The 70,879-nt window shown below is 48.8% G+C and overlaps 2 protein-coding genes across 8 annotated transcripts in view; both read right to left on the bottom strand.

The window, feature by feature from the left end:
• The window catches only part of ZNF574 (zinc finger protein 574), a 6,872-nt gene extending 2,089 nt beyond the window's left edge, over nucleotides 1–4,783 (bottom strand). Inside the window, exons 1-3 of one of the 7 annotated variants that reach the window (XM_044435076.1) lie at nucleotides 4,635–4,783; nucleotides 3,913–4,041; nucleotides 1–1,276 (exon numbers count right to left, since the gene is read on the bottom strand). The exon at nucleotides 1–1,276 is cut by the window's left edge and continues 2,089 nt beyond it. In XM_044435076.1, the coding sequence (XP_044291011.1) occupies nucleotides 1–1,252 (1,252 nt within the window). In that variant the 5' untranslated portion in view covers nucleotides 1,253–1,276; nucleotides 3,913–4,041; nucleotides 4,635–4,783. The other 6 variants (XM_044435073.1, XM_044435072.1, XM_044435077.1 and 3 more) reach the window with 6 other exon arrangements.
• A 13,439-nt stretch (nucleotides 4,784–18,222) lies between these two features.
• POU2F2 (POU class 2 homeobox 2) lies at nucleotides 18,223–46,228 on the bottom strand. Its single transcript, XM_044435082.1, has 15 exons — nucleotides 46,049–46,228; nucleotides 36,955–37,020; nucleotides 35,284–35,318; nucleotides 35,105–35,161; nucleotides 32,266–32,385; nucleotides 29,978–30,083; nucleotides 27,733–27,824; nucleotides 26,770–26,931; nucleotides 25,086–25,227; nucleotides 24,349–24,497; nucleotides 23,326–23,502; nucleotides 22,509–22,575; nucleotides 21,348–21,519; nucleotides 20,960–21,033; nucleotides 18,223–18,716 (listed from the first exon to the last, which is right to left on the bottom strand). Exons 1-15 carry the CDS (start codon nucleotides 46,074–46,076, stop codon nucleotides 18,367–18,369), a joined length of 1,797 nt encoding a protein of 598 aa, XP_044291017.1. The 5' UTR covers nucleotides 46,077–46,228; the 3' UTR covers nucleotides 18,223–18,366.
• Between the last annotated feature and the right edge of the window lie 24,651 nt (nucleotides 46,229–70,879).

The raw sequence follows: 70,879 nt of genomic DNA, 5'->3' as shown, positions 1-70,879 counted from the left end.
CCTGCTGCTCCTCCGGCTGCTCCGGCGCTTCGGGGGGCTCCTCCTCCAGAGGCTGGTCCTCGGGAGGAGACGCGGGCAGGTCGTGGGCCTGGGCCGAATTGGCGCTGTGGGAGCGCCGATGGTAGAGGAACTTGGTCATGTTGATGAAGGTCTTCCCGCAAGTGCAGCGGTACAAGGGGTTCGAGGAGTGCGTGCGGCGGTGGGACAGGAGCACCGCCTCGGTGCCGAAGCCAAGCCCGCAGTCCACGCACAGGAAGCGGGACTCCCCGCTGTGCTCCTCCCGATGCTTCTCCAGCATAGCCGGCGAAGGCAGCACCTTGCTGCACAGGGGGCACTTGAAAGCCCCCTGCCGGTGGCTCCGCATGTGCAGCTGCAGCTTGTGGGCCGACGGGAAAACCTGCTCACACTCCGTGCAGACGTGCTCCTTGGTGGCTGGCTTGGCCTTGCGGGGCGCTTGCTCCACCGGGTTGTTCTTCAGTTCGTAGCTGTGGTCCGTGGCCGTCACGCTGGTGGGGGCCGGTGGGGGCACGGCGCCATTATGGACGGCCACTAAGCTGGGCAGCGCCAGCTCCTTTGGCTCTGCGGGGCACGGGGCAGGCATCTCCCTGGCTCGGGTCGCTGGCGGGGGCTGCACCACCTGGTGTGTGGCCTGGTGCTCCAGGAAGTCTGTGGTCGACTGAAACAACTGGAGGCACTCCCCGCACTCGTAGAGCAGCAACTGCACCGTTCCGCTGGGATCTGCCCCATCCACTGGCTTCCGGTAGGAATGCTCCAGATTCACCAGCGCCCGACTCTGCGGGGGAGGAGCGGGTGGCTCCGGCGGCTTGCGGTGGGTCTGACGATGGGCGAGCCACACGTCCTGGCTGGTGAACAGCGCCTTGCACTCTGTGCACTCGTAGTGAATTTGACTGGAGCTCAGCGGCTTCACCAAGGGCTCCGGCTCCTGGGTCACCAGCTTAAGGTGCATCTCCTGGTGTTCCAGCAACTGGCTTGGGGACATGAGGATCTGCCCACACTCCAAACACTGGTACTGGCTCTCCTGCACAGTCACGGTCTGGTAGAGACCAGTCTCCCCAGCTGCCACCAGCCCGGCTTCCGCCAGCCCGACGACTTCATACTGCTGCTCCTGGGAGCACATGTGGCTCTGCTGGTGCACCAGGGCTTCCTCCAAGGTGCTGAACTGCTGGCTGCACTCCGAGCAGACATAGCGATGTTCCACATAGAGCAGTGTCTCTTCGGCGGATTCTGCCATCGTGAAAGAAGTCTCCCAGGCTATCTGGACAGACAAGAACGCCAAAGGCAAAATTAGGGGGATGGGTGGGCAGCGACAGTGGGTCGATTAATCTGATTGAGTGACCCCAAAGCCAAAGATTTAAGTGCCCTATTAATCAGGCAGATCTTTTTTTAAAAAAGTAAACTAACAAATGCATTAAGAATACAAGTGCTTCTAAAACTCTTCTGAGATCAAGCTTGCTGTATCACAAGCTTCCAGTTCTTTCAAACAAAGAAAAATGCATCCCCCCATACTTCAAAACCATGCCATTTATATGCAAATGATATATTTGATTAAGACATTCATATCAATTAAATTGACTTAAGGGTGCTTTTAATTCAGTGACAGTATCCTAGACTATGTGTGGGGATGAAGCCGGCAAGACACGAGTTATGGAGTGGTGTCCTCAGGAAGGAGCTCCAAATATAAGAACTAAACCTGTATGCAGCACAGTCCAATACAGGTTCTCCTGGAAGTCTATCAACTGGGTCCTACATAGCTTACTCCCAGGCATGTGTATATAGGATTGCAAGGTTCATTACCTTGTCGATCACAGCTTGAGAACACATTTTAAATTAGAGAGGCTCGAGGGGTAAGAACCACACTCAGGCAAGTTACACTCAGGTAACTTACATTTTAGTTACAGGGGAAGGAAAAAATAAAGATGGACTTCTCTTGTAATAATGAAAGATGGCTTTGCTTAACTTATTCCGTAAAGGCACCTATATGCTATTAAAAATACACGTGAAAATAGGCAGCTCCCCTATCCCAGCTCAGATACGTTTATGCAGTGATGGTCATATTTCCATTGTGTTTCCAGTGCTTTATTTTTCCCCACAGAAATCTGTTTCCTAAGTTCATTAGCAAAAATGAATGTATGGCAACTATAAATGCATTGCTATGCACGCATGTCATTTTCAAAGGTGCAATTAATGTTTTTCAGGTGATTGCCCCCATCATATGTATATCCCATTGACAATTTTACTACATGTCTGTACCACCCAACAGCCAAAGCTGAGAACTTCATGTGTTGAACTTTGCCATAGCTCAACACACAGCATCTTAGTACTTTTTACCTAGTCCTAAAGAGGCTGCCAGCAGGAGAATACCAATTTAATTCCAAGACATCTGAATTCCTAATTTAAATAACCAACAAAGAAGTCTACTGTGTACCATTGATTTAAACCACATTTAAAGGTGAAATACCACCCCACCCACAAAAAAAACCCATCATGGTTTTTTGATGAGAAACACTGCCTTAAATTTCATCCATGCCACTTCACAACACAGTAGATCAACTAGAGAAACCAAGAGACTCATAGACTTATCACATCTGTCCTTCTCCCACCTAGTGTAGCTGCTCCAGGGAATAGGATACTTTAGGCTCTGATCCCAGAGTTTTCTGCATACTGACTGGTAATCCCTTAGAATTACACTCTTAAGTATTTTTAAAGGATTAAGTTTCATTGAATGAGAAACACTTCATTCAACAGATTTGATAAGTATACTAATTTACGAATACTAGTTTAAAAAACAAACTACTATTATGAAGTAACAGTTCATATTTTAAAATGGCTTTGTAGAAGAGCTGACCATTACAAAATAATAGCCGAATTATAACAGATGTTACTACATAACATATACAGTATAACTATAGAGTTATACAAGATACTACACCAACTAGACAAACATATCAAAGTGGCTTAAAGTAGAATAAAGCAAACAAGTGTGTTCATGGCAGGACTGGACTTCCTCACCCAGGCCGCTTGGAAGTGCTGCGAGTTCTTACAGTGGTTCCTGGTGCTAGATGCATGAGGTACTGGGAGACAAAGTGAGTGCAAGCCTTAGTCCCTTAGTTTTCATGTGTTCCACTTGCAACTTTGACGCTTAATTCCTGGGGCACACTGGTCTTAGAAGAAATAGCCAGTCAACTGATCTGCAAGCAACCCTATATGAGGACAGTATTAAAGTTTTCAGGGTGAAAAAGCTAAAATGGATTGTGATGCACTCCAAAAGGATTTCTCCGAACCAGGAAACAAAACAAGCAAGCAAGAAATGGCAAACAAGATGCAGCATAAGGCAATAACGTCTAACTTTTAATTCTATGGAAATTCCAAAAATGATTTGTGATTTGGCATGAGAGTCATGTTCAGATAAAATTTTATTGGAGTAGCCCAAGTAACTTGCAGAATTCCAAGCTTTAGATCCAGAAGATTTAAAGATCCAAAAACAAGAGTGTCATTAGTACACTGGAGTTTCCCATAAGAAAAAGTATAAATGCTCATATTGTTGGGTAGCCAGTAAAATAAATATTAATAACTTTTCTGAATAATAAATGCCATTCATTATCCATTTGTCATATAATTATAAAACCTAACCAAATTTCCCCTAATACTATATTCTTTTACATAAGAAAACAGATTTAACAGAGCCAGTTATTTAGTTTTAAGAAATTATAACTGTTCGCTTTAAATTCAGATTCATTCTAAACAATCTTCTTTTCAAAAAAGAAAATCACTGTTTAAAAAACATGCACATAGATTCATATTGTTTTCAAAACACTTATTTTTTCACAAGCTCTTCAAGACTCTAACCACATTTCCACTGGCTTCAGACTGGATCAGATTTCTGCCACATACCTTCCAGATCTAAAACCAACAGGCAGCCCCAGATGGGCTTCCAGCCCTAGTACTGCATCCAGTCAGGCTTGCTTCAGCATGTATCAAGTCCTGTAAAAGAGGGTCCTTTCAAATCTCTGGAAACTCAGGCTTAAAAAAGTATAAATAGAAAGGTTACAGAAAATTTGTTCATTGTGCTTTAAGACTTACACCTTTCACCTCTCACTTCAGTTTCCCCATTACAAGGCCTCCTTACTGACAGCTCACTCCATTGAGAATAGGTGGATTCCTCCCTTCCCCCACACCTATTGTTTTTACAGTATTGAGAAAGGCAGACACCCCAGTTCTCTACTGGCATGCTTGAAAGCAGTTCACACTCTTCTGCCTTCACCCTTGAGCACTGAACGTGCTTCCCCTACACTTCACTTTGAAAGACAGGCCTCCCCTGCTTGCCCCCCACCTTCACAACAAAGAACTCCGCAATAAAGACAAACACACATATTAAAGCACAATTTCGCAAGCCAGACCTTGTATCTGAGGAAGTATCCCTTGAACTCTTTTCACCATTCCCCTATATCACGTACGCTGTATCTCCCTTGCCTCTCCTTCCACTCTGCCCACCCGCCCTCCTTGGCACAGGTGCACGTGTTCCACCTGGCTCTGCCCTCCCCTCGCCTTCCCTTCCCTCCATAGAGGTCTGGCTTCCCAATCCGTGCATGAAGACCCCCACCCCCCATACACACCTTTACGCGGGGGGAGAGAGGAGGAGCCTCTGCCTTTCTCTTACCCACCACACACTCCTCTCCCGCACTGACCGCTCACAGTTCCCCTCCCCCAATAGACCCCTCCGGGGAGGGTCGCTCGTTCGCCCTCCACCACACCCCTGCAGGGGAGTCGATTCTCTCTTCCCCCCCCGCCTTGGGTTCCCCCTTGCACTAGGGGCGCTCTCCCCCAGGCCCCCTCCCCTCACCCTTTTTTCTCCCTTCTGTCCCCCACAACCCAGCCTTCTCTCTCACCCTCCTCCCAAAACAAACCGTTTCTTCATTGGATTACAGCATACAGCCAATCGAGAAGAGCCTTACTCAAATGCTAGCCCAATCAGCGCCTTCGTTTCTGCCCAACGCGCGAGACTTTGCCCGAACCCTTCGGGATCCGTATAGGGCGATTTCGTAGTGACGTAGTGCCGAATCCAAAGCGAGGCTTGCGTCTGACGTGTTAAGGAAATGGGCGGGGCGGAAAGGAAAAGCGAGGGAACCGGCCGGCTGGGCTGTACCAATCTGAGTTGTAAAAGGGGGGAGAGAAGTAAGAGGGAAAGAATGGGAAAGGGAATGGTTGTTGGCTTAAACCAAAAAGTCTGTGCTCAAAATAAGATTAAAAGGTGGGCTGAGAGGATCTGAAATAAGTGAATGGCAGGTTATAGGTGGGGTGCAATGTCTGTCAGCCCCGACCAGAATGGCTAGTCTTCAGGGATGCTGGAAGTTGTAATCCAACATATGAACGTCCGTATGTTTCCAACTCCTGGATTGCAGAAAAATATATAATTCACATGAGAAATCCCAAGTATCTATTATAAAACACCGCATAAGCACTCTGTATCACTTTCATTTGTATTGCTGTTGAGCAAATCAATAGATTAGGTAAATCATGCAATCATTGGCAGAAGCTAGATACTGCTGGCTAGAGGAAGCTCTACTCTTTGGGACCAGAATGTGATTTTCTGAACTGTAGCTGAGCTGTTCAGGCAGTACCTCAAAGCAGGCCAACTGATACATGTCTGATAGCAAGAAGGAAAGCGCAATTGAGACATTCATTCTTAACTTCGGCATAACACCCCGTCCTCCATCTTGGAGGGACAATCCTCCCACCTTTGAAACATGTTCTTTCTACTTGAATATGCAAGGGGGGAAGTCACACCATTGTAACTATACCTATAACCTATTAGAAAGTGCTAATTGTGCTACATGTAATCCTTTAATGGACAAATGTATAAAAGGGGACACCCTGAGGAAGGCTCAGGTGTCCCATACAGGAATGATTCATTGGCACCCATTTGTTTTTGAGAATAAACTTTAAAAACCTTCACCCTGTTGTGTAATTTTGGACCACACACACCATTTGGGCAACACTGCTAGTGCATTATGGTCTTCCTTGGACACGATATACCTGTAGAGATAGCGACTGGAGCAGCAGCATGGAAGGCCAGTGGGATTTGGAGAACCTCTCTCTGCATAAGCATGTAGGACCAGGTTGCATGAAAGGCCAGCATGATGTTAGCAGCTTGGCTTATTCCTCTCAGTCTGAACAATCTTGCAGAAAGATTTTGCCTGAGCGTCACCATAGCTAAAGGGGGCCCCAATAGTCAGAGGGCAAGAACAGCTCTGAATGCAATAAATGGGGAAAGGCAGACCTGGAGTGCTGTTGCTTTTTATGCCAAACATGCGCACTTCCAGAATCTTCTAGAAGTATCCATCTGCTTGGCATTGGGAACAGGATACCAGACCGCAAGAAGGTCTTTTGGTCTCGAACTGCCACGCCGAACTTTCAGCAATAAAGTTGGGATAGAAACAATATAAAAGAAGGATGTTCTCAGGTTGTTCTCATGAAAGAATGGGACCTGAGGGATCGCAACCCTGGCCTCAGCTGCAGTTTGAATCCACCATACCTGAGGACTCAGCATTGTATCATCCATCATGGCCTGTCCCGTTGAACAAGGGATCTCCTCAAGCTCTGTGTTCCATCAAGTTTATGGGCCACAACCCTCTCTCGGACCACAGAGGTCGTCGGCTTCTGAATGGAGCCTTGGAGCCGCCTCTTTCACTGCTAAAACACAGTATTTATTTATTCTATTTTATTTGGAACATTTATATGCCGCCCCATGCACAAAAAGCCTCGGGGCGGCTTCCAAAACAAGTCTCTCTATGTAACCACAAAGGCTTCATGGGCTGACCTGAAAGGGTCAAGAACAAATCAGCCTGATTTTTTCTTCTTATCAACCTGACAATCCAGATCAACATTTCTCAAACTCTGATCCATTCCTGGTCTACAAGCACCAAGGAAAGTTTGAAAAACAATCGAGACAATCCGTGCTTAACCTTGCACTCCATTCGTTTTTTTTTGAATGATGGAAATCAAGGTCATTTCAACAAAGTTGGATCCTTGAACAGACTAACAAGGCCTCAGCTTAGGGCCTATGATTTTCTTAACATGAAGGAGAAGCAATCTAGTTAAATATAACATCAATTAAAAGTATCCTTCTCAGCCTGATTTTCATAATGTGGCATCGGTTTTGACTATGATGCTGATACTGAAGTTTTTTTTTTCATATCCTGCATGTGCTTTGCTTTTGTACAACAAGGGCCAGTAGGAGCCATGGTAATAAGCGAGAGGTCCAGACAACCCAGAATGAACCTGTGCCAGAAACCAAACTAGACTGTGAATTCATATTATCTCAGGCCTTTGTTGGAGCTGGACTGTCCCTTCTTCTGTGGGAAGTTCTACCGGCAATGGTCCCGTGAGAGGGTCCCATTGAGGCCATCTTGCCTCATCCCTCAAATTCCTGGAGCTTGCACAGTTCGTCTTCTTCTTTCATGAAGAATGAAGCGCACTCTGTGGCTTTGGGCCGCCACCCATTCAGAGCCTAACCTACCTCACAAGGGTCAATCCAAGCTGCCTTGGGTTCCTCACAAGAGGAAAAAGTGAAATGTTATAATTACACAAATTTATAGAACTCTTTGCCTGAGAATGTTAATTGCTTTCCCTGTTTTCAGTTTCATTGCAGAATTTGAGAGCTGAGCTCTACAAATAGGTTTGTAGCAGGATACTTCAATGCACACCAAGGCTTAGCATAATTGTCCCCCTTTGAAATAAATACAGTGTTTTTTAATTTTTTAAAAAGGAAAATGCTCTGAAAAAGCAGAATTGGAAGATCACGATTTTGTCTAAAAAGCCCATAAAGTATCATGAGTACAACACACAATAAATGCCTCATGCAGAAAGACTTCAAGACTATTTATAGCTGATAGTCATTATGGCTATATGCTACCCCTAGGAACACTGGAAAAATATGGGTTGCTGGGAAGAGAGAGAACCCCTTGCACTCCTCTTTGTAGACTTCTCAGAGGCGACCGACTGACCGCTGTGGGAAAACAGAATGTTAAATAGGCCTTTGGTCTGATCCAGTAGAGCAGCTTTTATATTCTTGTTCCAGAAGCAAGCAATGTGTGAGTTTTGGCTTTCACCCTGCACAGCCAGTTCCCTGCAAAACCTTCTTAGGTACTGCAAGATAGTGGGAATGCTGCTTCAGCATGAGATGCTTCCTCACTTTACGCAGAAACATCCATGCCCTGGAGTTTGCACGGAATGTGCATTTTCTCCACACATCCCCATCATGTCCCATTACAGTAGCAGGTCTGGCATGAGAATGTGGGCAGGAATAGGACAAATCTCCACGCAACGTGATTTTTTAAATTGGTTCAACTTGTACTAAAGCATTTTTTTAATTTAAGTGCCCCCATGCAACTGTTTCCATTTCAAAGGCAGGCGAAAAAGTGCCTTATTTAATCACTGGGTGGGATGCATTGCTGAAATTATGCCAACTGAAAAAGGAGCAGGGTTTCTTAAACAGATTTTGAAACACCCAAAGGAGGGCAAGCCTGTGGGGAGAATCTAGGGGGCCATACAGTAGCCTTTGTACTCCCAGATCCAAGGTGGCAAATAGCACAGGCCCTGACCAGGGCTCTGTGTTCCTGCCCAAGACCTTTGCTTGCAGCCAGCCAGGAAAGAACCCCTCTGGCTGCACTTCCAAGGTCAGAAGCTCAGCCTTGGAGAGGGAGTGAAGCCTGGGAACCTTGGTTCCCCAGTGGCCGCCTCTGCTTCCTCAGTTCCACACAGGACGGCCGTGAGCTTCCAAGTGTGGCAGCTTGCAAGCATCCAAGGTCCAACCCGCTGGATTGTCCCTTCATTGCATTTAGGCCAAATAGTTCTCTCTGGAACAAAGTGAGGAAAGGGGCATTTTAGGTTCAAAAGTTGGATTTTAAAGAACACCCGCTAATAATCGGTGGTGATGATGTTGATGATGCTTGAGATCGGTGGCAGAGGCCCTCCTCCAGGAACTCTCCGTGAAAGACATCAGGAGGGTGAGTACCTGGAGGAGGGCTTTCTCTGCAGTGGCGCCCCATCTATGGAATGCGCTCCCCAGAGAGGTCCGCCTGGTGCCGTCGTTATTTGTTTTTCAGCGCCAGGCCAAGACCTTTTTATTCAAACAATATTTTAATAATTGTTAATATTATTTATTGTTTTAATTTTTACAGCCAGGGTGAATCCAGATTTTATATTTTATATGTATGATTTATATGATTGTTTATTTATTATGTTGGAAGCCGTCCCAAGGCTTATGTGACTGGGACAGTATATAAAAACTCCAAACAAACAAACAAATAAATAAAATGGCATCACCCAGAACAGTGATAGTTAAGATGTGCTGAAGGGTGGATGAATGGCAGGCAATAAGGTCTTCTAATCTCTGTCCACGTCAAAACTATGAAAAGTTTGGGAAATGTAGCATCAAGAAGAATCATTAGCTGCAACAATTACACTGCTCAGTACTGTGGTTACAGATTCATTTTTTACAAAAGAATGATGGAAGCCGTATGAAGAAACGACATCCGTGTGATGACGTCATTCATCTGGATGCACCGAAACAACTGATTGAACCAAGCATGCCAAACCTACACAAAACTGTAATACTTCATTTTAGATTTTAGTTTTAATAGTGCAGGATCATGTAAGTTCAAACTGAGGATGTTTCCCAGTAGGACTACCACTGCTCTGGCTCATTCAAAGACATGTATGGGGACTCTTTCAGAGTTTTGCAAACATGTCTTTATTCTCTTTTCTTTTTCAAGAAAATATATTGAGAAAAAGATGGAATAGTTGCACAACGCCTTCTCATTGGAAGTGCTAGGAGCACTTCAAGCATTTGAACCAAAGCATCTGAATGACCAGTTTGTCTTGCCCTCCAAACAACTGCAGTGATTCAAAAATAATTTCATCGATTCGCTGTTCATAAGTTTCCATTTGTGCTCTTAACATTGTGTGGAAGGAAGAACCTTCAACAGCGTGTTTTTTCTTCCTTTCTGCTCAGCTATTAAAGCTATTAAAGTGGACAAATTCGAGCTTGAACACATTTTAACTCAGCTTTTACGAATGCGAAGATTTAATGAGTAAAATCTATTTGCACTGGAAATGGTAAAGAATATACATAATGTTCAGGAACAGAGCACACTCCTATAATTTCCTTCCATGATGGCATTTAAAAAGGCATCAGGTATTGATAAACACACAGGAATTTGCTGATGCACAGTGCAACTTAATTTATCTGAATAACCACTGGACTGGTGAATTATCCAACAAAAAAGTATGGATAATTACACATTCAGCTAAATGAGATGCCATTTACATAAGATGGCACTGAACTGCAAAGAAAGCAACATTAATTCCAAAACAGAGTTTGTGATTGCTGGATTTGGGGTGTGTGTGTGGTGGTGGGGGGGGGGGGTCCCATAACCTTTCCAAAAGACAGAGAAAATCTAGCAGCTGCCACATTTTTCTGCTGACTCTGACGGAACGATACAATAGCTGTTACTGGCCTGTGACTAGTGTTCAAACTGTTGAAAGGATGACACCAAGCCCAGCGAAGCTGTTGCCATTCCTTTCCATCTGCATACCTACGCCATTCTTTTTTAAAAAAAGAATAATGTACTCATTTTGAAGGAGTCAGATAAAATTTAAAATGGATGACATACTGCCCCCAGGTGGGCAAAGTTTAACATTCTTTATCGATATTATAGAGGTGCAAATCGTATTCAGTCTAGAAACTGACGACCTTACATTTGACCAATCCAAAGGAAAAGCAAAATGTGGTCAGATAATTACTTGGTGCATTACTAAAGTGAGCATCTTGGTGAGCCGCCCCGAGGCTTCGGCGAATGGGGCGGCATAAAAATGTTTTAATAAATAAATAAATAATCTTCCAAGGAATTTGTCATAGAATCCTGGAACAGTAGAGTTGGAAGGGGCCATGAAGGCCATGCAGGCCACCCCCTGCTGTTGCAGGACACCAAGTCACATCATCCCACTCAGATGGCTGCCCAGTTTCTTTTTGAATGTCTCCAGTGTCCTCTAGGGTGGAATTGACAGATTATGATCTATTGGTAGATACCAAACAATTTCTGGTGGGCCTTATTATGCCTAATGATTGTTCGAATTCTTGCAAAGGACATAACATGGGTGCACCTTACCCAGATCTAGTGAGGGCCAGGTGTACCATGCAGCACAGAGAGGTAAACCTGCTTCAGGTGTGCCATGAGTGTTCATGAAGGTGCCCAAATAGGTCTGCACTGGGAGGGATGAACTACGTGAGATCCAGGTCAAGTAGCGAAATATCTTGGGCCAATTAGAGCTACCAGGAACTCCTTACACTCTCAGCAGCAGTTAACATGCCTTACTTCTGCTGACTGCAGAGAAAGTTGAGTATGTGCACTTGCTTTGCAGATATTGTTAATTCGTTTTATATTTTTAGTGTATTATATTTCAATTGATGTTTTGTGAGCCGCCCCGAGGCTTCGGCGAATGGGGCGGCATAGAAATTTTCTAAATACATAAATAAATAAATAAAATATAGAAAATCTTGGTAGAAAGGGCCGCTGTGGCAGAAGCACTGGGGAGGAGTGTCATGAGGGGGTCCCTCCCCTTTTTCCTTCTATCAAATTCAAGGCAAAAGTGTGGTGCTTTTACTGAAGCGAAACTGTTAGCAGAACAGTCTGAACTCCAAATAACCTTCTGCCAAAGTTGAGGAAGAAGCATCTACCCATATAAAGAGTGGAATCCAAACTAGAAATCCCCCCACACCCCTGTCCTTCACTTTCAGTAAAGCTTCTGACTCAGGGTGGGTCTTGCTGCTGGAAAACTAGACTGCAGAAACACCAGAAAAGCTCTAACGAAGCAGCTCATTTCTCACACCACCTCTTTACAGGGTCAAGGACTGGGCCTCACCTCTGCTCCCACGCCCACCCCTTGCAAAGAAGCCCAGTTCTCAAACTGCCTGCAGAGACTTTGCTAGGTAACCTTGAAACGTCAGAGTCCTCAGACCCCCACCTCCTGTTCCTGCTGCTCCTCAGAATTAGACCAATCTGAACAGCCTGTAATGAGCCATGACTTTCTGGATTCCCAATGATCTATCATCATCATCTTGCAGCAAGTCTCAAGCTCTTGTAGAACCCAAGAAACGAGGCAAATATGCTGGTGCTATTTTGTTTTGTGAGAAACCAGCCTGTCCAAAGCTTCACTGTTATTAGCCAATAACCCATAGCTGGGATTAACATTCAGGAGAGAGCTTGCTGTGTTAAGAAAATACAAAGAAGTTGGATAGGCGCGATTGGGCAGTCGGGTGTCTTGGGACAGAGCCAAAAACACAGCAACACAAGTGAGCCATACAGAAACAGGGATTTCTCTCCCCAGGTTGGTCAACACCGAAAAAGTTACCGAGCAGATCCATACTGCAGAGCGCAGCCGTGCTAAGCGAGTTCCGGTTACACCAACCCTACAAAGGATACCAGTGTTTTAACTATGCCTAGCCAACTGGCGGCCAACCAGCCCAATGCATTGGTCCCCAGTGACTGCATCAAGGGGGCTTCCAGATGAGGCATCAACTGTGAAATTGCCCTGCCCCATACACAGAATTTACAGAGGGCCGTTGTCCACTCCATTTTCCCACAGTACCGTCCACCCTTTTCTTTCCACAGAGAATCCATTAAGAAGGAAAGGACACAACTGCATTTTACTGCAAAAAATAGCTACAAATCAGGTTTGAAAAAACACAGAAAACATCAGAATACAATGATTTGAAACACCATCCGGATTATTCACATAAAGGTAAGTGAGTGATCAAAGCATGACATTTCCAACGGAAGCAAGAGTCACCTGGAACATCCTCTGCAAAGTACACAGTGACTTAGATAACCCAGAACATGATGATGTGTTGCCTAGAACAGGGGATGACCAACTTCCTCATGTTTAGAACTTTTCGTATTTTCAAGAGTCGTCATAAGACAGGAAGTCTGTCTTCACACACACACACACACACACACACACACACACACCAGGTGCCATAATAAATCGACATTTTTAGCCTTGATCAGAAAATCTAATCTGCATATCACCTTGTGCTGTCACAACTCAAGACCCGAACTTACACAATCGTGTATATTGGGAAGGCCATACAGTTTTTACCCTCTTGTTTTTCCAGAAAGAAACAGCTTTGCCCTTCCTTCCCAAATGCAAACAGGCCCGGGGGGATAGCATGGCCTTCCTCTGCCACAGAAACGGTCTGCAAGGAAGCACATAGTGGAACCTAAGAAAACCATCCCTTTTATTAACTAATGCTGAACGCTTACGCCAGAATTATCCATGATCAACTGTAGCCTAAGAATCTAATTGGGGATGCTCTCCGACTCCTTCTGCTCAGTAAGCCCTTTTCAAAACAAAAACACACTGCATGGTTAATCAGATTTTTTTATGAATATGTTTGAATCTTTAGAATACGGCGTTTCCATTTTGCTCATAATCCACAGCAGCTTTGGCACTATAAGCCACCATGACAGACTTTGATTCCATTTCAACTCGTCTTTGGTTGCAAGATTTTTATTTTGTTTTTGTTTTTTTTAATTTAAAAAAAAAGACAGGGAAAAAAAACACAAAACCACGACAGAACCAAATAAAAGAACAAATTAAAAAATCACTCAGAATATTTGTTACATTATCATCATCATTAATTTTTTTCAAGTCACTTCTAAGCCCCACAGTTACAAATAAATTAACAAGACAGGATAAGACCCCGGAAGATTAAAAATTAAAAAAAATTGAATACTAAGAACTAACTACCTTTGGCAAAGTTATCACACGATTTTTCCACTGCTCCCGGGTTGGCTACAGCAACAGGCCAGTCGTGTTGGGGGTGGTGAGGAGGCAGGAACCGGTGCAGCATCCCTCACATGTCAGCCCATCTGACCCACTCCTCCCTGGTGTCAAGGTATCATGTGAGAGTCCCTTTTCTCATGACCCAGATACAGGCCAGTGGTAACACGGAAAGCACCCAGGAGCAGCAGTCAGAACGGCAAAAAGGGAGAGAACCTCAGCAGGGCCTTAAATGGGACCCTTGCTCAAGGCTTCTAAAGGACGCTTGTGTTGAGGGGGACTGTGCCCCAGTGGGGCTTTGGCACTGGCATGCTCTTGGACCCCTGTAGTCAAGAGGTCCTGCGATTTACTCTGGTGTAAGAGCTGCCCGTCGCATTACGGCAGAACTCCCTTTATGTAAACAAGGCGCATCAAGCTTTGTCCTGCCCTCGTGACTCTCTCCGACTTCTCCATGGGTTCAGTCTTGTGTCCTCTGCCCAACCAGCGGAGACTCTTTTGCCACGAGAATAGTGAGAGAATCTCCACGGCATCGAACGACACTAAAAATTTAAGAGAAGGGATCGCATCTCCTGGGATCAAGGCTGTTCTCTTGATTTCCCTCCATGGGGGAGAAAGGGGATGCTGCACCTTATCCCCGCTGCCCCAAACAGACCCGTCCGGCACACACCCTTAATAAAGCTTTTCTATTTGGTTTATCATTAAAGTATATGAGGTATATGGCGGGCTATCTCCAAAGAGCCTTGTGGTGGGTGTCTTGGCACTCTCAGGGGAGGGAAGGAGTCTAGCCTGCCCCCTCTCCCTTGTGCCCTCCCAGCCCTCGGTTGGGCACCGGCACGGAGGCTTGTGAGCAAATATTTGGTTTTACAGCTGTACTTTAAAGCTTGTTTCCTTCCGCATTCTAAAACTCCTTGGAGTGGGGGAGGTTGGTAGACCAGAGGTGTGACTGTTTTTCAAAGAGGGACACAGCATCTTGTTTCTCTTATCGGCCACTTGGGGAAACATGTGGACCAGAAAGGGAAGGTCCGTTATGGACAATCAATCCTTCAGTCACATCAGATCGGTGGCTAAAGTACCAGGTAGTTTTGTTCTGAATCAATCAACATCAGTGTTTCCCTTCTCAAGTCAAGAATAGCTCTCCGTCTAGTCCTGAAGAAAACTCCATGAAATACAGTCACCTATTTAGGAGTGTGGGGGGGGGGGAGATGGTGGGGTGGCCCTTACCTTGTCCACAGTTGCACAATTCACAACCTCCCGTATCTCCAACCGGTAAGCTGAAGACAGGTGATCGCTTGTAAGAGTTGGAAAGGATTTGAAACACACAGTGCTTTCCCTGATGTACACCCACCTGTTTCTTTTGATCCGCTGTTGCTTCTGGTCAAATAATTGGCTGGTATTTGAAAGCAAGGAAGCAAAGCTGCCCATATCACCCACCGCCATCACTTAGGCAAGCTACTTCCAGCTCTGAAGAAACGAACACCTGTCTCCAGCTTATGGGGCTGCTTCTGGCTTCCATCTTCTTTGCTTGCGCTCCACATCTTGACTGTTTCCCTCCGTGCCATCCACCCATCACTCAACTCTGCACATGGAGATAGGGTCATTTTTGGTCTAGAATCAATTTTTTTTAAAAAAAACACGTTTTGGTTTTTGTTTCTTTTTTTGTGGATTTTTGTTTAGTTTTTTTTCCTTTTTTATCTTTTTTTGTTGCAAACCTTTAGCGTTTGTTTGTTTTTTTGTCTTTTTTAATACAGTAAGAAGCGATAAAGCAGAACATAGGGTTTTCTCTATAAAAAAAAATAGAAGATACCCCCCAAAAGAAGTTCTTTTAAAAAAGAAAAGAAAAAGAAAAAGAATAACAAATATCACTAAAACAGTTACATTCCACCTAGTAACACGTTCAGCAGCACATGAGAGAGAGAGACAGAAAGAAGAATTTGGATTTCCCATATGTTTTTCTTTTTCAAATGTCCACCAGAACAGCATGATTGGAATCTTAAAATAGACGGGTAATCATTTGCCGGTTCTCTCTCACTCACGCACATAATGGGATGAAAAACCTTTTTTTTCAAGTCAGTCTTGTAAACTAGGTGTTTCCTGTTTATTTTTGTTTGTTTCATTTTTGGAAAGTTTCACAGTATTTTTTTCTTTTGTTATCTCAAACCCACCTGAACGCTATAACACAGCAAAAGCAGGAGATAAAATGAGGTCGAGGTTTTTTCCTTTAAGAAAGGTTTCAAAGTCCTTTTTTGTTTGCTTATCTTTTTTTTCACGCTGTCCTTTTGTTTGGTTTTTGTTTTCTACCAGATCGCAGTATGCCATGGCTAACTTCCTTCTCTGCAACAGCAAGACTTTGGTTCGCAGGAGTTGAAAATAAAGACAAACATTCAAAGAGCCCCCCAAAACAGCAACTAAAATCCCTCAAACACGTTAAACAAACAGAACAAAACCAACCTGTTTAAAAAAAAGAAATCAACAAAAAATGTACAAAAGAAGTTTAAAAACAGAAATAAAAAGAGCGTTTCGAGAAGCCATTTTTAAAGCTTTCCAGACTTCTGGGAGGAAAGTTTCAGGGTCCTCACCCTCCCATTTCCTTTGATTTGGTTTACTTTTTGTCTCTTTGCCATTTATAAAATCTTGGCTTCTCAACGCAACTTTCCATGAGGTATTTTTTTTCAGGACAGAGAAAGACGGTTGAGCCACTTGTCTAACCAGAGAAAGTAAAGATTTCCCCTTTATTCCCATGTTTTCATCCTTTCTTCTTCAATTAAAAGTTTTTTGTTTTAGCTTTCTTTGTTCACTTGGTTGGTTCTTTTTGGTTAAAAGTTTTTCTCTCACCTCCGAGTCTTTATGATATCCACACAGAAGGGGGAGTTCTTATCCCTCTTCCGTGGTTTTATTTTATTTATAACTCCCCAATGGTCTTCACTTTGTTGTCTTCTGTAGTGATATCTATCAATTTTTGGTTTTTTTCTGGAAAATGTAAAGAATGCTGAAATTCCCGTTTTTTTGTTTTGGTTTTTGTCAGGCACTGGAATATGAGTATTTTTTTTCAGAACACAGATATAAAAATAATAATAAAAATTACACATCCCTGTTTTCAAAACAAAAATCAACCCCTGATACTAACCCCAGGCAGAAATCAATAAAAAACTATAGCTAAGTTCAATAGAAAAATTAAAATTGGCAAAGAAAATGTTCAAGCTGATAGAACAAAATGTATACATGTTAGTGCTGCCCATCTGAAAAAACTGAAGACTGAGACTTTCAAGAAGGCCTCTTGTCCTGCAAAGAGATGGAGTATTTACTTTCTGTACTCCCAGAAGTAGCCCGACTGATGCTAGTAATTCCTAATTCATTATCTCTTCCATGGAGTAGGAAGGGGAGATCAGGTCGATGGGGCTAGCAAAGCAGGCTCTTCCATTAACATTTGATGTCCTATATTTGTGGCAAATTTGGTAAACTCATTCCCCCTTACCCTCCATTTCAAGCCAAGCAGGGCTAACTTAAGAATGCATGAGCGAGCAAGCTGGTCAAACATTGCTGTCTCCTATGAACTTTCATGGAGTTCATTCCAAGGCTGAGTCCTACACCAGCTCCTTGTCTCCCACCCCTTCCTAATCAAGTACAAGCAGAGGTGAAAAAAAAAAAATCATTGCAGGACATCGATTAGGAAACCAAATTCTGTAATAAAAACTTGGTGCCTAATTCCCATTATTGCCTTTGAAAATCCTAGCCTTCTTATCTAATGAGAATCCCCATTAAATTATAACACTTTTCATTTGTTTCATTAAAAAACCCAGGAAAAAAGGGGAAATTACATTTTAATAAAGGAAAAAAAGTTGTATAGTATGATCCTAAATTAAATCAACCCACCCCCTCCCTGTCCAACCCCTTCTGGATCCCAAAGAAAAAGAATAAATAAGAATAAATAAAAGAGTTTTGAAAGACATTCGACCAGACACAGAAGTTAGAAAAGTCTGTAAAAAGCTTTGGGTGAAGCTAGGACTGGTGATTTTTGGTGTGAGATTCATTTTCCCCTTAAGGATTTTAAAGGTGTTTTTTTTCTTTTTCTTTTTTTCTTTTTCTACAAAAACAAAACAAAACCTATCCCCCTTTATTTGTTTCCTGTCTGGAACTGTCCAGGAAACTAGAAGATGAAATAAAGAGAAATCATAAAAAAAACATTTCAAATAAACCACCGATAATCACCTTTTGCAAGGCATTTTGTTCTTGACCTTGGAGAGGAAAAAGAAAAAAGGAAAAACAAAACCAACGCCAAAAGTTTGGGGAATTCTTTTTGGTTTCTTCCTTTGTCCCTTTTTGCTTTGCTTGTTTGGTTGCTTTGGGTTATTTTTGGTTGGTTTTTCGTTTGGCTGTTGCTGACATTTCTTAGTTTGGTTTTTTTTTGTGTTTTGGTTTTTTTGGTTTCACTCGTCGGTCTTTTGTACGTCCACTCCTTGCCACCCCCGTCGTGTCAGGAGAGGCAGTAGGGGTGCTTCTCAGCCCTCATTCTGTCTTGGCATCCGGCTCAGTGGATCCGGGGCCAGCTTGCCCCAGAGTCTGCGCCACGTCACTGGAGGAACTGCATGAGGAACAGGAGGAGGAGGAGGAGGAGGAAGAGGAGGAGGAGGTCAGGGTGGGGGACTTGCTGGGCATGGAGGCAGCCACTGCCGCGGCTGCCGACACCAGCCCCACGCCTCCTGGGGCAGCACTCAGCAAGGGCAGGCCTGCATGGTTCAGGAAGAGCGGCGCGGTCACGATGCTCTGGCTTCCGGTCGTGCCTGCACTGGTACCCAAGACCAAGTTACCACTGGCATCAAGGCTGGTAATCGGCAGGCTTCCACCACTGGCCAATGCTGCACGGGAGGGGAAAAACATGGTTAGGACACCTTTGCCCTGGCTGCTGGGCAAACGTGCAGCCGGCCCAGGAGAACGGCGGGGAGCTGTGGCTCCCCTCGAGGGCCCATCGCACGCCCGACGTTCTCCGGGACCTTGGTCTGCAGCATCCCGAGCACACAAATACCCACCTCCCCCAGCATACTGCAAACCGGAAAGATGCATGGAGTGCAGAGAGGGTGGACGATGGATGATGAGCAGGCATGAGGTGGAGGATGCATGTTATGGGATACAATGCCTTCTGTTATAAGTCGGCTGAGGATGGGATGGAGACACGACCTCAGGAGGAAGGAGAGCAGGTTCTCGGGGACTCCACTGGCTTGCCGGACTCTCACACCTCTGCACCCGTTTGCACACGGCTCACAGGCATCCACACCCAGACGCGTCACATGCCTGACGTTGGAAGGGGCGTGTGGAGGCCTCCCTTGGTGTTTTAGGCCAGGCCTAGTTCTAAGCAGGAGCTGCAGCTCTGTGCCGCAGCATATGCGGTGTCTCCAGAAGGCCCAGGTTAAATGTCCTGCACCTCCACTTCAAAGGAGCTCGGGTTTACGCCTGGAAGTACCTCTGCTTGCATCCTTGGGGAGCTGCTGCCAGCAAGGACTAGATGGACCCCCGGTGTGGCTCACAACAAGGCAGCTTGATCTACGCAGTCTGTGACCCATCAAGTTAAACACCAGCCCACCCGTCATATGCCGTGGCTGGACAATTCCTTGTTGTGTCGAGGAATTGATTTCACTGTTGTTATTATTAGCAGTGCACGGACAGAAATAGCCACACACCGGAAAATGGCTTCTAGCTATGATGCAGGCAATCGGGTTTCATGAATCTGGCATCTAATGTTGGCTAAAGGACTGACACATCAGAACAGACTGGAGATGAGTTAAGCAGTATTGGCTTATTGAGATTTGGCTTTCATTTGTCTCATATATTAACAAAGAGTTGCAAAGCTGTGCCCTTGGCCATTTCCCGTATCTGTCTGGATTTTTTTTCGTAATTCGTTAAGCAGTCACATCAGGACAAAAAGGAAAACTCAAAGCTGGTGATACAGTCTGATCAATTTCCTAGTCCAGTGAGCTAAAATAAAGCAGGTGCCTTACATCTCCCTGTGACTAGAGAAAGCAGAGTCGCGTGTCAGTGGTACAACCTGTGTTTTGCACACAGCAACCCTGGTCCAGCCCCAGTATCTTCAAGTCAAAGCAGGAATGCTGAGCCTTTTCCAGCCCAAGAGCCAAGTTCAACGTCAAAAAAGCTGAAGTCGCAAAATGCCAATGCTTTTAGCGTAAAGCGCTTACTGCCAGTAACTACCCCTTAGAAGAGGCACTTCCAAAAGAGAAAAGAGGTAGATGTCTTCCATTTTCATAATTATGCAGGCTGCACATTTAGCTTTTCTTGGCACAGAATTTAGAGTTTTATTCTTTTAATCACAGGGTGTATATGCACAGTTCTGCCTAATTTCTGGGTTCTTAGACATCTGTCTGAATACACGGTGGCGAGTGCCGTCTTAGAAAACGCTCTCTGTTCTGTGTAAGAGGAGGCGGAAGTCCTCGTTTCACGTTGTGGCTGCCGCAACCCGTGTGGGCATCATCTACATCGAAGGAAGTGCACTAACCTGCAGGCTCCATCTCACAATTAAAGGGAAAGGTTTCCCCTTGGCGTTACGTCCAGTCATGCCTGACTGTAGGGGGCGCTGCTCATCTCCCTTTCCTGGCCGAGGGAGCCGGCGTTTGTCCGCAGACAGTCTCCGTGGACACGTGGCCAGCATGACGAAACACCAAAGTGCACAGAACGCTGCTACCTGCCCACCGAAGTGGTACCTTTTTCTCTACTCGCATTTGCATGCTTTCGAACTGCAAGGTTGGCAGGAGCTGGGACGGAGCAATGGGAACTCACTCCGCTGTGCAGATTCGAACCGGCGACCTTTCGCTCAACCAGCCCAGCAGCACAGCGGTTTAAACCACTGCGCCAGCTGCAGGCTCCACCTCACCATCAGCCCATGCCAAACCACGCCCCCCCCCCCCCGTGTTGGCCCCTCCAGGCTCTCTCCAGCCGCTCCATGCCGTGCACACGCCACCCACGCTCAGAGACCTCGCCCGTGCATACAGACAAGACGGCTTCTGTGCAAACACGCTTGCGCTCTCGTGCAGACAGACTCGTGGAGGGGATGGCAGCAATGGCGTCATGTCTGGGTTGCTTTTTCACAAACCTTGTATGGTGGCCAGTGGGTTGGTGGCCATGAGCGCTGGGTTTAACCCTGCATTCACCCCTAGCACTGTGCTTCTGAAATCAAACCAGATGCAGCCGGTTAAAGCGGGGCGGGGGCAGCCTGCGGCGGAAATACTTGGGGGCACGGCCAGAGCATGGCAGGAGGATGCGGCCAGGAATTCCCTCAGGGAGCAGCCGACGTGGATTCCGCTGTGAGGTCCAGCTCCCCTACCCTTTTGCCGAAGTGGTGCCCCTCGCAAGACCGGGTGCCCAGAAGCCCCTCCCCACTGCCGCTGCCTCCGCCTCCACGGGACACGCCGGGTCGGAGTCCTCTTTCCACAGCCCAGCCCAGCAAGTGACTGGAACCCGGGCAAAGACCCGCCACTTACCCTGTACTGGGATTCAGGCCCTGCAAGCTGATCGCCGGGTGAGTGCTGCCCTGCGGACTGGAGTTTGTGCTGTTGCTTGGGGGTGGCGTGACCGAGTTGAGGGTGCTGCCGCCTGCTCCCACCGCTGTCCGACTGGGGGTCAGGGAGCAGACTGTTGGGGACAAGGTAGTAACTGCCCGGGAGAAAAGCACAGGACGCAGCGGTTAGGGGTGCAGGACGGGACTCGGGCGATCGGGGTTCAAGTCCCTGCTCAGCCATGGAGCTCACTAAGGGTCTTTGGGCCAGTCACAGACTCTCAGCCTGCCTGCCTGCCCCACAGGGCTGTTGTTGTGAGAACGAGAACCCTTCTTTATTCACTTGATTAAGTAGCTAACTGAGTGGGATGCTGTAACGTGGTGTCCTGCCACAGCGGGGGGTCGGACCTGATGGCCTCCTTCGTCCCTTCCATCTCTACTATTCTATGGTAAGAGGAGAAGGAGCTCCCTTGAGTTTCTTGGAAGAAAAATGGTGGGATATGAATATAATAAACAAACAGTTTATAATCTGCCAAGCAGGGGAGCCCTAAACTATGGTGTCCAGGCCACCAACCCCAACTCTCCCCTAGAGGAAGGGATTCAAGGGGCAGCAGAGAAATGCATGGTGATTCAGCCAGAGCCACTCAGGAGCATGATTTTGCTATGCTTCCCTCTGCCCTTGAAAGAAATGGCAGGTAAGATGCAGCCACCCCTTATGTTGCGCTGGGTAAGCAATAGAAGAAATGGCCTCCAGTGGGAGAAATATCGGCACTAGCCAAGAGCTGCACGTTGGTGCCTTTGCACTGATCCTGTGCCGGAGTGCAACTGGCGCTGTTTGGTGATGGAGCGAGCAGTGCAGCTAGTCGTGGTACAGTGAAACCCAGGAATCAGGCGGCAGGACGCCTGGCACAGCCAGGGAGGACCCAGAGCCCCGGCTGCCTCTTCAGAGGCTGCCTCCTTCCCTTCGCCCCAGGAGGAGATATCTTGGGGCGGCTGGGGCAGCAAGGACTGCTCGAAATGTTCCATCCTTCCCCTCATTCCTATACATCAACCGCAGCCCCGATCCATCTCGACAAGCTCAGCATCTTAAGTTCTCAGCATCCCATTAGCCAATTGTGCTAGAAGGATGCACAGGAAAGACAACTACCTGTTGTGCTCAGACTACTGGAAGCCTGGGAGAGGGGCAGACTTGTGCCGGTGCCGGGGCTGGTCACCTGCGGAAAAGCAGTGGGAAATGAGGCTGTCACAGTGGACAGAGTCCAAGAAATAGGCTCCTCCCCGAACCCAGGAACCTAATCTACTGGGGATCATGTCCAGGAGGAGTAAAGTGTATGAGGCAGGGAGGGAGAGAGGGAGGGAGAGAGGGTCTGAGTGTATATGCAGAGGGCAGGGAAAGCTTTTAAAAGGACAATTGAGGGGCTAAGCACAAATGTCGTAACTTGAGCACTGAAGACAAAGAAAGAAGGTATGTCCCAGATGGAGTCGACCCTCCAGTCTTTTGACTGTCACAGGAGTCCATTCTTTCTTTTATTCACATGGGGTAGTGAGAGCAGGAGGAAACGGGTGGGCCTTGCACCATGCATGGGGCTTCATCCGTGGAGAGAGAACTGGATAAGCAGATGCCACCATAGGGGAGGTCAAAGAAGGGAAGGGAAGGATGACAGCAGGGCTTGTACGGGGCCTAGGAAGGGATGCCTAACAGCAATGGAGAGATCCAGGTTACGTGCAGAGGGGAGAGGAGCAGACGGCTTCACCTCCGGGCTGTTGTGGAGGCAGGGGTGGGAAGGGGATTCACAGAGTGAGGCTACAGGAGGAGAAGGCACTGTGGCATGTTCCGTAGGAGGGACTGGTGACAATCTGGCAAGGGAGGGACACTGAAATAGGCGCCCCATACGATAAAGCAGCTGCGGAAACACGTGTTGGTGGGGAGGGGGGTGGGAGAGAGAAGATGGGTAGGACTGTACCAAGTGAGGGTTGTAGCCTGGAGGCTTGCCCTGGGCAGGCAACATGGGCGCGGAGCTGCAAGGATTGATCCGCTTCTCCTTCTGGCGGCGGTTGCAGAACCAGACGCGGATCACCTCCTTCTCCATGTTCAGTTGTTCGGCAATCAGCAGGATCTCCTCTGAGGTAGGCTTCTGGTTCTGAAACGGCGGAAGGACAGGCCGGCGTGACGGCAGGAACGCACCGGGGCAAGTGACGACACAGAGCCATGAGACGCACAGGGACGTGGGCGGAGGGGGGGCGGGGGGAGCCCTGCACTCCTTCCGGACAGTTCGATCTCTCCTCAGGCTGCCACCCAGATCGGAGACCGAACGGGTGGGACTGTCTGTCTGCAGGCAGGCAAGGACGTGCTGTTTACGTTGGCCTATTGGTTAAACTGAAGAGAATTAAAGGACTAAGCACAGCTGAACCCCACAACTAATCCTCTGGGACCAAGCGGCAGAGAAGTCTGCCGTGGGTTTGGGGCACCTGGCTTGGAATTGTAGCCCAGCTAAAGTTTTGCTGAAAGGCCATGGGCAAGTCTTGCTCAGCTTTGGTTTCCCTTTCCTGTCAAGTGAAAATAGGTCTCAGGAATCGCTTGGGCCGTTAGCAGGAATTCCCGGCTCCCTCAGAGGCTGCCCCACGCAGGGAAGTCTACAGGGCGGCAGTTTGCAAGCCTTCCTAAGGAACTCTGGAACGTCAGAACTCTACTGCTGTACTGTTCGAAGCGAAGCATCGGCTCTGCCCATTAGGCCTTCCTAGACAGAATACAGGTTGAAAGACTGGGGGGAAACGGGGGGGGGGGGGCTGAGGGCTCACACTGTGCCTGACCAGTCCCCCAGAGTTCAGTAAACAGGCTTAAAGTATTGTCTGACCCTGCCAGGTATTTAGCTTTGTTCCATACTTAATTGCATCACTTCAAAGCAGATATTAAATGGCTGGGAAGCAGTGTGAGTGGGTGTTGTTTTGGAAAGATTTCGGGAGGGGGTGGCCCGAGGCTGCCTCACCGCGAGAAAGCTTTTTTCCAGTGCGAAGCGGACATTGGTCTCAATGCTGGTCCGTTTCTTGCGGCGCCGGCCTGGCAGCCCATCAAACCCCAGGTTAGGACTGCTTAGCTGGTTGGGACTGGGAAGCGTGGAGTCCACCGACATTGTCTCTGCAAGGTGGAAGGAGACACTGATTCGCGTCATCCTATGGCTTGGGACACTTTCACTCTCTCCATTTTCCTCCAACTGGGCCTAGTTCCTACCCTCTTACAAACCTGAACTCTGGCAATCTGAAAATCTTCAAGGCTATAAAATGAATTTCCTCAAAGCCTGGAATGAGCAGTCTCTCCTTCAGCCCCTGGGTAGTTTGGCCAGGTCGGTGTCTTCCCACCAACTCTCCCAAGGCCTGTCTGAACTCACTGGCTCCCCCACACTCTTCTTAAGCAGGCCCTGATCAGAACCAGCCGCAGATCATGGAGCTAGGCTCCCCCTGCCCTGCACAGGACCTCCTCGGGGCCCGTTAATCCTTCACTTTCCTCTCTACCACCCAAGCCTGGCTGTAGCTCCTTCAGCAAGACAAGCCCTCAAATCCTGAACCTCTTCCTCTCTCACCTCCAGGCCCACTCACCATCCACACAACCCCAGCTCGAGGGCTTGCAAGAGCCCAGCTTGCTCTCCCTGAGCTCCTCAAACACGGCCCGGCCCTCCTGCAGCAGAGCAGCCCCCAGGCATCTCCCGGGCCCGCCGCCTCCTCTTACCAGCATCATTGAGCCATTTCTCCAGGAGGGGCTTGAGCTTGCACATGTTCTTGAAACTCAGGTTGAGTGCCTCAAAGCGTGAGATGGTTGTCTGGCTGAAGTCATTTCCATACAGCTTCCCCATGGCCAGCCCCACATCACCCTGTGCAGGATGGGGGAGGGGGGAGGGGAGGGAGGGGGAGAGTTGTTACCGAAAGTCTGTTTCATGATTCCATCAAAACCCTGAATTTTAGGCTGAGAGCAGCTCAGCTGCCGCTGGACCAAACTTTCCAGCCTTTCAGATTCTGAAGTGAGGTGTGTTGGGGGTGTGTACAGGTATGTGCAGGAGGCTGTTTCCCCTGAATGCTTTCTCTAAACTACATACAGATGGGCCACTTCAGCAAATGCAGACTTCCCCATCCGTTGGGGTCCGCTCCTGTGTCTTCGGTGGGCTCTCTGCACTTCCCATTCCATTTGATTTAAGGTGCTGTTTGCAAAATACAAACTCAAGAGCAATATGGCTCCTGATGTTTAAAATCAATGGATTTTCGCCTGAAAACCTACACCTGGAAGAGCAGGGAAACTTGCATTTTGATGACACAGGCATTCATTCAGGCTGTACTCTGCATGGCTTTCTGCATGGAACTGAGAGCACTCTGCTTTCTGCATCAAACTGCTACAACCTGTCCCCTCAATCCACCCCCAGGACTGATCCCAATAAGCAAATTGCAAACCTGACAATGAAGATGGTAACTGCACATTCCAGAGTAGATAAATCAGCCGTGCTCTGTATTTATTTATTTAGGATATTTCTAGGCTGTCCATCACTTTCGTCTTGGACGGCTTATAATATTTAGCCTCTCCGATATCAGAAGAGGAACTGCAGTTTCTAGCGCTCAGGAGGCATCAAACTGCTGGCATTCCTTCTCCATGACAGGCAAAAACAGAGTAAATTGTGCAAAATGGGCACATATTGCTTATTTTCTTATTCTGTACTGTTCAAGCAGGTCACAGAATTAAGGTTTTTTTAAGGGTGTTTTTGGTTAAGAATTGTGATGGCTGCCTTCTCCCACCCAGAGTTAGTCCTGCTCTGCAGAGTTTCGCTTCACTTTCCACACATCCTGGCCTGTTCAAATTAGAAACTTTGCAGACTGGTTAGTGGAGCAAGCCAATGTTTCATATGAAATGACAAGGCAAAAGTGATGCTGCAGAAGATCTTCTCCCAGCCAGACAGGAGGAGGAAAAGGGAGAAGAAACCATGCAGGCTGGAGGCTTCGCTTTGAGTTGATCCAACTCATGCACTTAAACCTAAATCAAAGTTTAGCATTATGTCCAAACCAGCTCAGCGTCTCTATTTGGAAATAAGGCCAGGTCTGAAGTTTTCAACATCCAGAAGTTTGTGGGGTGCATAAAAGATATACTAATTCAAAGCCAGATCAGGAACAACTGTATTTGCTTTGATGATTCCACCAGGTGGCCAAATTCAACTGATTTGGAACATGACTGACTGGGACTATATTCCCATTAAGAAGTCAATACGGTTGTAGCTCTTGTCTTTTGCTAGCAGTGGGCTAGCCAAAAAAGAGGAGCTAGGGATTCTTTTTTCCTTGCATGTTGCAGTTGTTCACAGAAAAGGAGTTAGTGCCGTCCTGAGGGAAAGCAATATTCTACTCATTCACTGCAGCCGAGTCTGAGCCAAATATACCTGCGTGAAACCCAGTTTGATACGCCGCTGCTTGAAGGTACGGGCAAACTGCTCCAGCTCCTCCAAGTCACTGGGCTCCTCCGGGTGTGACGGGGTCTCCAGGCATTTGGGCGTCTGCGAGTGAGCGAGGTGGGACTCGGGGAGGCCAGGCCGAGTCACTTGCTGGGAGGGGGAAGAAGCCACAGGAATGGCACCAGCACAATCCAATGCAGCAGCAGCAGAATAATGATAACAGATTAATTATATCTCGATATATGACTGTATCGTGTATACTACATTAATTGTATATTAAAATAATATTATATATTATACATTCATGGGTTAAGCATTATATATTATACATTATAATATATAATATTATAATTGTACATTCTGGATATCCATAGCACTACCTGACCAAATGGAATGGGGGTTACTGTTCACCACCATCCATCAATTGCCATTTCATCAAAGACAGTACTTTAAAAAAAAAACCTGATGTACGGCTGCAAAAAGGAATTCAAGGTTTTGTTTATTCAGAGCAAGGAAAGAAATCACACCAAACTATTTTTATGAATGGCGAAAGTAACCAGTATGGGCAAGTAAAAGACTCAGGCCTGAACTCCTGAGCTGTGAGAGGTGCTCTGTATTTGGTAATGTGAGAAAAAGCCTCGCCTTTACTACGGTTTTGAAAAGGGTATAAAACCTGCCTGTTTAGAAGAAAGCGTGGATCTTTTTGCATCCAACATCCAAAAAGTTTGGATCTTTTATTTTGTCGATCTGTTGGAACTGGATTGGCTTTCAGATCATATTGTTTTGTTTCAGGTATGTTCTATTGTCACAGCATTGTTTGTTCGCTGCAAGTCACTTTTAAAAGAGGAAGATAGCGGGCACGATATGGCAACAAGGGATATCTGCAAGACATTGTTTTCCTCTTCACATTACTGGCCGTTTTACACATTTTACGCTCCCTTCCCCACTCACCTGTGCTGGGAGCCCTGCGCGAGGCTGGTTCGGCAGGAGACTCCCCGGGTTTTGCTGAGGTAGCTGAAAGAGATTTGGTGTCGGGAGCAGCCCTGTGGGGAGGACATGAAAAAAAGAGCTCAGCTCCGGCATCCGTTTCTGATTGAACTCATAACAGAAGCCTGAGGCGGACCTGCTAAAGGATCACGGCGAAGAAAGAAGGCATGCTTGTTTCCAAAAAGCCCCTCCTGAAAGAACGGGGCCCAAACATACCCGTAAGGAGAGTTCCTAGAAGTAAATACTCAGTTGGGTTCCTTCTGGCTGTTTGTGCTTCTGGAAGAGGCTCTGGTCAATAAAGAACGTTTTGCAAGAAAGGTCTGTGGCTCCGAATGAGCAAAGGGAGGAGTCCCAGCTCACGGCAGTGGCCTGGGTTGCTCCGGCCGGTGCTTTGTCTGAGGACACAGCTTTGCTATGCAAAGGCCTTCCCAAGACAGAGGAAGCCTGCACTGGGTGGATGGGGAACTGCCATGCACTGGATTAGGGTTATGGTTGGGGTCCATCTGTGTAAACTCTTAGGGGACACCCCTAGTACATGCTTACTGCAGACTTGGCTCACTCACTCGGAATGTTTGCAACATTATCAAATCACTGTATGTATTCCTGCGGAATTACTCAGACCACAGAAAAGCGGACTTTTAAAAAAGGAAAAAGAAAAAGAACAAAACAATGAAGCAGCGCAACCATCACAGGTATAAATTACCTTAGAACTACTTTTTAAGAGCCATAGTTTAGACATGTGCAGCAACATTTCAAGCCGGTAACTTTATCACCACTGAGGCCTATTTTCACATTTAATTACTGCGATTGTTTAAAAGAAATAGTTTAGTTCTTAAGCTATACATTGTAAACTGCATATTCAAAGAGTCATAAGCATTTGCATAAACAAGGATTATAACACTGAATTTAAAAGAAAGCAAAATCAAAAGATTTTTATCTCCACTGACCTTTTGGCTACTACCAGTTTAGCAGCCTGTTTTGTTTCGCACTTATGAAAAGCATTTTTTTTTATTCACAGGGGCAGGACCAAGCCACCCCTGTGAATAAGAAACCCAGGTAGCTTGTTCTCTGAGTGGCCCAAGGCATGCCAACACACTGGCCGAGGGCTCTCCCTGCTCCTTTGCCAGTCCAAATAAACTGCAAAATGTTCCTGACAGATTAAAGAAATCTTTAGAGGTGGCAGAAAGGGATGGCACGCCAACACTGCTTAGATGCCCCCTCCCACTCCCCCGAAGGCAACCTGGCTTTTGGTTTTCTTTTCTTTCAGTCCAGGGACTGCAAGAGCCACTGTGGTTAAGTGCCCCAGAAAAAAACTACAAAAAGTCAGGGAGTTCTTCAATCCCCTTTTTTTGGACAAGCTGTAGGCTTGGGGAAGTCTTGACAAGGTGAAGGGCAGTGAGAGCGGTCAGTTCAGTGCGTGATATCAAGCAAATCACACCTGCAAACTCCAGGTATATTTGATGCACTGACTTCTGCTTTTTCAGTCCTTTGCCGTGACGCAAATGGGTTCCTCCTTAGCATTATTTTCCTCCCAGCCCCTGCCAACTAAACGCACATTCACCTCCCGAGTCCCCTTGCCTGTTCCCTACTCTGCCTTGCCCTCCATGTGAAACACACAGAAATTGACCAGGTAAGGCTGCACAGGCCAGAAAGCCTGTGCTCTTGTGACAAGCTGACAAATTTTTGGCAATTTTAAAAAACACGGATGCAATTACACAGACCTCAGGGACTGGAAAATAATGTTTAAAAGGGCGGCAACCAGTGGCACTTCCTCCAAAGTGCTTCTGCAGCACCGGTGAAGGAGGAGTCGCTGCCAGGGGGTGGGCGGCAAGTGGCAGGCGTCTGTCGCTGGTGGCCGCATCCCACGGTGCCATGGCTTCCCGGGGCTTGGCCGACACACCCACCTATTGGAGTATGGATAATCCCTAGAGAGAGCGAGCGCGCCGTGGGCTGCCAGGGCGGCTTTTTCCCCCAAAAATAAGCCACCTGTGCAAAGCAGGCCGGCTGCAGGCGATGCAACAGGTACCCACGGAGGGTCCTTCTGCCGGGTGAGCCCAGCCAACGGCCAAGTGCTGCCGTCCTCCAGAGCACAGCAACCCCTTTCCAGTCCTGCTTGCAGGTTGTGGGGGAAGAGGAATGCAGTGCGAGAACTGCCAGGCCAGAGCCTGAGCCCGGCCTACCTCTTCGCATGGAGAGGAGCCCTCCTTACCTTGCTGTCCCTGCTGGGCCTGTGGCAGCAGGAACTGTGCGGGCGGCTGGAGGTGATGCCCTGGGACGAGGACTAACTGCTGGAGCTGGAGCAGCTGCTGAATGTCCTGGAGTGAGAAAGAGGACGTGACCCACGCTGCAGGTTTCGATCTGCTGTACGCCGGTTCTACTTTATCTGGGTGATTTTTACCCCGTCCGATACCCAGTGGGTCTCAGGACAGCTTACAGTTCAGATCCCATAAATACAGAGATACCCAAATAATACAATACAAATGAGCCACACAAACTGAGCATAAAAACATAGTTAAAATTAAACATTAAAATAGCAGGAAAATAAAAAGGGCTTTGCCTGATGCTGAGAAGAATATGACGTTGGTGCCAGGCGGACCTCTCTGGGGAGCGCATTCCATAGCCGGGGCGCCACCACAGAGAAGGTCCTTCTCCAGGTGTTCACACTCCTAACCTCCTTCAGGGAGGGTTCCCGGAGCAGGGCCTCTGCTGCAGATCTTATAGGACAGGTGGGCATATAGGGAAAAAGGCGTTCCTTTAGGGATCCTGGTCCCAAGCCGTTTAGGGCTTTATAGGACAATACCAGCACCCTAAATTGGGCCCGGGCTTCATTTGGGAGCCAGTGAAGCTGATAGAGGACCGGCGTTATATGAGAATAGTGACCAAGCCCCCGAAAGCAACCCATATGTGTGATGCACAGAAGCCACGACGAAGAACTGTGGCTTCTGCCAGAGACGCCTGCAAAGAGCAGGCTAGCGAGGTGCGGAGAAGTCTCAGCCCAGAAATTCAGGGCCAGGGTCTCCCCCGGGTCAGGATAACGCCTGCCAAACCTCTTTAGCACCGTGCCTCCGTCCGCCGTAGCCCAGGCGGTCAACTCATCTCCGGCAACTCCCGTGCGCGTCCGGCCCGGCCCGGCCTCAGAACGGAGCAGAGTGTGGGGGCTCGCAGTGCTGGGAAGCCGCACCGGCCCGGCCCGGAACAGGGAGACTGCTCGCTCCGCCCCGAGCCTTACCTGCGCAGTGAGCTGGATCGGCTGCGACAGGGCGAGCTGCGGCGTCTGGGGCGGGTTCTGCGGCGTGGGCAGCTCGGCCCCAGGCTGCTGCGAGGAGGCGGCGGCGGCGGCGGCATTGGATTGCTGCACGGCGGCGGCCAGGAGCTGTGCCTGGGCCTGCTGCAGAAGCAGCTGCTGCTGGGCGGGCATCAGGGCCGTAAGCTGGGCGGGCGGCGGCAGCAGAGAAGCAGCGTGCGGGAGGAGGCCGCCAGGCGGGCGAAGCAGGGGTGGCGGAGGGAGAGAGGAAGGGAGAGAGGATGAGAACGAGAACGAGAACTCGCCCGGACGGAGGAGGAGGAAGACGCGGGCCGGGCAGGTCCTTTCCCTCCTCGTTCGCAGAGGCACTGGCAAGCGACTCCTCCGGGGACCGCAGCTCCTGCAACGGTTAGTCGCGCCAAAGAGCAAGAGGCTCGCCCGGTGGAAGAGCAGAAGAAGGTTGCAGCTGCTTTGCTCCTGGCGGAGGCTCAGAGGCAAGAAAAGCCGGGGAGAGCCAGCGTGGCGTGGAGGTTAAAAGCACGTGCAGAATTGGGCTGGGGCTCAATTCTCCCCCTGCATTGCCATTGCAGGGCACACAAACATAGAAACAGAGCGATTCAGAAGGGGCCTCCCAGGCCATCTAGTCTGACCCCCTGCTCCGCTCATGACATGCCTACCGTCCCCATCCAGCTGTTGGCAGCCCACCCCATTTTTCCTCTGCCTCTTCCAGTGGACAAGGAGAATCTCAAGAGGGGTAGCTCTCAAGTAATCAATTAATTAATTCTATTTATATCCCTTTTTTTCCTTTCAAAGGAGCTCAAGGCAGGATACATAATTCTCTTCCTTTCAATCTTATCCTCAGAACAAACAACAACCCTGCGAGGTAGGCAGGAGTGAGAACCTGTGACTAGCCCAAAGTCTCCCTGTTGGCTCCAGGACTGAGTAGGGACTAGCACGTGGATTTCCTGAGTCCCGGTCCTACACTCTTCACCACTACACTGTACTGGCTTCGAGATAAATATATGAAATGCAGAAGGCACCCTCTAGAGAGAATTGCCCTGCTCATCTCATCATGACATTCAGAACCAGAGCCCCAGGCCTGTCTGCAGGAGCTGTGATCTCACCCAGCTTCTTGCAACCACATGACAGAATGCTCCTCCAGGCTGTGAGAACAGCCTTTATGTCACCCACATCCACAGCACCCCAACTGAAGAGCGGTTTCTCTCCCTGTCCACAGTGCCTCCTCCACTTACCCCAGCCAGCTGGCTGCCAGCTAGCATAAGCTGGGCCTGGGGCAGGTGCGGCTGCTGAGCTGCGGGGGCCGGAGCTGGCGCCGGAGCTGGAGGCATCTCTGTGGGGTCTTCAGCTTTGATCTGGAGGGAGACGACGAGAGGAAAAAACATCAACACAATTCCCTCCCCAGCTCTGCAGGGCAGCCGTCCTCCTGCTTCAGCTGTTGCTTTCTTCCGTGGCCTGGCCTGGATCCTCTTAGGTACCTACCTGCTCCCGTGTTTCTTTCCAGTGATCCTAGCCTCCTGTTCCCTCACCTTGAGAAAAGAAGTCTCTAAAACAGGGAGAAATACTTCGGGTTTCTCTACATGGGCTTTCAACCTGCCACTTCACCCAGGATTCTGCTTCCAGATTCTTGGTGAGATTAAAATCAGTTCTTTTCCTCTTGGGTGTTTTTCTTTTTCTGCCCTTTTGTATGTTCCATCACACAACCACAAGTTGGCATTGCAGTATAGTGGAACTGTGAAAATATGGTGCTTCTCACTCTGGTTCATTCCATCAAATCCAGATAATACTACGCTCTCCTCACTCGAAAAAAAGATGCAGGAATGCTTGGAAAAGACAGGAGAGGCCCTGGAGGAAGATAATGTTGTATAAAGCACAAGGAAACGACTGTGAGTGAGGAATCGCAGGCACACAATAAATGCCATGTGTAGAGACACCCACAAAAAGAAAATGCAGCAGTTTTAAACCGAAACCTTAGTGAGGCAGGCTGAGATGCTCATAACCAGAAATATAAGAATCCTCTTAAAGAATGCAGATGGTGGCTCGGTCAGGATTGTGCATCCACACTGAAGCAAAAACTTAACATTGCAGACCAAAACAAATCCAATTCTGCAACATGAATTCATGGTGCTCAATGAGCGCCTCTGCTTGCTAATTCATTTTGCTGCTGCGAACCACCTGGAAGGACAAAGAACAACGCAAGACACCAAAATCCCGCCCACTGACCACTGGAAGTTGATGCTATCTCTCTGCCGCATCGCCGCTCGGCTTCCTGTTTTGCAGCCAGGCCTGGGGTTCAGGGAATTCCCCCCACCACCCAACCTTGATTCATGAGTTCCTACCACATTGATAACAAAAGTGCGAGGCTGTTCACAGCCCTGCCCCACCCAGCTTTTTTCCTTTCAGATATATTATTTCGATCTTTCCCCTGCATGACCACCCAATCAGCCCCGTCGGCACATTTACAGCGAAGCGCTTTGCAATCCAAGAGGTGCAAACCAGGGATCCTTTGCAAGGCCACAGGAAGATGCCATTTTTGGTTCCTGCCAACGTTCAACTGTTAGCATTGATGCGTCTTTCAGTCTCTGAAAGAGGCAGAGACTGTGGTTTTGTCGTTTTTTTCCCAGTTTAATCTGTTTATCAAAAGGCAGGGGATTAATAACTAATGATGTCTTTAACCTTTTCACAGCTCCAGCCTGATGACTCTCAACCCAGCAAAACCGGTTTGACAAGAGATTGTTGAGGTACGGTTTTAAAAATGGCATGTGGAAGACCTCCACCCTTCTACCTCCAAGTCTCCAGAAAGCAATTATCTGTACACAGCCTTAGATCGTCCAAGTCATGTATATTTTGGGCTTTGCATTGGTACCTGCTGAGGGCACGAGGCACTGATCATTTGAAAACTACACAGGTATCGCCTTGGTCAGTAGAAGCCACTTTCCAGAGGAAGAGAGGAACTGAAGGGCTCCTCAGATCAGACTCTCCCCGAAAGACAGAAGTGTCACCTCCGACGTACTACCCCCACACCTGAGTCTGGCTGTAAAGGCAGCGATGGGGAAGCTCCTTCCACCGGAAGGGTGGATTAAATCTTGGGAAGGCCCTCAAGGGCCACACGGCAATGGAGCCCAGAGCACAGTCAAAAAGGCCGGGGCCAAAAATTATACCGACAGGTTGCACCTGCCAGTCAGTAATCCTCAGAAGAGGCATTTCGGTCTGTTAGAATGCGGAAGGATACACAAAAGTTGAAGCCGCCCAGCGACTGGCGGTCTGAGGAAGGGGACGTCCAGAAGGCTGGATGGAAGCTCAGGAGAGCAAAAGCAGCCCTGAAGTTCCTCGGCTCTAGGAACCTCTAGGAACAGGGGTTGGACAGAATAGATAAGACATCAGTAAATGTCTCGGGGTATGTGTGTTTGATGAGGGATTGCTGCCAGCATTGGGTCGTGGTTAGAGTCAGCTGCGGCCCCTCGCCAATCTTCCAGGGAAACACTTAAGCTCTATGTTTCATGAGGAGGCCGAAGTGAGGAAGACCAAGCCAGGGAGCTTATGCGATCAGCTTCCAAACAGAACCACGTGCTCCTGCTGGGGAGCTGTTGCTGTTGTAGTTGGCAGCTTGTTGTCTGTTTCAATACTTTGAAAAAATTCCAAACTGCCTTGGGTGTTTTGATAGAAGGCACATGCAAGACAGACAGACAGGACTGGAACTCCCTGGATGCCCTTGGACCGCAGCCTTCCGGCCTCACCTACGCTGCTGAGCGGTTGTCAGGATAAAAGTAAAGATGGCAGCAGGTGGAGGGAGAAGAACCATGTCTATCACCCAGGTTCCTCATAGGAAACAGGATGCAAGTGTAGTAACTTAACTAATAAGTTACTAGTAACTTCACTAGCAAAGAGTCCTGTAGCTCCTTAAAGGCTAACCATTTTTTTAAAAAACACTTCACCAAAGTGGCAACACATTTCTTAGTTTTTAAGATCCCAACAGACTCTTTGCTGCTTTGGTCGCAATGGACTTCCATGGCTGCCACCTCCGGAAATTGGGCACTGGAAGCCTCCAAGTCAGCGTTCATCTCGGACACTTACCTTGGTGCCGGTGCTGGTTGGGGATGCGGAGAATGGGGAAGGTTTGCTCTGCTGGGTCTGTGACAGGAGAAACAGAGAAAGGAGATCAGCACGGACAGGCTGAGGACGCCCCCCCCCCCCACACACGTTCTACCACAACCGTTTCCCCAGTGACTCTTTCCGCCTTGTGCATTTCTCACCTGGTGGTTTGTGTCAGGTCCATTTCGTTCTGTATCTTGAACAAAAGAAGAAGAAATCATCACAGAGACAGCCTCAAGAATTCTTATCCCCAGTATGTACTGAACCACTTCTTCACAGGCCTCTGTGCCCAAAAAGATCCCAGGCCCACACCAAGCCTTTCAAACTGCTCTTTCTTCCCATCCCCTCAGGACTTGGCACGTTCCTTGCTGTTTGCGGTGGCTTGCTGGACTTGAATCCCAGCCATGAGGTTTCTTACGGCAAGGCAAGGATACCCTTAAGCCGGCAAGGTCTTTTTTGCTTTTCGCTGAAGTCCTGAGCTCCACCAGCCAAAGCAAAGTAAAAAAAAAACATGGCTCAGGAAAGAGAATTAATGAACAAGGTGCCTTGGAAGACCTGCTGAGCTGGGGAATTTGTTCTCAGTACTACCACTCAAGCTCAGACAAGAATCCTTTCACACATGCCTCTACCCCTGCTTTCCCCAAAGCTGCCTTGATTTCAGAATCTTGGTTTGTGCTTTTCATTTTCTGTGATGCTCAAGCATCGAGAGATAGAAATGCTCGCTCAGAGATTTACCAGGAAATTCAGTCTCCTTTCTGCCTGTCTCTGTCTTATGCCCTATTCTACTTTATAGACTATTCTATTTGTACTTAATATTTATCCTCATTTCCACATTGCAGTAATTTTTAGGATTCAGTTTTTTAGTCTAAATGGATACTTGCTTGTACATGTGTCTGTGTCTGTTGCTGTTGCTTTAGAGTTGAGCAAAACAAAACAAAAACCCTCTGGAAGGCTCAATTTCTATGTTTGTTGCTTTATTTATTTATATATTATTTAATTTGTATACCACCCAATAGCCAAAATCTTCTGGTCTCCCTGTCCCTTTCCCTCTAAGTAAGCCTTTCCAGCCTGTTGGATAACAGTTCCCCTTGCTGGCGTTGGCACAACCAGTGGCCCGTTTCCCTTGGCTTCATTTCCTCTTCTCCTCTAAAATAAACACCTTTTCGGGACTGGGCACTACTTCTTTCCTCCCATTCTTCACCACACACCACTTGCTCTCCCATACAAAGAAGGATTGTAAACAAGCAAATTAACAGTTGCATATCCATTGTTTCATATAGTTTCTTGAGTATAAATTCGATATGAATGGATCTTAAACACTAAACGATCTATTCCACTGCATAACCTCTAGGTGGCACTCTGCTATAGTAGAAAAGTGCAAACACACAAGATGCGATTGCACTTTCGTTCTCTTTCACAATTAAATGCGAGATGTTCCCTGCTCTAAAAAAAAACCTACCGGAAGTGCTAGTTAGACACAGAAGTGAAACTGAAGGGTCAGAAGAGCATCTAAAGAACCTGTAAACAACTATGAAGATGGAATGACAACCACACAGTAATTGCTTCATGTAGAAAAGCCCTTTGTCACATTCCAGCATGGCCCAGAAATGAAACTCAGAGTGAACAGTGGGGTTCTCAAGGCCCGCCTTAAGTTCAGTGGGTAAAAACGGGCAACAAACTGAGGCAACAGAGGAAGGGAGCAAAATTCTGTGCTCAGTTGGATGTAGAGATGACCGTCGTATCTCAGGACCCTCCTTTCAGCACACATATCCCTCAAAGATCACAACGAAGATACAGGCAAACCCCTATTGCTTCCCATCAGAAAGTGCTACCTGTGTGCTCTTCTTGTAGTTCCAGCCGCGCCTTCTCCAGCTCCAGGGGCTTAGACATTCTTACTTCTACGAGAGGAAGAGAAAAGGGGGAGAGGAAGATGGGGATGAAAGCTGAGCCAGACTGCAAAGGTGTGCCAAGCACAGGGGTAGAAATTACTGCAGAACACCTAGAACCTAAGCACAGATACAAATGTAGTTGGCATTCAGCATCAAGAAAGCAGAATTTAAAAGCTGTGTGAAAGCTGAGACTGTCTGGTGTATCAGTCATCGCTCGTGCCTTCCTGCTATCTCAGCCAGAACACCAGAAGGTAATTTACCTTTTAGTGTGCAGGTGGGCAGAATACTCTGCATTTTCCCCAATTACCTTCTACAAGTAAAAAGAACAGTTGCTTACTGTTTTTTTCCATGAAAGCTGCACATTCAGAAAAGGGGCCTGGAACTTCCTCTGGAGGTTCAAGGCCCCCAAGTCCACATCCTTCCCACCCTGCCCCATGGCTGCACGGGCCTTCCTGCTTTGCCCCATGGCTACTTGAAGCTCAGGATGCCCGACTCCCTGTTTGCCCTGCACCTTCTCACAGCAGAAGTGTAGCAGTTGCTTTCACCTGTATACATGCAAAAAAATATAAATGTTCTGTGATTCACAAGGCCTCATAGGTTTCCTTTTTAAAAACCCACCAGCATGTGACTAGCCCTTATCATTTGCAAGGTATCTGATAGGTTTGGTGCCAGTGCCTTGCGATGATTTCAGTGCTGAGGGAGGCAGTTTTTTAGCATTCTCTCCCACACAATTTCCAGTCACATTCTCGGGACTCCACTATCTGCTGTCACTGGGGACCAAGCTGCCTGTGATGCCGTGTCACTTCGACTGTGCTCCTCTGTTTTGTGATACGCATCCCCCCAAATTCTCTCTCCTCGTGAGGTTTCTCTTCAGCCAACTCCTTCTCAAAAGAAAGCAGTTCTTCACACAATGCATAAATAATTCCAGAAATTTGCTCCGATGGAATGATGTATTGGTGGCTGATTTAGATAATTTTGAGAGGGAATCAGATAAATCCACGGAGAAGGATCAGTTCTGTCGGGTCCTACTGGTCGTGATAGTCAAATAGATCTTGCATGGCTGGGACAGTAGGCCCTGAACCTGTTTGCTGAAAGGGTAACAGCAGAGTAAGACTGCTTCTTCCCTGCCATGTTTGATGCCTCTCCTGAAGTCTTTGAGGTGCTGGACAAAACAGACCTTTGATATGATACACTAAGGCTCGGTTGTTGTCCTCACTACAACCTCCAACATGACCAAGATCTTATGCTGGGAAAATTTATCTTGCGCTCCCATCTTCTTGCTGGTTCCATGCCTAGAACCAGGCCGAGTTTGAGACAAGATGGAGACACTTCATATAATCAATTTTGTGCAAAGCACACTAGCTTAACTACTTGCCTACCTATAAAAATGGCAAACACGCTTAGAAAAGCATTTACACATCCCCATCTTCACCGTATAGAAATAGGATATCGCACCGTAAGTATTTAGTATTGAGAAAGGCTATTTTTTGCAAGGTGTTGTATGAAAATATCCTTACTTCTCCAACAGGCTAAATTTCTTCTCTCTAGCAGCTCACAAGAGCAAGTGAAACAGATGGTTCTGTGTGCCACAACCCCATTTCTCTGGGCTGGGGAACGAGAATAAGAAATAACGAAAACTTCCATAGGTTCTCAGCACCAAAACTGTCCATTCCAGCCCTGGCCCTCAAGTTCCAACAAACGGATCAGCCCAATCCAGACCACAGTGGACGTCCTGGCAGGAACGGGTGCTGTCAGACAAGGCACTCCAGTATAATAAATACGTCATTGCAGTATGGTCGTTTGAGCGTGATTTGGTTAAAATGCGGGGGAGGTCAGAGGGTGGGACTTCAGTATGGTATCACCCCATCTTCCCCCTGGCTTTTTCTCCCATACTTTCTCCCCAGTATTGTGGCTTGAGGAAGGGAAGATTGCTTGCTAATATAAGGCTCAGCCCCTAGAATATGTACGTTTGAACTGACTGAAGCAAATTCCCCCTCATCAGCACCCTCTGTGATGGCAAGCTTTAGTGAGAAGACTTCCACCGCTTTCTGTCCTTCACATTCATTGCCTCAGGAACTGCCTCATGGAAAAAGGATGGCCACTCGCTGGTTTGGGCCCAGTTCTGCCCCAGTCTGGCCATCCACCTCCTACCTGAACCAGACCAGCCAGCAATGGTGGGGAAGGGGGAAAAGAGCACCGTCTTTTTTCTAGGCTGCTGCCTCCATTTCCCCCACAAGTTCAGAGCTTTAACACAGGTTGCCCTCTTATTTGCATAAACTTAATGAGTCACACTCAATGAAATGGTGACCTGCTGAACTGAGCTAGACCTCAGCATGACAGCAGGGGACCAGGGGCCAAGAAAAATGAGGGGACCCCCACACAGGCCGAGTGTGGAAGGTCAGTGCTCCAGAGCGTGCAAGTCACATTTGTAACTACACATTAAACCAGCAACCAGCCCATTTCACTACACTCTGCGCAGTAAAATTCTCTTTTCCATTTGACAATATAAAAATGGATGCACTTCCGCAGAGGTGCTTTGCATCGCCCTGTCAAAGGCTGAGAAGAATGGTACTCTGTGCATGTGATCAGAAATGCGGAGAAGCCGCCAGGGAGGCAAATAAAAAGCCCCCCCCCCAGTATTTGAAAGGAGAGCCCCCCCTGCAAATGATCAAGCTACCCTGAGGTAAGCTCTCTCACCAGGGGTTGCCTGTAGGAATCGGCCAACTGGGAGACATCCTCTACTCCACCACATTTCCAGTGCCAAGAGGCGGGAAGGTGTGCCTTCAATTCTCCAGGCAACTGGCTTACCAAGTCGTTACTGGTATGTCATGGTACACCGTTCTCTGCGTTCTTCAGCTCTTCACCCAATGCACATGCCAGCCCCCACTTGGTCTGTTCCCATGCACTGAAAAGGACGGAAATTCCACCCTTTCACTGATGCTTGTTGCATTTTTATGCTGGCAGCTAAAGCGTTAACACTCGGGCAGCAGTGCAGGAGGTTGGCCAGGACTGCTTCCCCCATCCCTGGACTTCCATACCATGATAGACTAAACCAGCTGAATTCCTCTACCACACCCTTAGCAAAAGCACAAACGTCCTGCCGGACTGAGAGAGAGAGAGAGAGAGAGAGAGAGAGAGAGAGAGAGAGAGAGAGTCGCAAGCCTTCTCAGGAAACACTGAGGCGGCCACCCACCTCGTTCCTCCAGCCGACTCATAGACAAAGTTTCCCAGCTAGGCAGCAGTCCCTAGAGGATCGCTCCACCTCTGCTTCCTATCCTGCCCTCCAGCACCCTCCAAAATGCCCCACACTGACGGGAAGAAGAGCTTCTGCGTAACTAGTGGGACCTCCAGCCACAGCTCCATGCTCGGACCTGCAGGCGCAGCCAGCCGGGCCCCCGACTTAAGGACACTTAAGTCCATCCCACCTGCCCCCAGAGGTCACACTGGACAGTTCGGGACTCCCCCCACCCCAGGTTTTCTTATTTTTTCCCCGCACTTCTGCAAATCTTGGGGTGTTCATAAGCCTACTCTGACGGAGGATACTCTTTCGACCAGTAGAAGAAGTGATGTCGCGATGCGCTGTCCTCGTTTGAGGAGTGCCCGTCGTAAGGTTGGCCTCCTATTTCAATGGCTCAGACAAGCAGATGACATGCAGGTGAAGCATTGGCCACAAGTTCCCGTTTTGGTTCGGTTAGTCCACAAATAAAGGCACCAGAGTAACGTCAGGGGAGAAAGTTGACAACCCTATAAATAGGACGAGTGCTGATGATGGAGATGATTTCATTGCATAGACATCCTACCTTTTTCCTCATGTGAGGAACCCAAGGTGGTTTACGTAGTTCCATCGTATCCTCACAACAAGAACCTTGTGAAGGAGGTTGGGCTGAGAATAAGTTAGTGACTGGCTCAACGTCACCCCATGAGTTTCATGAAGGATGGGAACTCAGACCCCGATCTCCCAGGTCCCCAGACCAAGACTCCAGGCACAGCGGCCCTCATTGTTTCCATCCCCATAGTGTAAAAAGTGCATTCTCAGGGAAGACAGCAGCAACTAACAGATTAGAAACTTCTACAACTTCTGATAAAAGAGAAAGGAGACGGTACTTTTATGTGTAAGACATTGTCAAGCTAGTTCTGAGAAAGAATAGAAGCTAAAAGGGATTTTTCACAAGAGCCCTAAAACCACCTTTTAGACTCCCATGTCACTTCTGAATATTATTTATTTAGCAGACTTATTCGCCTAAGCCTCAGGGCGGCTTACAAATAAATATCCCTAATACTGTTGGCATAAAGCCAAAATTAGAATTTTGCTGCCATAATCCCTTTTCATTAGCATGTTTTTGATCTTCGTGTTGCTGCCGGCTTTTACTTTTTTACTTTTACTTCGCCTTTTTTTTGCTTTTATTCTGTTTTAAATTTGATTTTTAAATTACATTGTGCTGTGTTAACATATTTTATTTAAGTTTTGATCTGTGAATTTACCAAAATGATTTGGCTATTGGGTGGAACAGAAATGTTAATACATCAGTAAAATTGATGTAAAATTATGGAAAGCCAGTATGGCACAGAGGTTAACAGTGTTGGAATGGGACTCAGGGGATACAGGTTATTATTAATAATGCATTGCATTTATATCCCACCTTTCATTCTCTTACACAGAACCCAAAGCTGCTTGCAAAGTTCTCCCCATCTCCATTTTAGCCTCACAACAACAACCCTGTAAGGTAGGCTAGGCAGAGAGGCAGTCACCAGCCCAAAGTCACCCAGTGGGTGCCATGGCTAAGTGGGAACTAGAACCCAGTCAGACTCTCAACAAGGTTGTTGTGAGTATCAAAAGGAGGAGAGGACTGAGTGAGTTGCCTTGGATTCCTTGCAGTAAAAGGGATATAGATGTAATAAATAGTCTTCAAACATAGTGGAATTGCTTCAAAGCAACCCGTAGCACTCCAGCCGCTGCATGAATGCCTCTGGCCCACGCGTGAGACTCAGAGATGTTCTCAGAAAATGAAGATGGGGCGCTGCGGGCTGATGTTTTCCTCTGTGATGCTCCCAAGAAACAGAAGACAAAAAGGAAGTCTCCTGTCTGATAAGCTGGGGGAACCAGCAAGAAGAGCAGCAGGCAGCTGGTGTGGTTCTGTGAAATGGGTTTCTTTTGTTGCTGAAAGACAGGTTCAAACGAGCTTTTGGGTCTTGGGGTTCAGCCTGCAGGTCCACCTTCCATTCAGTCTTTTGCATAGGTTCACTGGCTTTTGCAAACAGCCGGTCCTCCCATGGCAGCCATTCTCTAGTGGCGTGCCTGGGACAGTTTCTCAAATTTCCAACTGCGTACGCAGGCGCAAAATGTTGCCTATCACTTTAGGCCATCGCTCTTCTCCGTGGGAGCTGCCCTTGACAAGCGCTCAGAAACTTCGACGGCAGCAAAAGGCATCCTCCTGGGCGCTGGAGGAGTTAAGTAATCGCGCATTGTGACATCAAGAGTGTGCCAGTGTAGCTGCGTGCCAGTGCTTTTCCTGGACTGATAAAAAGCCCCAGTATGGACCCAGCCCCAAAGCGTTTAGGGCCAAGAAAGAATACCTTTGCCTCTTCCAACCTGCCTCTTCTTTGAGGTCAGCGTCTAATTCGTGGGCACCAAGATCCTGTACTTCGCTTTTATTGTAAGACCATCGCAAGACTATCTGGTAGTGGACGGTATGGAGGAGTTTTAAATAAATAAGATCCTACCACTCGGAATGGCATTGTGCATTCTGAACGGATTCTGCACCCCAAGTGTCAGAGGAATGTCAGAAAAGCAAGCATGGAAGAACTACAAGTGATGACAATGACATCAGCCTCCAGTGAGGCAAGAAAAGACTTATCTGAAAGCGTTTGCCTACCAGTGGGACTAATTGTTTTATGGAAGACAGGGCTTTCTCAGTTGTGGCCCCACACTTCTGGAATTCTGAAATACGCAGAGCCCCACTCTTGCAGGTTTTTATGGGTTCTTCACCCATCCATGATCTTTTTCTAAAAACCTCTTTCTAATAAGGTTAACTATCATGCCACTGGTTTGCTTTGAAAAATCTGAAACAAGTTTTATTTGCTTTATTGTTGTTCTGCTGGGGAGGGTGACTGTTCCTCATCCAACTGTTCTTATTGCTATTTCATTGTAAATTTTATCATGATTATAGTTGAATTTGAGGATTGATTGTATTTCTATATGATCCTTCATTTAGGTGGAAGCCATCTAAAAGGTAATTTTAAAATGTCATAAAATAAATACATGCATAATGGAGGGCTGGGACTCACAGATGTGGTGCACCCTGACCTAAAGCGGACGAGAATAGCTGCACTACTCCTTTTTCTGCTTGTTAAAGATTTTTCTTAGACGGAGGAAGGAAAACATGCGAAGAGAAAAATGCACTAGGAGCAAATGACACTGGCAGAGAATGACGCAAAACTGTAGCAAGCGAAGGATTGCAAAAATGTAAGGATATAAAAAAATTAAAGAGTGGGGTTTCTTATACTGAAGTTCTTGAAATGACTCCTAAGACTGAACAGGTTCTGAAATACTGATTTAATAAATTAAGCCTGCAACTTTTGTCCTCAGCCCTGTTCGCCCTGCCTTTGACAGCAGCCTTGGCAGATGGGGAAACAGCAGATTAAGTTTTTCCCATCATTTCTTGCCATGCCCCAAACACTTCACCGGTTGAATGTCTGAGTCTCCGGCGGCTCTGATACAGACCCAGAAGCACTTAGTTCAAAGCCCGGAACCTGAGAGGGCTTCTGGGCACTCAAAGCTGAACAGACTTTCACAAAGTGCAGACTTGCTCAGGGTAGAACCTCATGGGTTGGAAAAACCCGCAGCTGTAGGATTTCTTCTTGTTGAGGCCACGGTACAAGACAGCTCTCTCTGGGGCTACTGGCAAATACAGCAGAACACAAGCAACTGGTTTCCCAGCCTCTCCCCCGCCCTCCAAACTGCTAGCCACCCTTTGCCGGCTTTCACTTCTGCTTCCCGCTTCCCTTTCACATTTTTAGATGTTTTAAAAACAGCCTCCAATTTACTGAAACCCTAGCTAAAAATGGATGCCCAGAAACCATTTTGCTGCTAGAGACACTGGTTTTCCTACCCACAGCAGCCAGTCCCACTGTGCTCCATTTGCTCTCAGAAGCATCCTGGGGAGGTGAAAGTTGGGATCAAGCAGCTGGGGGGGGGGGGCAGGTGGAGAGGAAGGCAGGGCTACAGTGCCTTTTGATTGTTTCCTAGGGACTGGTCTGCAGTCTTGTATGCCAGGCTGAGCAGACCAAAATCCTCCCTTCCAAACGACTATCAAAAGTAAAAAGCTCTTGTCTTCCTTTGCATCCTGTCATCCTACAGACGGCAAAGCAGCTGCAAAGCAACACACGCCGAACTCTAACAGTCAGGAGGCACCGTGCATCCATTCTGCCTTTTCTGCCTTGAAGGTTGTGTGTGAGTGTGACAGAAGATGCTGTAGAAAAACATGGGAGTTTGCCAGCTGAAGACAGGCTGCGGCGCTCTGTAAAGTTCTGTGAATGAGGAGAGGCAATCGCAGGACCAAATCTGTGTCTAGAAGCCCCTGACTAAGCTTAGTGCAATGTTCTCAGCCAGGGAGGGGCCGCCAAGGGACCAGAGCACAGGCTGCTCCTCTGCCTTTAGAAGAACCTTGTTCTGCAGAAAGCAGCAGCTGATGTTTTGCAAGTACGGGTATAAATTGAGCATGGCTGCACCGGTAAGCTGAAAAGCTGCTCAGCTAAGTTAGTGTTCCTAGTTATTTGACCAGCTTTTTTTCCTTATGTCTTTAAAAGCTAAGTGACATTCAGTGGGTGTTCCTTCCCAAAGACTTTCCTAAGATCATGGCATCCGGTCCCATCACTTCCTGCCAAATGGATAGGGAAGAAAAGGAGGTAGTGTCAGATTTTATTTTCCTGGGCTCCAAGATCACTGCAGACGGGGACTGCAACCAAGAAATTAAAAGACGCTTGCTCCTTGGGAGGAAAGCTATGGCAAATTTAGACAGCATACTAAAAAGCAGAGACATCGCCCTGCCAACAAAAGTGCGTATAGTCAAGGCTATGGTTTTCCCAGTTGCAATGTATGGCTGTGAAAGCTGGACCATAAGGAAGGCTGAGCGCAAAAGGATTGAGGCCTTTGAATTGTGGTGCTGGCGGAGACTCCTGTGAGTCCCCTGGACCGCAAAGCGATCAAACTGGTCAGTCCTAGAGGAGATCAACCTGACTGCTCTTTAGAAGGCCAGATACTGAAGATGAAACTCAAATACTTTGGCCACCTAACGAGAAGGAAGGACTCCCTGGAGAAGAGCCTGATGCTGGGAACGATTGACAGCAAAAGAAGAAGGGGGCGGCAGAGGATGAGGTGGCTGGATGGAGTCACTGGGCCAGTGGGTATGAGCTTGAGTGGTCTCCGGGTGATGGTGGAGGACAGGAAGGCCTGGAGGACTGTTGTCCATGGAGTCGGACACAACTAACAACAACAACTTTCTGCCTGGCAGACAGCTTTTGGGCAGATGTCCCTCTCCTGGTAACCTGTCCAGGCAGCTTTGGCTTTTGGGTGGTATAAATATGTAATCAAAGAAACGCAGTGAAACCCAGGTGCCCCCACACACCTGCTGCTCCCCCTGCATCTGCTGGGATTCTCTGCCCCATCCTATCCTTCCTGGCACTGACAGCCGCACGAGGCCAGGCTGGAAGCGCACCTCGCAGGTGCACAGACACGCAGGTATCATCGCCCGTGCCGAACGCCCTGCAGCGATCTCGTGCCAAATGGTCCTGCAGGTTTCTGATTTGCCACCAAGAGCTTTGAAACAGAAACAACAGCGGGAAGTTTCTGCGCAGCACGGTGAGCGGCAGCTCTGTGACTGCCTGGTGCGAGATGCGTTCAGCCGGTCCGGCAGAAAAGGAACCTCCCAGAAGAAACCCCTGTGTTTACAGGAGAGCTGGAAAGAGAGCAGTGGAAGGAAGAGGAGGGAAGGCACGTGCCTGTCCCGGGCCCTGGACTCGCGCGCCTGCTGCCGCTTACCTGCTGCCCACAGGCCTGAGTTCACCATGGCTATCGTTCCTCGGGAGGAGAGAGGGCATTGGAGAGTCCTGCCCTCCCGGACAGACGGCGCCTGTTCCAGAGAGGGGAAGAGCGAGTGGCGGGACCAGGAAGGGCCTCAGTGCTAGGGCCAGGTCTGGGGGAGTCCCCGCGCTGAAGAAGCAAGAACACTGAATGCGGCAGGAAGCAGCTGGGAGGAAGAAGCCATGGCAGGGCGTGTGTGGGGGAGTGCAGAACGCTGCAAGGGCTGGCATACGACGCACGCATGTGGCCGAGCGGGGCTGCTCTCCACGGCCACCCCTGCGGCCACAGGCGGCCACCCGTGGGGCTGCCGGGCCAAGAGCCCCAGCACACACGTGCCCAGAAGCCCCCCTGGGCTGAGCGTGAGGGGTCTGTACAAAGCAGACATTCCAGGGCATGAGCTCAGAGGAAGGCTTTCTTGCAGTTCACACCAAGTATGTAAATAGGATTGCAACCAGTTGTATCCTTTCGGCTCTGCTAGCTGAAAGCTCTAGCTCACTAAACAATTTATCCGCTGCCTTTTAAGGTAAATGCGCTCAAGGTCGTGTGCAAGACAGCAACCTATGTTCCCCTCCGCAGGGCATGTGCACCGTGCTTTGGAAACCCAGGGTGAGCAGCTCTCCTCCATAATGATGCCCATTGCTTAATCCCTTGCTGAACGGAGCAGGGCCTCCTCAGATACTCCCTTCCCTGCCTTCTTTCCAGCTGCACCAGTCCACCAAATCCTGCAGGCAGCTCCAGACCTCCTCTCCTCTCCACTCCACATCTCTTAATGAGCAGCAGCACTAATGAGCATCCACCATTGCTCACCCAGTGGAAGGAGCAGAGCAAGCCAGACTAGCAGCCTGGAGAGGAGAGAGGAGGACTTTGCCACCAGGCCTTAAGTTCCAGACCCCAATTTAGCATGATGTCCTCCATCCCTCGCCCCGTGCTGATTCTGAGCCCAAGAACAACACGTACAGGTCAATAAATAAATGTTCCATTGTGGAACTAGAAAGGGCAATAGCTGCACCGGAAATGCTGCAGCCTGTGGTCACTTTGGATAGTTCCAGATGAGGTTTTTACTGTGCGATTGCCCGGCCTCATTCATGGGCTTTCACAGAAGATCCCTAACGCCATTGCCTTCCACTTGCAACTGTGTTTCCCCACTGCTTTTCCTGTCTTTTTTCTTCCCACAAGGGGTACTTCCACAGGGCAGGTTCCTAGACAAGCCATCACAAGGCACCATGCAGCTATCTCATCTTTTCTTATGTCACCCATTTTGGGAGGAAAGAAGAAAGATGGAAGATGCAGAAAGGGAACGTGGGAAGGTTAGAAGGAGATAACATCATCTGGATGGGGACATGACACAAGCCTTGACTAGACATAGCTTTTGCATAATAAATACCTCGTGTGGAAGCAGCAGATGAGAAGGAAAATACGCATTCTCATTAGTGTTGAGAACTGACTGTCTAGCAGCATCCTTGGGCGGTGCTTACAACCTCTTTACACAGGCAAGCCTGAGAATTTACTCACTACTAGAGAGTTACTCACTACCAGACCAGAGATGAAGAACTTCTTTCAGCTCAAGGTCTGAATTTGATTTTAGAGAAAGCTCCCAGGGGCTGCAACCCCTCCTCAAAAGCTATGAGACCTGATTGTAACTGACTGTGCTGAGGGAAGGGCTCTCTGCTCATGCTCAAGGTCACTTTTCATCTTTCATGAACTGTAAAGCTGATCTCCAGCATCCAGCAAAGATTCTGGGGCTGAGCACCGAGTCTTTAAAGCCGGTAAACAGGCAGCGGGTGCCTGCAGACAAAGGATTTCTAGTGCTACCAGCCCAAAGAGATTCCACAGTCATTCCATCCTTCCCTCCTCAACCAATTTTTTGCAGGAAGAAAGGACAGAAAAGCAATCACCGGAGGGTTGCTAGCAGAATCGGATGTTGTCTGGACCACTTGTAAAATCCTATGAACGAAATCCCATACAAGCTCTAGCTGGCCACCACGAGCCTGCACTTTTGTCTGCAAGCCACTGGAGGGAAGCAGAGGGCCACCAATTCTCACACGCACCTGTGGCAATGTGGCCCACGACCTCCCGGAGACAACACAGATGCACCAGAAGTCTCCTATGCAGAAGAACCGTCACATTCCCCCTCGGCAGCTTCAAACACGTGCATAGGCATCTGCTCTGAATACTACTCCACAGAGCCTCACAGGAGAGCCAGAGGTGCACAGAGGTTCTTGCAGCTGGGCACATTCCCGGTGGATGCACGGCCTGTGGGGGAAGGCCAGATTTCATGCAGGGAGCGTGAGTTGCTGCCCCTAACATGTCTGAAGCAGCAAGCTGCGTGCACACACACGAACACACGGAGTGGGAAGAGGGAGCATCTGTAACTGGGATCTGTACTGAACTCTGGACAAAATTTGACCATGGTACACAGTAACTTGTAGCACCCCACAAAGATCTATGTTCTCAGTCAACTAAAGTAAAACATAGACTGCCCAGAAAATGATGCACAGCCTTCTTCATTTCGGCTGAGACTCATGGGGTGCAGGAGAGTTACACACACACACCATAGGTAAAAATGCAAGTAAATAGGGAGGAGGGTAGGAATCACACACACAAAATTAACACATTACCAAAGCTAGCAGAGGATAATGCAGTGGGAACTAAAGCACATTGCCTGCAAGCAGAACGTCTCAGGCCCTGCACTCAGCATCTCCAAGGTTCTCCTAGAGCCTGAGCCTACCTTATCTTGGAAGCTAAGCAGGATCCGCCCTGGTCAGAATTTGGATGGGAGACTTGAGTCCTGCATTGAGCAGGGGGTTGGGCTTCTAGACCCTTCCCAACTGAGTTCTGCAGGAACCTCTGCTAGCCGGAGAGGACAACACCAGATTCTATGGACTCCCTATAAAGCAAATTTTCACTTAGTGGGGCCCAGCACTTTGATCCATTCTGTAGCCCCAAACGGGTGATCCAGCCTCAGTTCCTTATCTGTAAAATGGGACTATCAGAACTCTGCCTCACAGGTGTTTTATGAACACAGAGCTGCAAAACAGTTTTGTATGTTTAAAAGTGCTACACAGCTCCTGAGCAGCTTAACCGAGAAAAGATGCCAGTGCTGTTCTGCGCATCTTTTATGAAACAAGAACAAAACTAGGTGGTAACAGCACCATCCTTAACATGTTTACCTGGATCTTTAACGGGACTCAATCTAATATGACCTGCTAATACGACTCAAGGCTTATGATTGCAGCCCAGATTCTCAGATGCTACATGGAGACGTGGGCCATGGTTTAATTCTCGGAGAAAAAGTTCCAGCATGAATTTTAAAATCAGGCTTTGCAGCAAAGATTATCTACAAGCTCCTCTCAGGATCGTTGCATCCATAGCTGCCGGAGGCAGAGAAGGGCAGCAGAAGACACGGTGCCAGGGAAGCGCTGGCCTGAGATGCCAAGCAGAAGCCTGGAAGATGTGGGCCAGTCCCGGGTGGCGCTCCTTCCCCCAAGGTGGCGCCCATGGGCTGCTCCGAGCGCTCTTGCACCTGCATCTCCTGGCCACCGCAGGTCTGGGACGGTGGCTCCAGACCAGACCTCCAGAGTGCCTAAGGCAACAACTGCGTACCAGGAGCCTCTCGGTTGGCCTCGGGATGGGAGGAGAGCCGCAGGTTGAAACTGCGGGGACCTCCTCAGCGCTGCTGTGACGAAGGTGGGAGGAGCAGGCGGCAGCCATACCCCCTCCCCACGCCTCACACGCACAAACACCCCCCCCCCGGTGCCGCCCATGAGGAACCTGTGGCTAGAATAGCAATGGACCTGCAGGTCAGCAGCGATGAGCAGGAGCTGAGCTGCCCTGCCCGGTCCTGTCTCCCTGTTCCCGCGGCTGGCTGAGGCGGGCGGTAATGAGAGGAGACGGCCGGTGTCGCGGGCGCTCCCCCGGGGCTGTGGTTATTGTATGTGACGCGCCGGCTCCATCGCGCTGCTCATATTTCTCCCCCGATCAATACTTTTGACTCCCTACAAGACAATAATCGCTTGTCCGCGGCCGCCAGTCGATCAAATACATTATTAGAGTGTGCTCCCGGGGGAGCAAGGAGCAGGGCGGGCGGGGGAGGGGAGCAGCAGGCGGGGGGGAGGTGGGGGAACCTGGCAGGTTGGGGGGGCCAGTGGCAGAAGGCAGGACAAGTTTGCATTGGGGTGGTGGAGGAGGGAACGTAGTGTTCGATACTACTTCCTTGGCTTGGGAGGAAAAATGGCCACTCTTTGGCTCCATGTTCGCCGGAGCACCTCACGGACCATGCCCTCATTCAAGGACTAGATGCGCAGTAAAGGGGAAGGCAAAACTTTCCGGAGAAGTTTTGGTAGCTGTGGCAAACTTCTGAGTTCCCCCCGAATTTCTCAGACAACTCACCTGAAACGTCTCCAGATTTCCAGACGTTTTTGCTTTCGTTCAAGTCCACCGATGAATTCTGAACATGCAAAGGCCTCCTGAGAAATTTCACCCATCCCATCAAAAGTCTTCCAACTTCCCTCGGATATTTCATCACGCAGGAAAACCGATGTTTGCTGCAAAGTTTCCTTCAGGTGAGATTTCGGTGGCAGCAAGGCTGAACAGTTAATGTTTGGCCATCCTGCCAAACCCGAGTTTAGCATGAGTCGAATCAGCCACAACAAGCCTCAGGCTAGGATGTTCTGCCCCTTCCCCTCTCCTCCGGACAGATCCCAAAGAGCATAAAAGTTCCTGTTTCCCTCTTAAGTGCAAATTAGCAAGTCATACAAATGCTAAACATTAGTTAATCTTTACTATAGGTTTATTGAAAGAAGCCAGCTTTCAAAAGCATGGTTTGAAGTTGGCTCATTTCCACTAACCGTGGTCAAGATTATCCACAGTTTGCTTGGTTCAGACATTTCCAGATGCTTTGCATGTAGGAAGTCTCATATCCCGTTCCCAGCATCGATAGTAAGAAGGAACCCAGGTGCCAATAGTGTCATAGACCCTTTACCTAGGAACCCACAAATATGCTTCAAAGTTTTATAGTACAGGGCTAGAAGAACAAAAAAAAAGGGAGTTCAACGCAGAACATCATCACAGTAACGCAGTAATATATTTAAATTAGCAGATGACAACGGCCTTTAGTGTTCAAATAAACAGAACGTGATGGAGTAACAGGCAGTGGTCTTACCTGAGTCACACCATTGGCCCATGTACCTTAATATTTCCGTAAGCCTCCCAAGGGTCATTTTGGCTAATGGGCAGGCTAGAAAGTTAATAAATAATAATAAATAAATATTGTAAAGACTCTCCAGGGTTTCAAAGAGGATCTTTGAGATGTCAGCAACTGAACCTTCAAACATAGGCTCCAGCCCTAAGCTACAAACCCTCCCTTAGGGCGTTCACCTAACTACCTGGCTGTGTCTTTACCTGCTTTAACATTTCTTCAGGTTGCTCCACAGGACCTCTTTACAATGGGGTGGTTACTCTTCCTTACACATCTTCACAGTTAAGGAAGCCATGGTGGCCTATGGCCTCGTCTAGCAGGCTATTCCCCACAGTGGGAAACCCGCGAGATGAGCACAGGGCCGATAGCCTTCGTTCGCGGCTGGTCCCCAACTACCGGCCCTCTGCCATTGATCCTTGAGGTTGTACACACACGACGGGCAGCCAGGTTTGCATCATCTTCCATGAAGTCATCTGAACCCCATTTAAGGCCATCTAAGCTGATGAGTGGGGCCACATCTCATGGCAGTGGGCCAGTTCGCCCACTGTCGATTACTGGCAAACACCGCTGTGAACACGCAGGGGCTGCCAGAGATGGCGGTACCATCTGAATCCAGGCGGCAAGGTTGACGGAGGGTTAAACAACCCTTGCATAACCCCCTAAAAGCTGCAGGTTATGTGAGGGTTAATTAACCCACAGTGGACTGCTGTATCATCTGAACCAGGTCATGAAATCCACAGTTTAACTGTGGATTCTGTGCCTTTTATTTATCCTAAGTGTACAACAATTCAGATGGAAGGGTTTTAGTGTCAAGAGGAAGCCCCCTCCACTTTCTCCATAATATGCACCACTAGGTGGTCCTCCTCTTCTGCTCCCACCTTTCTAAGCTAAAGACTGTCTTAAACATTCAGCTGCCTCAGCCCGTACAGCTTTGAGATTGCCGTACTCTGCACCTTTTTGGCTTGTGTGAATACGGCGGCAGGGGCAGCAACCAGACCGCCGTAAACAGGAAGACAGCTAGTAAATAAATAATTTTTTAAAATCTGTTATGTTCTGCTAAAAATGGGAGCTCGGCACTCATGTCCCCCCATCCCAGCACAGCTGTGCGATACTTCAGTCTTGGAGCAACATGGATTAAGACAGTCATCCTGGGTCACAGAATCTACAGGCTGAAGAATTTTGTTTCTTTGGAATGTGCCACATGGGCACCCACAGGCGATCCACTGAGCATGGTAGATCCTGCCACATGAACTAAAAAAAACCCCTGTCCGGCTGGCTCAGGTCAAGGTCATTGCTGCCGGCCCGATAAGGAACATGAGCATTGGTCCATCTAGTCCACCATCTTGTTTTTACTGACAGTCCACCCAGGGACTCTGGGACATCCTAAGGAGAGCATGAAGATGATGCTTGTCCCTGGCATCTGATGGAATACTTTGGTGGCAATAAATAGCACGGCAAAGGTGGCACCTCTGGAGAACCAGGCATTCCTGGGTATGAGAATTCACTGACAAAGCGGACACTAGCCCTTGCTAGAGAACTCACCTCACACGGCCAAGCCACAAAGCGTCCACTTGGTTGGCGCTCCCAGCATGGCAGGTGCTGCACAAACCGCCACAGGTCCTTGCCCAGGTGGCGTGTACAGAAAAGCAAAGCAAAAGGACTCCGTTTGAGGAAGGAGAGGCCAAGCTGAGGATGAGAAAGGCTTATCCAGGAGAACGCGCAGGAAATGGGAAGGCCTTTGTTGTCTGAGGAGGACTTTGTGGAACTGGGCTCGAAGAGGATGTGGAAAACGACAGAGCAACCATATGGAAATCCCAAAAGAGAAACACAATCACAACAATGGGAGAGTAGGGAAAAAAATCTGGCGGACTTGCCTCCGTTTTATAGAGATTTAAGAAGAGGCTTCTTAGGGATCTGTTCCTGTGAAGAAAAACTCTTGGGCTGATTGGGAGGGATCAGAGGAGAAACATCCCCTTGCTTCTGTGGGCTACAGGGCTAGAAAGCCATGCATGTACAATATCCTTTGGGATGCATGCAAGGCTTTGAGAGGCACCTACTTTTCATGCTGCACGTACAGGAAATCCATGCAAGAGGGAGACAGAATGGACTATTGGCAGAAAGAAATCCATAGATGATTCTGGTGGCACATCTTGGGAAACGGGCTCAAGTCACATTGGGATACAGTGATCCATGCAAGCTTTTTCCATTTATTTTGTGCATATGGTGAAATCCAATCCCGTTTGCATTACAGCACTGAGGGAGCAGGTCTCCGAATTGCAAGGAGAGGCTTTCGTGGGGCAGACTTATGCAATCCGCAACCACACCAGCAACCCTGCGATTTGTGTGGTTGCACAAAATCCCTTGTGTGGAGGGACTTTGTGTGGAAACACAACAGAAGTGGTGTTGTGAGCTGGCCACAGCCAAGCCCCCTAGGGAGGACTGGGAGTACCCCCCATTTGGCACCCGCATCAAATATCTGCTATGGACACAGAATTCAGTGTTCTGAGAATTTTAACTCTCACCTTTTCCGAAATGAAGGAGTAGTTTCCGCTTTTTCACTACTGCAAGGATAGGCTTGAAAGTCCGTGATGGAATCTCGGAAGTCCCAAGGTGGGGTTAACTGCCCAGTGGTCAGGGGATAAAGCAGACAAGGAGCAGACTGCCAGGTGCATCTCTGTCTTTTCATGGCTCTCTGCATTTATACTCTGGCCATATTCATTTCTGTTCTTCTCTGGTTTTTATTTTTCCATGCTCATTTGCATCTTCATGCGCCTTGTATATCAGTTGCCCTTAATGCTCATCTGTTTCTCTTGCAATGGCAAATGCAACTTGTTTTCTTTACCTTCTGACTGGTCTGTGCTTTTTACACTTGTGTCATACCTGCCCTGTGTCAAATAAACCTCTCCCTCATACACAGACTTAAACAACCTGAGTTTTTTCAATACGCTCAGGATTACCATGTGCTAGAGTGTCTGATTTCCCCGAATACCCAGGTCCTGACCAGCCCCAGCCTCTTGGTACATGGGGGAATGATGTACACAGTGAAGTCAGTAGCCGTGGGGATAGCTTGTTGAAAGGTGTTGCTGGGAAGGTTTGGTTTTTGCTTTGCGTTGCGTTGCTTTGCTTTCTCTGTGTCTGAGATACTTTCCTCTGCAGTCAACTGTAGTTCGTCTCTGTTCTTTGGAAATATTCCTTACCTTTTTTCCTTTCTGCCTTATTTTTTTATTCTGTGTCATTTTAATATTATTATAAAAAATAGCACAGTGTGGTGGGGTGGTTACAGTGTTGGACTGAGGCCCTGACCGCAGCACTGGAGCCGACTTCGGGCCAATCACTGCCTCTCAGCCTAATCTACCTCACAGGGCGGTTGTTGCTGTACGGATACCGTGGCGGGAGAGGACCATATAAGTTACCCTGCATTCCTCGCAAAAGGCAAAAAAGCAGAATATAATTGCAATGTGATGATGATCAGAAAAAGCACAAAAGAAAGGGCGGTGTTGATATTAGGGACTAGTTTTTGCATATTTTTATTTCCTACCTTGTTCCAGTCTCTTCTGTCTTGTCCGTGATTACATTGCAAGCCTTTGCCTTATTTTCAGCTTCTGTGAAGTGCTTCGTTTCTTTTAGGCATTATTATACATAACAAACAACTGTTGTTGACTCCACAAGGAAGCGCACTGTTGCAGAGCGCTGTGCGTAGGGGTGGGAGAGAGAGCGACTGATACTAATCCGCCTTGTTGCAGGATGCGTCCAGATGGAGAGCTCCTAGCACCCCTAATTAGAAGGCACTGTGCTCTTGTCCTCACTTTTCTTAGTGGATTTTTAACAGTAAAGAAAAAGATGGAAGAAATAGTGGCAAACACGTGAGGGTTACCAGTAGAAGTTGACAATAAAATTCTGTGCGTAACGATGGGCGAGAGTCAGAGAAAAACCCCATCTGGAAGCTGTCTTAATGTCTCAGCTCTGTAAATCAGATCGATTCTGAGCATGTACCAAGTGCCTTTCCCTGCTCCAGTGAACAAGCCACAGCCCCCTTCTAAGTCACTAGAAATGAACCATGTGGAGCACGACCCCTCCGCAATCACAGGACGCCCGCAGGGATCACGTGCTGAGAAACGGGTTGGCCACACGGCGGGTAGGGAAGAACCCAGGGACCCAAACACACGGCACGTTCAATAGAGCAGAAATGTGGGTAAGCCCTCGTGCATCACGCTCACACTTTCTCCTAGTGCCTCCCACACTTTTGGGCTGGGCACCAGTAATGTGTCCATATGCAGAAATCACATACGGAACATCTCCTTCCAAAGGATTGGCAAAGAATTCTTCCAGATCCAGGCAAACTCTCATGCTATAGGTTCAATGTTTTGGTCCAAAAAGCCACACAGGTGTTTATACGTTAGCGAATTTTTGCGCTGCTCTGTCAAGCAGCGGCCCTGTGTGCTTACTGTAGAGTAGAACCACTAAAGAGGAGGTTGCAGCAGCTGATCATGGGATACCAGAAGCCCTCCTATGAACACGCGTGACCAAAGAATGCGAAACTGTATTTAGATGGAGGTTAAAATGAGCCGCCAAAGACCACATAAAGGGAATGTTTGCATTCAGAAATGAGAGAGAGACGACAGGACTTTCGTGTCCCTGGCTATACAAATGAGGGCACTACAATAATATTTGGACATTTGGTCCTGTCATTAAAATGCCAGCAAGACAAAGTGATGTGAGTGTTTCCATTGTGTGAAAGAGAGGAGCAAAGGGTGTCATCCACACGCTCTTTGTGAGAGCAGGTTTGCGAGAATCAGGCACATGTGAAAGAGGGGTTTAGAGAGATGCATGGCAGGGAGAGGGCGGGAAAGTGGTGCTTAATGCTCATTAAAAGAGACAAGGCACAAGTGTGTGAGCTGACGCATATATTCACATGCGTGTATTCATTTGAGTAGACGCATGAGAATAAGGGTGCAAGTTACAAAGAATAAGGAAGCCTAGGCGTGCGTTGGGGTGATGCCACCCAAGTGCCTTCCGCATCATTTGCGACGTGGCAGGACAAGCCAAGTTGTCTTTGCTACACAACGAGCAAGTTCGCAGAATTATTTCGGCATGCGACAAGCCCAGAACCTTTCTGAGGACAGGGGAAAATGTTTCAGGAGGTGCATTAGAAAAATCACACGACCTTTCTGCCCTGTACAGTCTTACCTGTGTTGCAAGTTTGTTAGAAATGGTTGTAGTGGCCCGTGTTGTGTAACACTTAATGTGAGCAAGAAGCTGGAGAATCTCTCTTCTGTGTGTGTGCAAGGTGTACAATTCCACACTCTTATCCCTAAATGTACTCTCACGAAATCTCCACGTTTACTGTCTCGAAAAGTCTTTTCTCAGTCCTGACAAGCCTTCGTTCTCTTTCCTCACCCCAACCTGGGAAGCACGGCGTAATCCAGCCCTTGAATCATAATGCACAGCCTAACACAATAAACCTTCAGTCAAACTACATATAATTCTCTCCCAGGATGTGATTTCTACAGGACTGCTCCCCCGCACCCCGCCCCATACAGTGGGGATGGAAGACACACACTCCAGGTCTTTTTCTCAATCTTGAGCTCCGATTAATTAATTGGGGATTATTCTCAGGCCCTGGTTCCGTCCTCGCAGTCCCTGATGAGAATCACATTTGACCCGTAAGCATGCACCGAAAGGGTAAAGAAAATTCCCATTCCCTTTCCCGCTCTTTAACCGCCCTGGTTGCAAGTATGGAAGGATGATTAATATGTGTTAAAGAGTTACTAATCCATGTTAAGGGATCTGGAGGACGCCCTTCTATAAGGGGAATTTGAGAAACATGAGGTGCTTGTGGGGTGGACCTTCCACCGAACAATGCCGCTCCTCAATGAACTACTGAGAAAGGCAAAGATGGGGACAGTGGGCAGAAAGGGAGCGGGGGAAAGGAACAGGGGACACTGGAATTTGCAGTGAGATATTATTTTGGAGGGATAAGACTGAAGCAGAGATGATAAATAGGATTAATATGATGGGGCGGGGGGAACCAGCCCCCAAGCTGCAGCATCCCTTTCCCATCCCCCAGTGGTTGCGGTTTGTGGGGGGGGCATCCGTCAGCCCAAGCGCCTGACAATGAAAATGGTTTCGAGCCACGGCTGCCGATCGATACGGTACAGGGGGAGGGGGGGGGCTGCCAGCGACGAAGGGCCAGGCCTCTCGCTCACTCGCTGGCTCTCGCCCTCCCCCCCACCCTTTCCACCCGACGATTTCTCCCTTCTCCTCGCTTCAGACGCATTTCATTTTCTTTCCTATTCCATTCCCTGGTTTCTGCGTTGCAGCAGACTTTGGGGGGTGCAATGGGGGGGGTAGGTGATATCCCCACCCTGTCTAGTCTCTCTTTCTCTCTGTCACAATTTCGCAGTTCTCAGCATGCCTTGCCAAAGCTATAATAGTAATAATAATTTTTTTAAAGCAATAACAGCAACAAAACCTGGGGGAACAGCTGGACTTCTTTCCTCTCCCCCCCCCCCGCCTCACCCCATTAAATTAAAACCCAGAGTCAAGAGCCGAGAGATCGCCAAGCCCTCCTCTCCAGCCGCCAGGAGCCACTGACAAAGAGGTGGGTGCCACCACCCCGGAGAGCATCGGCCGTGGGGCCAAGGTCACATGAGCACAATGCCCCAGAAGCCCCACATCCCGTCCCTGCCTGGCCAACGCCAGGGCATCCCCACAAACATGCGCTGGGTGCCATGCGTCTCCTGCCTCTTTCGCTCTTCTGGCGCGGGGCCGCCTTCCCAAAGCCACAAGTTGACGGCCCGGCTCCACAGTGCGCCGCAGCCAAGGGCCAGCTGTGGGGGCATTCCTCTTCCGGCAGGCCATGCTGGGAAACGGGGGGAAAGAAGGGAAAGAGCCCAGCGGTCCTCTCTTGGCAGAGCGGGGCACTTCTCTCCTTACCCGTTTTTTAACATCTGGCTAGCACTTTAGTGCACAGCTGGGGTTTAATTCAGAATTCTATCCTGCCTTGGGGGAAGAAGGGGTTCCCTCTGGATTTCAAACCTTAGGAACCAAAATATCTCAACGATGACACGACGAGGTTGTTTAAATCACCTCTGAGGAGCAGAATGGGTGGTTGGGAATAATACAAATCGAAAGGGGGGGGGGGACACACGGAGCCAAATCCTTGTCTGAGATGAAAAATGCCCAGGCCAAGTCTGTTTCACAGCCCTACCCTGCACACACACACTCCTTTCCACAAATCCACTTTCCCAACTACCTGTTCCCGCCCCATCTACTTTTTCTCATCTTTCCATCTCTCTCTCCCTCTGTCTTCCCAATTCCACTTCATGCCTCCAATTCTGTTCAAAGCTTTTCGCCATCCTCTCAACGGGTCACCCTCATAACACGACAAACAGTCCTCAGACTCTGCCTTCTCCAACCAGGGCAGGGACAGCCATGGCAGAAGATCTGGTGGCCTTTTCGCCCATGGAACCCTCTTCAGGAGCTGCACTGGGCCGGGGAGGAAGCCCCCCCTCGCAAAATCCTCCTCCTCCTCCTCCTCCTCCTCATCCTCATCAGGTTTTCTGCTGAAATTCAGTAGCAAAGTATTCCATGGTGCCCAGAGCACCAAAAAACAAAAATGCAGGTTCTTTGCAGGTGAAAATTTCCTGTTCAGCCCCTCTACACAACATTAAAATGCATAAACTTAGCCCACCACCGAGCCAGTGCATTCTTGGTCATTGCTCCTCCTCACAACAACCTCGTATGGCAGACTCGCCAGAGCCACGCCATGAAGTTCCGTGGCTACTTGAGCATCCGAGGAGTTTCCCACATCCAGAACCACCACGACACTCCACAGAAGAATGAAGCAGCACCCAACACCCACAACAGTGACAGTCACCAGATGCGTGCGTTGCCACACACACTGGCACCCCCCCCCCCCGTTTCCCCTGCCCTTGCCCTCTCCTGGACATTAATGTTGGGCTCCAAATGGAAGATGTGATCCTCCCCGTTGTCTTTCGTGGACTCCTGTCCTGCCTTTGGCAGGGACCCATGACATGCTCTGAGAGAAGCAGCTCTTCTCTCCGTTTCGCTCCCGTTTTGTAAAACCGGCATAGCAGCAATTCACCCCACAGGGGTGTCGTGACGATAATGAACAAGGGGAAGTACTTCGCAATCCATCCATCCCATCTATTTACAGTATTTCTACACCACTCCACATCCAAACAGATTCCAGAGAGCTGAAGAGTATGATTTCTACTAATCTTTCTTCCACCTGCTCAGCTTCCTTTTTTGGCCCCGAGATAAAATGCAGCAGTTAATGGAAGATGGAAACTTCAAAGTGACCGAGGAGGGTGGCTCCCCCCAGTTCAGCGTCCCAGGGCTGGCTCAACGCATTTTGGTACCCGAGGTGGGACATCCAGATGCCACTCCAAACACAAACGGCTGGGCATGGCTGAGCTTTCCAGCACAGACCCATTGAACTGAATGGGAACTGCCCCCGAGTTCAGGCTGGACATCAGGAAAAGCTTCCTCACAGTCAGAGCAATATGACAGTGAAATCAGCTGCCTGGAGACGTTCAGAAAGAACCTGGACAGCCATCCGAGTGGGATGGTGTAATCTGGTGTCTTGCAACAGCAGGGGGCTGGACCTGATGACCTTCATGGCCCCTTCCAACTCTACTATTCTATGATTCTCTGCCCGTTTCTGCTGGACGTACATGGGGGGACCCCCCCCCAGGAAATGGTGGTCGAATTTCTCTATCTACCACTCTGCCACCGTTAATGGCACCCCAAATCTTCTGCCAGAGGCAGCTGCTTATAAAGGTTCCGTTGCAACCCCAACCTCCCGCTTTCTCCCCTTTCTATGACCCTGTCCCCGGTCTCATGCATAGAGGCTCGTGCCCCCCCCCCCCGCCCCCCAAGTGCTGCAGGAGGCAGGTGGCCTGCACAGAAATGATTTGTGGTTGAACCAATTTGCAAGGACGCTCCGATCTGAAGGGTGGGTGGGTTACATGATGCAGGAAGGCAACAGCTCTGAGGGGGCTGGTCAGCCCACCTGTGAGCACTTCTGCCTCACGATCCGGGGAAGATTTGCAGTCTCACAAAGACGGGGGTCCGAAAACGATTCACCAAGGCGCTGGGCTGTGCAAGCGGCTGGGCCTCCTGCTTCCCCCCCACACAATTTACCCAATTGCCAGACCTGTCCGTCAGGCCCGCGTCGGCTGCCAGGAGCCATGCTGTGAGGTGGGGACGCGGCAACCTCAGGGGGTCGGGAGTAGGGTCGGGGGGGTCATGGCAACATCCCCTTCTGCAACAAAGGGGGTAGTTGCAACTCACCCCCACCCCACCCTGCCAGAAGAGGGTGATTCCTGATGTCTCTCCATTGGGTGAAGGGGGCAGGGAAGGGCAGCACACTGCTGCTCTAACCACTAGGCAACCAGCCCTTTCCTTCCAGAAACTACCTAGAATAAACTCTGCCCCATGTCACACAGAGCCTCTGGCTATAACAGCCTCACAGAAACGAGGAAAACACAGGTTTATAGGTGATGCCGCAGAAAAGCAAAGCCGCACCGCTGACCAGGAGAGGAGGAACAGTCTTCTGTGCTTGCGTCCAAGGCTGCCATTTTTGTTCTGGGCGCTGCTCCCATTTCTCTGATCGCTGACACCGAGCATTCATTTGAAACCCTGCCTAACACTTATTCCCACACTGAGCACAGCCTTACCTGCTGAACGCCTCCGCTTGCCACTAAAGGCACAGGAAGAAAACAACGGCAAGCCTACTGAGGCACCGCTCCCTCTCAGCGAGCCAGCCGCCCCCCAACGTGGGCCCGTGAGCGAAGCCCACCCCCCGAATTTGGCACAACCGGCTCCCTGGAATTCTTACGTTCCCTCTGCAGAGACCCTGTGAAGCCCTGGACCTGCTCCTGACGAGGCTTGGGGAGGACAGGGGGGTCCAGAAGCTGAGCGTTCAAGGAAGGGGATTATGTTACCCCCAACCCCTACCCCACCCCACCCCACCCCCTCTCCTATCAGTCCTCTTTCTGAGGCCGGCACGGCAGCGGCACCCCCTCCTCTCCCGCTGACGGCCATTCTCGACGATGCAGCACAGGCTCTAAGTTGCCAGTAATTAAAACCCTGTTAAACTTCATTAAGCAGCTCCACTTCCGACCTCATTAAATGATGATGAGGAGAGAGGGAGCATGTCCGTGTGTGGTGTGTGGAGGGGGAGAAAGCATAAAACCTGATCGCGTGCTAAATCTCAGCTCCATCGTTCACTTCTCTCCAAGCGTTCTTTCTCTCCCCTCTTGTTCCTCTCTTAATGCAGAAGCTCAGAACCCACAAGAAATAACCTCACTGTGTAATGGAAATAGGATTAACTGAGGTGGTGGACAAGCTTCGCACAAGAATGTAGAATCGTTTATAATAATATGCTGCAGCCTAGAACAGGCATGGACAGACTTCCGGCGCGCAGTATTTACTGGAGCCCTGAGGTCATCCAACCGCAGCCAGGTACAAAGAAGTGGCCCAGAGAGCAAAGCTAATAAATTACCTACAGCCGCTTACACTAGGATGAAATGTATCTATAAGTACACATTTACATCGGAGTTGCCCAAGTTCAGAGATGAGAACAGCCCAGTCTTGAAGTAGGTGTGCAGCCCTTAGTGCACCTATTACGAGACAGTGGGCGGCGGAAGCCCGAGCAGTTCCCACCAAAAGATCCATTTCAATCCACCTCCTGACTCCACCCAATTTAGAATATCTCCACAGAAAATTTTCTGAACCCTGCAATTCTGCATCAACCTGAAGACTTCCAAATATGTCAGACTGCGACTCCTGCCTTCCATGATCCCATCTCTGTTCCAGCTGGAGATGATAGAAACTGCACAGAGATGAACCAGATTTGACAGCCGCAGATAAGAACTAGACCCCGCTCTCCCATCCCCAACAGTAAGAGCCCCCAAATGTGCCAACCCTAAGACCTGAAGCACAGAACCGTCTGATATTACAGAAGTCCAGATTCTAAACTAGGGACGGATGACCGCTGACCTGGGAGCTGATCTGGCCCATGAAGCCCACTGAATTATTTCTAACGCTTGTATACCATCCCATAGCTCAGAGGGCTCTCCTGGCAGTTTACAATAAAATGCAGTCAGATCAATAGTACATTAATAAAACAAATAATAAAACAATAAGTTGCTATGATAACGGGCCTCGACCCCATCAAAGGGTCTAGCGCCTGAACCCGCATCGATCCGGCACTGAACCCGCGCCAAATGGGCGATGCCCTTTGGTACCACCCTTCGGCATCGCCCAAGGGCGCCGGGGAAGCCCTGCTCTCGACGGATAGGTGGGCTGGGCTGGGCTGGGCTGGGCTCTCCGGCTCACACGCCTCCTCTCTCTCTCTCACCGCACAAGGCCGTGCTGTAAGGCAGTGGGGGGGAGAGCAAAGGGGGCAAGGACGGTCCAGGAGGACAGGTGCGGCAGTGGGTCCAGGCAGACTCTGCGCTCTGCCCACGTCGCCCACACAAAACCTTGGCGGTCCTTTAGATACCACTGCACACTTTCTGCACAACAGACCTGTAGATCTAAGCCCTTTGAAATCCGTCTTTGCAAGGTTTTAAGCCTTTTGTTCCAAGAACTGTACCATGACCTACAGCTGCAGCTACAAAACCTCTGTGGCACCAATGTCAACACGATGGTAGCACCTACTAGGAACATGGGAGGCTGCCCTGCACAGAGTCAGACCTACTAGCATCGGTCCATCTGGCCCAGTATTATTGACACTGACTGGCAGCAGCTATTTTGGGTCTCAGGAAGGGTTTTTCCAGCCCCAACTTGGAATGTCAGATGGCACATGGGACCGTCCTTATGTGAGGCAGCAGGTCTACCACTAAGTCGCAATTGCTCTACCCATCCACCATGTGCCCGCCTTTTCTCCAAAGGAGAGCCAGGTAAGCTGCATGAGTCCTCACAGATAAGTTAGGTGCAGAAACAGCGGCAGGCCCGAGCTGGGCCGGCGTGATTCATGGCTGGGCAGATTTGAACCAAAACACATGCTCTGCACACTCCTTTCCCTGATCTTTAAAGTATGTCACAACCCAGCATCTCAGAAAGCCAGGCATCACTCGTAGCATAAATATATAAAACAGCAGTCCAGGTGAGCCCCCTGGCTTTGCGATGCTTTAGACTGAAATTCCAGGCACATTTAACTCGGATGCCTGTGAAATGAAACCAGCAGGACTTACTTCAAAGGGGAAGAGACTAAAACTGAATTGTGTTTTTTCCCCCCAACTGTCTAGGCCACACAAGTCATTCTGTGCTTCCACCATTTCTGCACTTAACTTTGCCATTTAATTGCGTATCTGAGGTAATATTGTCGCACTTCTGCAGCTCCAGACATTAAGCTTCAGTTGCATTCACACTTCAGGGAAACAAAGTCTTTTATGAGAGGTGGGGATGCAGTAACGTTTTGACTATGAACGCGGTTCTTTACCTCCGCACTTCAGCCACAAACCTTCCTGCTCACATGCGAGCTGAGCACTCCAGCCAAGTATACTTCCTGCCCAGATTTTGAGTATTTGCTTGCTAGTCTTTCCCTTTCACCACACACACACACACACACACACACACACAGCCGTCTTCCTTATGAACCTGCCATCAGATTTTCTTTAAACGCTCTGTTCTGCATACTCGCAACAGAACCTCAGCTACGGCGGTTTGCTGTTTGTGGAACGCCCGCAGAAATACTATGTAAAAAAATTAAAAGAGTTCTCTTTGCTTGGACTTCTGATGACTAATATTCTTCTTTGCTGTCAAATATCTGGTTTTAATTGAGCATTTATGGGAGTTTACAGTAGATTGTTTTAATTTTTGAAAGCTGCCTTGAAGGGCTGGTGATTATAGGAAGGCCCAGGATATGTTTTAAATGCACGACCAAAAAAATCTTTGCTATTTCAGTCTATGACACCAAGTCTTGGTCTCTCTTCCACCTGCTTGAATATTCCACTGTAGCTGCTGAGAAGTTTGTCCTTCTCCTCCGTCATTTCTGCTGCTCCTTCGGTCCATCTTGCCCTCAGTTGCTCCATCTGGCTTCCTGCACCCCAATTTGTGTCTCAAAACACACAGGAGTTCCCCCTAACGGGCTGTGCAGCAATGTTGGGATGTGGTGCGAGATGGTTGTCTACCTTGACAAATGCATGCCACGACAATAGGAAAATTGTGGGTAAGTGGGGGCGGTGCCCGTTTTTGTGTTCTCAGAAGCTAATGAGGAAGTATGGGGGATTGTGAAATGAACTAAAGGGGTAGGAGGCCTTTGCAGAGAAGAACTAGTGGACACACCAAAACTTAAACGCTCCTCGTGCACAAATTTGTCCTTGCAAATGTCGCCTTCCCCTGCATAAGAGCCTTTCTACACAAGCAGAACCTTGCACACTTGTGTTCTTCACCCATGGTAGTGTTGTGCTTCACACATCTTCCTCTTCCAGGGCCTGTCCTATTCTTTGTAGCCATTCTAGCTTGCTTTCCCCCCGCTTTTCCATAGTGAAAAACTGGATATTCCTGAACAAAGACATTAAACCCAAGAGTATTTACATAGGCCCTCTATACGACATTGCCACCTAGTGGTGGTGTAAGGGACCCTATACAAAAGCAGAGAAAGAAAACCCCTGGAAAAACACATGTGTAAAGGAGCCAATCTGAATCCCACAAAGCACACCGAGGCAGAAGCCTTAGCAAAGTAGCTGGTGAAAAGCCGCATACGGAAAAGCCCGGTGTTGCAAGATGAACATGACTTTGATACGTTTGGTTCATAATGTGTAATTCTGCCCAAAGGCTACAATGTTATATGCACTTATTCTTCATTGATTGATTGGATTTATATCCTGCATTTTCCTACAAAGTGGCTTATATCATTCCCTTCCTCCTGCTCTCCATCTTATCCCACAACAACAACCCTGTGAGGTAGGCTGGGCTGAGAGTCTGTGACTGGCCCAAAGTGCCCCAGTGGGCTCCATGGCTGAGCGGGGACTCGAACCCGGATCGCCCGAGTCCCAGTCCTGCACGCTTCACCACGACACCACGATGCAACTTACTTACATTCCACTATACACCACAGGCTTGGCCCTGTGTAAACACATGCGAAGAGAGGCTGAGGGTTATACAGGCCATCCAGAACAGGAAAGCTGACCCTCTTCACTTACCTGCAGAGTGGGTCATTATCCTAAGTGCATCGTTTACACTACCGCGCATCTCCCGACAGGCTGTACACGCCGATTCTCCCCAGCACTTCTGTCCCCATTTGGTCACAGTGCTGAGACGCTGGGCAACTTGGTATGATGGAAAATTACATTCCCTCAGCATTTATGTGGGACTTTTAACAAGCAGAGCACTTAGCCATCTTCATTTTGTCCGTGCTGATAATTCAGTGCGAGGGGTGGCTCATTATGGCTCACACAGTATTTATTTATTTATTTGATCGGATTTTTATCCTGCCACATTAGCCAATAAGGTTGCCTGGTTAAAGAATACAGATGCGCAGCTGAAGTGGGCCCTGGGTATGATGTGAGTCTGAGGACGGAAGACACCTTCTCCGACTCCAAGCTTCTTGGAGAAGTAACAGTGGTCAGAAGTAGAGTGTTTTCTGAAATACAATCAGCCTCATTGGCAGAATTTTAGCAGCGGGTTGCAGGAGAGGTCCAGACAAGAATGTCATCTTCCAGGTCTAACCTTCCTATTGTTTTCCAGCACTCCTTACATCTTTTTGCTTACCAGAAAAAAAATTAAGGAGGAAAAGAGAATAAGCACACATTGCCCCTTCTGGCCTCACTTGAAGACTAGGGGCTGGTGGGGTCTAACGCACTCTGCCTCCCAGGTAGAACATCGTAACAAAAAGGACGCCAACCTGGCCCCATATATTGGTCAGAGAAGGAAAAGCTGCAGGGAGATTTCTTTCTTCTTCCCTGAGAGAAAGATCACCAATTTAAAGTGAAATCTATCTGCCTCCATCCATCAGCTGAAGAAAGTGCTGTAGTGCTTGCTTTCCTCTTCCCTCCCCATCCTTTTTCCTTTCCTGCCATGCTTATTAGATTATGAGCCTGTGGGCAGAGATACACACAAGCACTTTATAGGTGTTACATCATAAAAGTAATAACAGCGTGAGCAAGGAACACAGGACAGAATGGATCTGTGCATATAGGGGTAGACCTGATTCTTGAGGGCTAGGACCTTTGGGAACAGCGGTCAAATTAAGCTTTTCTCTGGTTGCGTCCCAGGCGTCTCACACCCACCCACCTTGTTTTTTCCAGTAGATCCGCCCTTTAATCCAATGGGGCAAATAAAGTGCTATACCAGGAAGAGTTTTATATTGAGGGCAAAAACTGTACATCCACACCAGGCTGAAGGTGGCCCAGCACATGGACAGAGTTCCTACATCTTCAGTGAATCTTCATACCGGAAAGTCCTCCCTCCAGACACACACATCACACCCCACAGCAGCAGGCATTTCGCTAGTAACAAACAGAATTATACCATCCCTAAAATCTAAACAGAGACATTTGGAAAATTATAAACTATGTCTCTTAACAGCTCTGTTTGACAAAGCCATCTATTCTCCTCCATGCAGAACCCTCATCTCTACAGCAGTGATCTGCAAATCCTGCAGGAGAAATTCTGTTACCAATTCTTTCTTTCAAGCCCAAGTCATGGATTTTCACTGAAAATCTTCCTCTTGTTTCTACTGTTCCCACGTGCACATGCGCGTCTTTGTCTTCCCAGTTTGATTAAAGCCTGCATGTTTCTGCAAATGTTTTGCGGGCACAGTGCATTGTGAGCGTTGCAATCTCAAAACTGCTGCAACTCTCCTTTCTTTGTGCACATGGATGTAACATGACCGGGTAAGGATGCAATCCGAAGCATGGCTTCATGTCGCTGGCGTCAACACACAAATGTACCGGCTGAGCTGGCAGCAGATCAGATGAAAGCTAAAAATCACCATTTCCATTTCCAGCCCCCTGAATGTACAGCCAGCCCACCATCACACACACATGACCGGACTCCACCACGAAAAACCAACTGTTGCTCTGCAACCATGCCGGCAAAGCCCCTTGAACTTCCAAGGTGCCATTTCTGGGGCAAGTGGCACCCACCAGCGGACAGATCCACCTCCATGCCTGGTCCAAGAGACCCAGCTCCTGTATATGGGCTCCTCCACCACAATGTCAGGGAGACAGACCATCGGTCCATGCTAGCCCACAAGAACGGTAGCACAAAACCAATACAAGCTGACTCACAACAATCCATAATTCTGCTGCCATGGAGCCTCTCAGCCCCATTGCTATGGAGCACTGGGGCTTATTCCCACCATCGCAGCCTGTACACCTTTTCGATCCAAGCAGACTTTTGCTGCTGCTCTCTTTTAAATCCACTGACCGGAGAAACAAATGGCGCGAACCAGCTGCCTGGGAGCGAACACAATGGAATGCATTGAGCGGCCTTCAAGGCCAACCCAGCATCGTGCATGGGCGCTGGATTCATGCCGTTTGCATGGCTCATGCACCCCAAGACACATCTGCAAACATGTGTGAGCCATGAGCCAATGATCTGTAACCATCGCCCTCGCGATAAAAGCTCGTTGCAAAGTCCTGTCGGACTCCAGCATGACCAGAAATCCAGGAGGAAGCTATGAAGAGCAGAATCAGGCTCAGTTCTGAACGGATACAGCCCACAGGTTCGGTGAGATGGATTAACTGGGCTACCATTCACTCCTATGGCAAAAAGCAAAGCACTACACTGGGGAGGGGGGGCAATTTTGAACCCTTCCTTGCAAGACAGGCCAGTATTCTGTCCCACGATGTACGTTTTTCGTAGCACGCAGAAAATTCATGAAGCTGATAGGCAAGTGTCCCGTCTAACGGCCACTCTGCAAATTAGTACAGCAGCCATTTTGCCAGCACAAGTAGAACTGACCTCCCCTGAGTCTGCAGGAAGCAGAACCAGAAAGAACAAGAAAATGGAAGAGAAGGTTAGGAGAACAATTTGGAGACTTAAAACCCCCATGCTTTGCTGGAGGGGGATTCATCAAACAGGGCAGAGAGCAGCAGAGAACAGGACAGGGCAGCTGGACAGGAAGCACGGGGACGACTGGGGTTCCTGCTGGGAAAAGCACGTGGCTGGCAATTCCTGGCAGCGTGCAAGACCCCGGGCAGAGGAAGGCTTGGGTGCAGGCAAACACCGGCCGCTGCTTGTCCTTGAAGGAACCACCACTCGGACGACTCTTACATAAAAGCAATCAGTTCACTGCAGTTTCCTTCTCACTCGGCCAACTTTTGCATCTCTCATGCCAGATTTCAACAGTGAGGCATACGCTGGGGCTTGGTTTAGGACTTCTCTGGGTGTTTTCAGTGCAGGGCAAGCCACCCTTAAACAGAAGGGTCCCTGGAAGCCTTATGTCTAGCAGCTTGATAGTAAGGGAGGACAAGGAACTGAATCGAGGGAGAGGGAGCCAGTAAAGGAGAGAGGTGGCTTGAGAGGAGAGAACGCAGGAGAGAGGAAGGCGATAAAGGCAGCTGGAGCCTAGGGGTTACAGGAGCTCTTTGGGCAAACACAAGCCTTGGGTGAGAAGGGAAGCAGGAGGGGACATGGGAGAGGAAAGGCAGGAGCAAGGAGGAAGTTGGACGGAGCGGCACGGGAAGCACAGCCGAGGGGCAGGGCCGCTGGGCTGTGCAGCGGGTGGGAGGTGCGCGCGTGCCTGTTGCGGGACAGGTGCAGCTCATCCGCCATTGGCCTAAACCCGGGGCAACCTAATTTTTGGGACAGTGGGGCCCGCTGTGCATGCGTGATGGCGGCGAGGTGCCATGACCTCACACAGGGACTGCCTCCCTCCGGAAGGAAGAGACGAAACGGGATACCAGTGGAGGAAGGTGGACCGGCTGGGAGCCAGAAGCAGCAGGGAAAGAGGCAGGCAGAGGCTAAGGGTCGGGGGAGCGGAGAGCTCTCTGCAAGAGAAGGCTTTCCACCCTGCCCTCGTCCCCCCCATACGCACGCACGCACACGCGCATGCATGCATGCGCGCACAAACACACGCAGCATGCACGAGCCCAGCGCGCTCTGCCCCCCCATCACCGATGGCCAGTCCCTTGGGAAGCTGCCCCCCTCCTCCCCCCAGTCCTGCTGACCCTGGCGCGTGGCTGTGCCCGGAGGCTCGGCTGGAACAAAGGGCCCAGAGCTCGGCCAATCAGGGTGTGCCGCTCTCCTGCCGCTGACCTTTTTATGATTATTATTTAAGGGAAAAAGCAGAGGCGAGGGGAGGGAGGAGAGGGGAGGAGGCAGCCACGGGAGGCGGAGGGGGGCGCGGAACCGCTTTGCAAAGCGGAGCCACAGCCGGCCTTCCTGCAGCCCCTGGATGAAATGCCACCCCGCGTTCCGATTGTCTCCCGGCCCTCGGCCAGGCTTCGCGGGAGCCCCTATTGTCTGGGTTCAGCTAAGGCAGGGACCCCTCTGTGCCTGCCTCGCCCGGAAGAACCCATTCCCCACCACCTGGGCACACAGGCGCACCACTCCGGAGGTGTGGGAAACGGAGCGTGTGCTTGCCCCCACGCCCTGGCAGAGGCAAGCAGCCCTCCGGCCCAAGCCCATGGCCAGCATCTGCCCCGATGCGAAATCGCCACCATGGCGTGTGGCATTCGTGCCAGCTGCCCATCTCAGCCGACGACCGATCTCCGAGCCATTTGCTCCGATGGTAGGCATGCAAGGCAGGGCCCACCTCAGCCATTCTTGCCCAGGAATCGGAGGTGATGGGGCAGAGGGGCAGGATATAGCCAAGGCGTGCCTTTCTCAGTATACACTGAGCCATCTCTGCGCCTTTTCTACTTGCGAGCCTCCTCTGCGTGTTTCCCTAATCCTTCCTCTTCTAGCCCGGTTATCTGGTGGCAGCCATTCATACTTCACCCTGCCAACACTCACCGTGAAGACATGTGCAAGGATCTAGCACTAATAACGGCACACGGATGCACATAAAACAGACTTGTGCACAAGAACAATGCACACAAGAGCCCGCAGAAAGTGGGTATGTGAATCCTAGGTTCCAAGCCAAAGCAGACTCCTTGACCAAGTTACACGTAAACATAATTGGGAAGGAGACATAATGAATTTCCAGTCTTCTTAATGCTTCTGGTCAACCCAAGAGCTGGCAAGATATTCCTGGTTTGATTCAATGGGTCTAAAATTAGTATCACTGCATTCACACAAGGCATATTCGCCCTCCAGATCAAGAAAGTTTCATCATGGTGTCCACCACATGAAAATGGCTGCATGCACCGAACATGACTGCCATGCATTGAACAAACCATCGTCCATCTGTTCTGGTGTGCAAATGTTATATAGGAGATGGAAATAATAGCAACCTTTTATACTTGGCATTAGGTGGAGAGGGCATACACTTTGCAAATGCTACATTATAAAAATAAATTTTAGTTCCAAATAAAGTGCATTCATGGAATTTTTCCTTTTTTTAAAGTTTGTCCTTCAAATTCAGAGGTTTCACATTCATGGAAGGCTTAGCCTGCTATTAGCAAATGTATTACTTGCCGGTGTCAACTGGGTATACAAGAATTCAA

The sequence above is a fragment of the Varanus komodoensis genome, unplaced genomic scaffold (genome assembly GCF_004798865.1).
Source record: "Varanus komodoensis strain SLA01 unplaced genomic scaffold, ASM479886v1 scaffold29_1, whole genome shotgun sequence".
NCBI lineage: Eukaryota > Metazoa > Chordata > Lepidosauria > Squamata > Varanidae > Varanus > Varanus komodoensis.
The sequence above is the reverse complement of the archived record's forward strand: the minus strand, read 5'-3'. Positions and strand labels throughout refer to the sequence as shown.

Bases quoted from the DNA above. Each gene is read 5' to 3' on its own strand.
- POU2F2 (XM_044435082.1), bottom strand. From the start codon at position 46,076: ATGGTGAACTCAGGCCTGTGGGCAGCAG. The intron at 37,021-46,048 runs GTAAGCGGCAGC...TTCCTCTCGTAG, and splicing joins CTCAGGCCTGTGGGCAGCAG to AAGTAAGAATGTCTAAGCCC. The intron at 22,576-23,325 runs GTACAGTCCTAC...GCTTTTCCGCAG, and splicing joins CAGGCTACAACCCTCACTTG to GTGACCAGCCCCGGCACCGG.